A 72,089-nucleotide genomic window follows, 5' to 3' on the forward strand; every position below is an offset into this window, starting at 1 on the left:
GTGGAAACTTCTGAGTGGCTGCAAACGTTAACACTTACGATAGAATCCATTTAGGTAGATACACAGAATGCAACAGGAAAAGAAAATAACCAGAGTGCTATTAAAAGAGTCCATAGCTACCTTAAAGTCTCCATGCTCAAAATCTGAGCAAAAAGAAATAAAGGAAAAAAAGAGAAAAAAGCTAACCATGCCTGCAGGAGATTGAATCTTGTTTTAAAGTATTGCAGTTGAATGTTTTAGAGAAATGCTTTCTATAAACAGGGAATCCTACCAGGGTCAGACTGAGCTATTTTAACCTTGTGTATTCATCTAACTGTTCTGGCCAGGGAGACGTGTGTGTTTGTGTATGTATAAACAGAGAGTATGAACTCAGAATTTTTGAATGAAAGCTTTGATTTTTGGCCACTGCTCAGTGTAGGTAAACTTTAAAACAAATTTTGTGAAAAAGAAACTTGTCAATAATTCATTTTATGCCAAATGAAAACAAGAGCAAACAAGCAAACAAGTCATTCCCAGGCTTGTAAGCTGGGATAATGCTAACAAGCCACACACGTAGTCTCTTCCATGTGAGCAATGGGAGCAAGAGCCTGCATTAGGGCAGCTTACTGGCAAAAATGTACCATGAATATATTTGAATAGGACTGGAGCCATTACCACCGGTTCCTGGTTTTACACATATTTTTCAAGTAGGGCAATACCCTTGATTTATTGTTTTTTTTTTAATTATTATTTTTTTTACACACTGTGGACCAAATGTCTTGAGGGAAGAGTGAGTTCCTGGTCTAGTTGAAACTGCATCCAACCTGCGAACTCCTGCAGGACAAGTGCCTTCCTCTGTCCTCCCAGATGAACTTCCATGCTGGCTCACTGGATGGAGGTGGAAGCTCGGCTGTTGCAGGTGACACTTGGCTGCGGAGGGCTCTCGCTGCTAAACCTGGCCAAGCCCCTCACGGCCCGAGACCCGCCTGTGGCTCACAGGCGACGGGACGGGCAGGTGCTGCGAGCCCGTGGAGCCCCTGCGGGGGAAGGGGGCGGGCGGGGCGCGGTCGCAGCCCCGGTCCCCGCCCCTGCGGCCCCGCCGCCGCCGCTGCTGCGGCCGGGGTGCTCCGCGCTGCCTCCGCCACCGCCGGCCCGCTATAAGTGCGGGCGCGGGGCGCGGCGGCGGCCGAAGATGCGCTGGCAGCCGGGGCTGCGCGGCGCCCCGCCGCGGCCGCCCTGTGCGGAGGAGAGGAAGAAGAAGAAGGAGGAAGAAGAAGAAGAAGGGGGAGGCGGCGGTGGCTGCGCGGGGTGGCCGCAGCCATGAGCTGCTCGGACGTGGCCATGCAGCAGCCCGCCTCGGCGGCGTGCGGGGCCACCCGCTGTTTGGCCGTGCCCGCGGCGGGCTGCCCGCAGGTGAGCGGCGAGGTGCGCGGGGCACCGTGCATGTGGTGCCGGTGAGGCGGGCTGGGAGTGTGACTTTTTGGGGAGGCCCCCGTCACCCCCCTTAGCGGGGTGCAAAGCGCATCCCTGGCTGCCCGGGGCGGAGACCTCCGGCCAGCCAGCGATGCGCTATGCAGCCCCCGGCCTGATTTGGAGATGCCGGGAGCTGGTGAGGGTGCCCCAGAGCAGCGGTGCCTGGTAAGACCTTGCTTTAAAAAGAAAACTACTTTTACCCCAAATTCTTACAGTTGGGCGATGGGTGTTGGCTTGTGCGGCTGGAGGGTGAAAGGGGAGAAAGTTGTTTCTTGCCTTCTCCCCCTCCCTTTCTCTCCGCCGTTCCCCCTTACTTGCTGAGCCTCCCCGCTCACCAGCTTTGCCGGCGCAGCGCTACGCCTTTGCTGCCCGCCGGTGCAGTGCGGCCCGCGGGCGCGGACACGGGCGGAACGTCCGCCTGCCGACGGGAGGGACCCTCGCTGCTCCCCACGGACGGGGCGCGCCGCGCCGCTCGTCCCGTGTCTCCTGGAGGATCGGCTCCGGCGGGGTTCCAGCTGAGTTTGGTGATCAGATGGAGTTTTCAGGGTTTTTTTTTTTTAAGTGAATCAGGAAATTCTTATCAGGCTGACAGCATTTTTAGACTATGCAGTGCGTGGGTGAAGTGGGACTAATATTGACTTGGCCCTAATGTAGTCATCTGAGAATACATTTTTTGGTTGTTGCTGCATTCCATAAGGTTTTATCATTATTATCCATGAAGATTGTTTTCTCCGTACATGGGAAGTGACCCCTAATATCAGCTTGCTTGGGAGACACGAATATGGGCTAAAACATTAAAATTCCTACTGCGTGTTGTTGGTTTTTCTCTTTACGATGGGAGAGAGAGCCTGTTTGCAGAAATGATACCCCAGGTTGCTCATGTTGTTCTCTGTAAAGGCTAGCTCTGGAAATTTGTGTCTGCTGCAGGGTGCCTTTGTTATTATTTCTTCTTCAACCTAGGTCACAGTTTACATCTGTTCAGTAATTTTAGTTATTAGCTTTGTATGTGAGTATTTGGAGCTCCAGTTGTTAGACCATGTGATAAACAAACCATCTCAAATAACTCTTTGAGTAAGAGACCTAGAAGTAGAAAACAGCAATCAAAATCTTTTTGGTACTTAACTCTGTATGCAATGGGCTGTATTTCTCTTCCAGATCTGTAGTGTTGAACACATAGTACAGGAAAATCTATTAAACGATCGTTAGCAGCTGTGTCATGCTCAAGTGCAATTGCTTTTTAGTTTTAAACAGAATCATGAAGTTTCTCCACCAGCTGAAAGCAGCACCATACAAGAAGTACCCCAAAGGCATCTTAATGAACACCAGAGTTTTAAATAAACTGAGTTTTTGTGGGTTATGCTGCTTAAGAAAAGTGGAAGTAGATATGCAAAGCAAGAGCCGTAGATAGCTCTGTTGAGCCAATGCCACTCAGGAATTGTGGCTAGCACTGTATACCCTGTTACCACCAAAAAACATTCTAAACCTATTCTAAACCTTGCTGTCCTACATGTTAATTAAATTTTGCTTTAGTAAATCCTTCTGGCTGAATCCTTCTGGCTGAATCCTTCTGGCTGAATCCTTCTGGCTTTCCTGAAGTATTTAGAGCTGAAGCATCTTCACGAATTGGTTGAACAACAGATGGGAATACTGAGCTGCCGATGCTGAACTAAAAATGTTGTACCCTCTAATTCTAACAGCTGCAAATTTTAGAGCAGTTTATGTGTTTTTCTTTGAATCCAATGGTTTTTAAATAATAAAAAAGTAACCATAGAATGAACTCCTTATGCACCTATAGCTGTAGTGGATTTATTCTTTGGGTAACATACAACATTTTGCAAATTTCTGTTTCTTCAGAATTGTCCTGTCAGGGACATTTAATCAACTGGTAAGGAGCAGAAGAAAGAAGGAAGAAGAATCTGTTGCCAGGTTTTTGTTTCTTCTCACACATGTGTTCAACATGTAGAACACTCCTGCGCTCTTCATGAGGATAATGACCATTTGAAAGAATGCTCTTTGCCACAATTAAAATCGTGTTTTAAAAATAACAGTGAGGAAAGAAGAATTAGGGGGATATCTTAAAAGTAAGGCTCTGCATTAGAGCTGATAAAGTGGAGCTCACCCTTAAAATATCCGAAGACTCCATTGAAGCATTTTCCAATGTTATACTACTCTGGTGTCTCTCGGTACTATTTCCTTTTTCTGAAAGGAGAAACTCCTCTGTGCTGTGCTCCTGTTGGCTTCCCTTGCCTTCTCAGTGTGAGGAGATGTAGGTGTGTTATTCTAAATAAAGCTTGTGCGCCTCCATCGGTATTTGTAATAAATCAGTCACAAACGTCTAATTGGTTATGCCAGCTTTCGGTATCAGTTTTGTATCCTTTAAAGAGCACCGCAAGTTCCTTAGCTGCATAGCTGTCGATGCAGATGTGTAGGCTCAAGTTCTGGGCCACAGTGTCTCTTTGGAGAGCTCAGCTCATCGTGTTTCTATAGGTCATGTGCTGCATACATAGGTCGGGAGAAATGTTTCTATCAGGCATGTGGTTTGTGTCGCTGCTCTGCAGTGAAGGGGGTTTGAATGGTCATTTCTTTTTTTCTTAATTAGTGGATCTTGGCTTGCTTTTAAGTGATGCACCCAGGTTGTGCAGAAGTGACAAAGAGTTTTTTTAGGGGATGGTCCATCATGCCTTTTTAAAGTTACCCCGTGTTGAAGTTATTCCCATGTTTCTGTCTTTGGTTCTCACTCCCTTAAAATGAGCACAGAACTGATTTTTGCCTTGCACAGAAATGCAGGGGTTTCTGGAAGCTTAGCTTTCACCAGTCCTTGGCCAAGAAAGGACTTCTGGCAAATTAATTTAGATGGGATATTTTTTTTAAAAACACTTAATGGATTGAAGCCTGAATTCCTATTGAATGTTAATAGGAGTGGAGGCTTAGCGCCTTAGATCTTTGAGATTGCTGAAGTCCAGGGTGTTTGCTGGAGGGAAGCAAGTGGATTATGGCTATATGCGTGCTCATACGATGCCAGAAGTAGCTGACTAGAATAGGAGCAGCCCTCATTCTGCAGATGAACTGGGGGCTCCCTATAGCTTTGCCGAAAGACGGAGTGAGTGTGTTGCTGGTGTTATAATATGCATGTGTTCCTGTGCATGGTAAGGAGCCTGTGTGAGGATAAAGCTGTACAGAATGGTGGATTTAAAATGCTCTTCACTGTACTCTTTCCTGAGGGGCTGTGCATTTATAGTAGTAGTAAGTTTTGGCTTTCCTATGGGTTGGGTGAGGAATGGGTGTAACAGAGCTGCTCATTTGAAGAGACTCTGGAAACATGTAATTGGTGAAGAATCCTGTTGTATTCCTGGCGCTCACAAAATGCCGTGATGGCTTGCCATGCCCTGTCAGTCTAGGTATAGAAAGCTTCAGAGCTGAGGCTAAGGTAGGATTCACCCTGGCTCCCTAACAGCTGAGCTTAAGACCTTTGAAATGGGAAGTTACAGTAAATGGTACTTTTGGAATTTCTCCATGGTATGTGGATGTAGAGAGCTAAGCCAACACCATCCCTGCTAAATCAAGTCTTGAGTTAAAGAGTTGTGATATACTCAAGCCAGACTTTCTGCTGGCAGTGCTGTAGACAGGCTTTTTCCAGATAAGGGCTTGTCTACATTAGCAAATTAGGTCACTAACTCAACTCTTCCTTAAAAACTAACAACGTTTCAGACAAGGACAAGTTGCATTTAATGTGTCAGCTGGCTGTATCTAAACCCTGACTCATGTATTGCAACTTAATTTTTCATTGAAGTATCTTTGTCTCACAGGCTCACAACTTTTGATAATGGGGTTATTATACTGCTTATACCTTTGGCAGCGCACAGTATCTATCACAGCAGGTAACAGCAAAAGAAGGCTTCACATTCGGTTGTTGTAGTTCTGGTGCTTTCTCAAGGCTTGTTTTGAAGCCAGGTGTTGTTCCTGCTACTGACTTCCCTGAAAGCTGAATCAGACCTGATAACTCACCTTTAAAGGCTACTCTCAGGATTACAGGATGTAGAATCTGGATTAAGTCTTGCCCCGTGAAGGGGATTTTTTTGTTTGTTTTGTTTAATCCCACAAGACATTGCTGATTTTTTTAAAAATAGCTTATTTTACTTTGTCTGTCTGGTTAGGACCAAATTCTATTTGATCTGCCTCTATCTACATAAAAACAGAACTTTAGACTTTAACAGTTATGCCTCTGGGTAGATGTACAGCAAAAGATATATGAATTCATTTTTTTCCCATCACTTCCTTCTGTCAGCAGAGCATAACAGGAGCTAAGAACTCTAGTACTGCAGATCCAGTGGCTCACCTGGAAGCAGCCATGTGGCTTTGCTCTTGGTTTGCTCATCTGTGAGGGTCAAAGTAAGAATTCCATGTTTTCAGGGCATGCCATAAATACCACTTTCAAGTGCAGCATCTGATGCCCTGATTGCTTGAAATTGTCTTCTTCCTTGAATACTGTTTCATCAATAGGAGCTTGCTTGGGAGACAGCTCCACAAATGGAGCACTGTCCGTGATTTGCCTTGGGTTTGTTGCTGAAATTCCTTCTCAGAAGCTTATGTCAAATGACAGCCTCTTTCTCAGGATAGGAGGTCATATAGTGTTTCCTCAGTGCAGTTATTCTTTATTTTTGGTTCCTGTTCTTTCTCTCTTAATGGAAAATCTGTAACAGGTGGCCACAGGCACACCAGACTCATGCTTGAGAGTGTAAAGGACCATATGCTGTATGATGGCATGTATTGACATAATAAGTTGTAGGAAGAGGCAACTAGCTTATATGAAAAATAAGAGCTGGCTTGAATTTTTTATGCAAACTTGGCTTAACTCAAACTCTCTCTGTTCTTAGCTGTGCTTGGCTGTTTGGCTGTTTTGCTGCCTACTAGCTGGTTTCAGCTGGAAGTGAGGGTTTTTCTCAGTTTACAAAGAGGAATGTTCTGACATTTTTACCAGACACCCTGGGTGAGATCCGGGACCCTTGAAGTCAGTTGGACTTTTGCCATTGGCTTTAATGTGGCCAAAAATTTACTGCATGGGAACCATTTTGCTTGGTTCTGGGTAGGGTATGTAAAAAAATAACGGGAATCTTCAAGACGGGGGTTTTGTGTAAGATTACGGATCACATGCTTTTTTGGTCAAAAAGTGGTCAGTTTTCCTTCAGAAAAGAGGGTGGTACTTATCCAGCATAAACCTCTCTTTAATATTCCTATATTAACAGTGATTTGCTGTTAAACTTTAGTCTCCTTTTGTTAGACAACTTGCAGTTAAGAGTTTAAACTCTCTTTGGTAAAGCCTGATTGTGAACATATGAAATAACTAAAATAATGTTGATTTAAGCTGAATTCAGCCCATGCTATACATCACTGTTTACTCAGAGGTTATACCACTCATCCTTCAGCCATGAACTGGGGTCTGTTATCTAAGCTGGCATCAGGTGCTATAGATACTGAATTTCCCTGTTTCCCAGTATGCAGTATGTACAATAATTCTGTATTCTGGGTCTTGGCCAAGACATTATTATTAAAAGACATATACAATGGAAAGGATGTATATATGTTGCATAGAAAGAAAACTTGTTGAGTTACTTTATCTCACTGTAGTCTCTTATTTAAAGAGTTCTGTAATTACAGGCTGATAGTTTCTTCTTGAAATACAAATTAATTAGATTTTGCCCATCAGTACAACCATCTTTTATTTACATTAAAAAAAATAGAGGTCAGATTTGGTGTTTTCAAATGCAGCGAGTGCTCAGAGTGTCTTATAATGACTTCCCATGGACTGGGGAGAAGAGAGTTGAAGTGGAAAATGAATTAGATTCTTAAGCCATGGAAGGGGGAACATTCCTGCACAGAGAAGCGACTCTGGAGATAAGTTTTAATTTCCTGAGCTCCAGCCTCCATATAGGAACATTGAAAGACTTCCTTCCTGATAACCAAGTCAAGCCAGAGGCTATATTAAATGACGTGTTTCTGTATATAATTGCGTGCTTGTATATGTATTTGCATACTTGCGCTATAAATGCAAATAGTGTACCTGTAATGATAGAAGTCAACTTTTAAAATGTGTTGCATGGATTTATACATATATATGCATATACAGTGCACCTAAGATGTAACAAATAGATCAATACCTATTTAAACTTCTATAAAGGATTTTCTTCGTAATTTTTCTCTACTTAAATACCAAAACCCAACCGGAACTGAAAACCCCACCCTTCCCAACCACTTGTCCTGCATTTTAAGAAGGATCTGGGTTATGGTGAACCTTTAAGAATTATCAGGTCACTGAGGTAGATGTGTTACAAATTTCTAATGCATATGTCTCATGTGTATGCAATATTGTTATCATTATTTCTGTCTTGCTAAGGTCCCATTGTTCTGCTACTACTTCATGGCAAAACCAAGTAGCAGAACATATGTACTTATGAACTTACTAAGATATGAATGATAATCTTAGTAAGCACTTCAGGAACAAATACGATGCTTTTTGTTTGTTTGCATTTGCAAAAACAAGTATAGGTCACCCCAAAATCTGCACTTGCAAAAAATCTGTTTCAGAACCTCAGATTGTGTTTCATTTTTGCAATTTTAGTTTCTAGTAAAACCTTTGGTTTGTGTTTTCCATCACTGGTTTTGTTTGTTTAGTGTTTTTTTAAGTGAATTCCACAGTTTTTATTTATATATTATGGGATCTTGGGATAAAACTGTAAGTCTAAATAAGTAATACTGTACTAAGTAGAGCCATGATATAATTTGCTTTGTGAAGCACAGATTTAATTAAATTCCAGACCATTGTCTGGATATCCCAAACTGTAAAATAAAATTACTTACATCCTCATTGCAGTTCATGCAGCAGCATCAGAATTAAAGGTATTACTGAGTTGGCTTATGTTTATCAGTTAACCTACTCTAATGTCAGATACATTGCTTAGTTGCTATAAGCTTTTAGTATTACAGGTTTTAATTCCATTTGTCAACAGCTCTTTTTTACAGTTATTTTTTTTTAATAACCATCTATTTTGTATTACAATGAGCTAATTTATATCAGCTTATAAGATTTTACAAAGCATTGGCTGTATATATATTGGTGTCATACAAGATTGGAAAAAGACTTTCACTTCTAAATTGGACAAATATATAAATAGAACTTTATAGACTGTTTAGTTATTTAATTTTTTTCTATAGAACAACCTTGGAAAAAGGCAGAAAAGCCATAAACTTAAAGAGAATCTGATGGTGCCAAAGTGTTGCCAAGCAAGCCATAAAAGATAAGTCAAACTGAAATTCTATAGAAAAGCTATGAAATACTACTACATATGTGCCGTAGTGGTTTTGGGGTTCCTGAAGCTGCTCGTGTGCAAAGTCAGCTGTGGAAATGGCTAGCTAGCTGAGAGCTATGATCCCTGCAGCTTGACTGTTGTGGGGAGAATTTTTTTTCTGTGAAAACAGTTGTAAAGTGGAACATCTGAAAAACATGTTCCATGCAAAATGGATCTTCACACACATTTATTTTGACATTTAGGTTTGATTTGAGAGAGAGAGAAGATTCTGAAATAGCCATTCACAGATGGCTTGTGTGGGTTTTATTTCTTATGTGCTTCTCTGTGTTTTTGGTTTGGGGCAGGTTTTTTTGCATGTGTTTGCAGACTTGTCAATCCCCTTCTTCCCCCACATCACATGCTTATTTTTTTTATTACTTGCATTTTTGTCCTTTTTTTTTCCCCACAAGCTGGTGTTTAAAAAATATAAAGAAAACTGGAAAAGAGAAAAAACTCCTCATCCCAACCCCTAAACAATAAAACACTCCAAACTTTCCCCCAACCACAATCACCACCCTCAGGTATAGATTCCTATCATTAAAAAATTCTTGATAGTGAAAATTTATGTATTTTGAGGACTTTGATAATACAGTGGAAAATATTTCAGGAAGCACTGAATTCTCCTGTGCTTACCCTTTCAGCAATGAGTAGATGTATGGAGTCCAGAGGGACATGTACTCTCAATGCGGGGAGTGCTGCTGGCAAAACCTGGTGCATGTTCAGCTGGACGGGTGAAATGCAGACACTGTGTATCTGGCTACCCTTCCATAAGGCTGTACTTGACCTCTGTGGCCTTTGCTGTTGGGAATATCCTTCCCAGGTGTGAGTCAGGAGTGAAATGTTAGAGCCTGTCTGTTTTCTTTTGAAGGTACTGAGTGAAAGTGGTTGCTGGTAAATAGTGGTTGTGAAGTATGTCTCAGAAGCAGGTCCATTTGTGTACAGGGAATAAAGCCTCTAAGCGGCACTGGTCATCTTTTTGTGGAATGTCAGTGCAAAATACCCCTGTATTCCAACTGCAATTATGAAATGAATATTCAATCTATTCAGTTATTTTTCTTCAAGGAAACCAGATGGTGAGCTTGCAGTCAATGCCATCGCTAATACGTGTCTTGTTTGTTTTGTGTTTAATCCCAGAAGAAGTTAGCTGTATACAACAAGATGCAGGAGTCTCTGGAAGTGACCCTTCCCAGCAAGCAAGAGGAGGATGAGAAAGACCAGCCTGCGGAAATGGAGTACCTTAACTCTCGCTGCGTCCTTTTCACTTACTTCCAGGGGGACATTGGTTCAGTTGTGGATGAACACTTTTCAAGAGCTTTGAGCCAAGCCAGTAGCTTCAATCCAGAAACTGCCCTTACCAAGAGCAAGGCAGGGCTAAGTCCTCTGTGGAGAGGTAAGAGGAGCAATAACTTGTTCTCTGTGTTGTGACTTATCCAGTCTGTGTTGTGGTAATGCATATTGCATTGCAGCTGAATTTTACTCTTCTGTGGAGGGTGAAAAATCCCCTCAAATCTGAAAGGACTGAGGAGGTTCTTGGAGTTGAGTGATCTGAAGGGTTAATAGGGAAAAGAGGCACCAAAGTCATGAAAGAAACAGGCATCTCCCTCTCTTGCCACAACCTAGGGCTCTGCCGAGACCTGGGAGGAACAGGGCAGAGCTCACGAGGCTTCACAAATGTCTGGTGGAGGTTGGAGGCTTATTTTTAAGCTCCAAGTGTGAAAGTTGGCCTGTGAGACAAGAGCAAAGCTTGTTTGGGATGCTGGCCTTGAACGTGAGGAGACCCATGCAGCCTTTTCGGGTGACTTTGCCAGGTGATTAAGATTCATCCATGGCTGCTTTCCAGGTGTGGGGGAGCCAGCACAGGCTGGAACAGGATCAAGTGCAAGCCCTGGCCAGCATGGCTGCAGCCGTGTGGTGTAGTACATTGCAGCCTGTCCATAGGCAGAGCTCATGGGAGAGACACAGCCGTTGTTACTGGCTTCCCGTGTGTAAAATGGGGATGATGTTACTCTGCTTCTGAGCAGGGAGTAGAAACATGGTAGGTACTGCAAGGCATTTGCACACTGCCATAACATTTATGTTTTATTATGCATATAAGCAAGAACAAAGTAACAAAAAGCAGATCCTGTCAGATATAGAAGGTAGACCTTACAGATAAGGTTTTAGAAGTGGGGACTGGAGAAAATGTGCCATAAAATGCTATTTCCTTTTGTTAAATGTGGCAGTCTGGGTAATTTTTCAGATCCACAGCTGCATTATTTCTGATCATGTCCTTATGTGGACTGGCAAAGGAACACAAATTAAATATCGTGAGCCATGGCCTCACATCAGATAGAGTGAGAAAGGTACCATGAGGATCCTTGTAGGAGTGGGGGTGTTCATAATCTGTGATGTGGAGGTGAGAGTTTATTGATGAAAGTCACAGATAACAAAGAGAGACAGAATTTTTGGAAACCACTGTGAAGAGAAAAATAGCACAGAAGGACTTGCTTTCCAGAAGGATGATGACAACTCCGAGGAAGTTTAAGCAAAGGTCAGCACAAGTGGCTGGGGAGCTAGAGGAATTCATGGCTTGAGCCGGGACCATTAATGTTAATAGGAAATTTTCCGTTGACTCGACTGAGAGCAGGATTGAACCTATGCTTACTAAAAAGGAGATTGAAGCATTTATAAATGGCCCAGACAGGCTATAAATGTTTTAGAGATGTGATCAAGGCAGTCCCCAGAGACACCATGCCTACAGCAAGCCCTCTTCACTGAGCATGGAGGCATACCATGGATGGGGTTGTGTGTCTTCTCTTTGGCCTCAGACAGACCCTGATGTTTTCCCCTGGCTTGCCCTGTGGTTGCACAGCCCTCCCCAGGGGGCTTTGCAGGGGACAACATGGCCTGATATAAAGGTTCTTCAGCCATGGTGCCTCCTGACCCCGTGTGCCCTGTGCCACCAGTGGGGAATAGAGGTCTGCATGTCCTGAAAGTCTTCTGGGAATAAAGTAAGGGGATATGCCTGCTGCTGTTGCTGCACCTGCTGAAGCGGTATGAAGATCCCTGGGGAGGCTGCTGGGCAGCGATGCTTGGTTCTGTGCTGTGGAGGCTGAGGAAGAAGGGGGTGTTTGCTTCTCCAGAGAAGAGAAGCTGACAAGAGTTTTATCAGGCCCAGATGAGTGTCTGAAACATGCTTCCTTGAAGGAAGTGGTGAAGGGATGATGCTAACAACTCAGTCTTCTGGTTCTCGTCAAAGATGCTCAGTTACAGCAGATGAATGTGAATTTGTATCCCATTACCTAAAGCAGTTAAAATATCATTAACTTGAAGATATTTTATAAATATCCTTCATGGGTACTTGGAATTTTTGTCAATAAATTACTTAAAGATAAATTAAAAAGCTTTTGCATTTTCAAGAGCTCTTTTGGAAGGTATAAATTTAAACGGAATGTGGGTAGACATGAACTGGCTACTCAGCTCACTGTACTCTTTCTCCTCTAGTTGAAAGAAGGGCTTAATAATGTTTTCTGTCTTTTTTATCTTGTGTTGTTGGGTTTGTCTTTTTTTAGTGTCCTGATGGAAGAGCAAATTGTAATTTCCTCATTAAGGTGATATTGTTGGGGGGATTTGTGTCAAGAAGGGATTTTGTTTGTGTTTAGAAAACAGAAACTGATGTCCTGAAAAGAGACAGCAACCTCTACATTGAAAATACTAATCAGTTTAGGCTAAAATGAACTTTAAACCTGACTTATTGTAAAACTTTGGTAACACAGACATTGAATTTTCAGTTGTAGGTGTAGCTTACCTGAAATCTTTTGCTGAAATAAGGAAACTAATGGTACCTTCATGGCATTTTAATCAACATGTTTTTCCCAGTGAAAGTGTTGGGGGCTTTTTCTTTCTCTTTTTTTTTTTTTCCTCTGCCATAACTGAGAAGTAGTGTTAACTACAGAAAATTCCATACATTGTCTTCTTTACAGCGTGTGCGCTTTGGCGAGTTTTCAGTGTGTGTGGACATTCACCATGAACATTTACATTAGTCACCACTTTGTGGTATGCGAGTTGTTGCCATCTTCCTGCCTTCCTGTGCTTAGAATAGGAAATTGTGGTAATTGTGGCATCTTTCTTGGCAGGCAATTTTTGTTAAATGCCTCCTTTCCCTCTCCTGAAAGGCCATGGAATGTATTCAGATTGGTTCCTTTCTTTCTCAAGAACACTGCTGAAATAGCTGTTTCTCCATTGCCGTGTCCCATAGAGGCCAGGTATCTGTAAAGATAATTGGTTGTGCTTGCTGTTTTAAAGGTGGGATGGAAAGGAGACACTTCAAACACCATGGAAATGGATGGTGGTCATGGATTGTTCAACACAGAGAAAGTTCTTGTTGATGGGATTGCTGCACACTTAATTCTTAATAGCATCCTCTGTAAGCACTCAGGGTGGATGAAGTTTTCTTGCATGTTTATATAATTTGGATGGATGCTGTATCTCCAGTGATGTGGCTTGCTCATGACCAGTGAGGTTGGCCCCTGCAGTTGCACTCAATGGTGTCTCAGTGGGGACTGGTCCATGGCAATATCTGACAGTGGTAATGGCATTATGAAATGTGCATAGGTTTGAAAAATGGAGATAACCGAACATGCTTTCTGTGGCATAGACCTTCTGCGTGATTGGGAAAGCCACACTGTTATACAACCTGCAATGAATTCATGTTGGCTAATCCAGTGGTTTAAAGTGTTCTTTCCTGGTATTAAATTTGTCCTGAAGGTACTTTGTGGTTTTCTGAGCTTTTGTTTTTTGAAGTGGGATGGTTTGGATTTAGGACTTTTCCATGCAGATAACAGCCAGACAGTTTCCAAAAGCTCTTGATTACGCAGGTTAATTTTCCAGAATGCTGTCAATTGTCAAGCTCTGCTCCTCTGTTAAGCAGTGAAGAAAACAACAGGCTGGACATGAAGTTTGTTTTTGCCTTTTTTTTTGTCAGCTCTGCTGCCAGTACTATAAGCCATGTGCATTCTCCATCTCCGCCTAATCCCTTGTAAGAAGGAACAATTTACTAACAAGGAACAATACCAATTTCAGAGGGGTGTTGAGGCTTCTGTAATATGCTTGAAACTCTCTCCAGCCTTCTAGCATGAATTAAAATAAAGACACATTGCTAAAAAATAGCACCCTTTTGAAGAAACCCGTGTTGAGTACAGTTTGCTAGATAAGCTTGCAGCTTCTGAAGAAGACTGGCACAAAGAGAAGTTCTTTACATTTGTCCATAGTGTTTTTGCAAAGTTTATTTCCAATATTAGAAGTTAATCAGGCTCAGGAAACTGCCTAAATCAAAGCCAATTGATGTGTGGAAAAGTTTCTGTGATCTTGATGTTTTTTAAAGCAGGTACATGAGTATCGTAGGGGTGCAGTTAGAAAACACTGTTGCATTTTAATTTCTGAAGTATTTTTGTGTAAGCAAAGTAAAGAGGCAGGAGCATTTGAAGAAGCTGTTCATTCTCAGTGGTGTCTTCACCCAAGTCTCATTCCAGTTGCTTATTAAACAATGCAAAACAAAATGTCATTTAAAACAAATAGTCTAAATATTTTTGTAAATGCTGTGTGAGGACCAGAGGATTCCTCCCCTCATCAAATATTAAACTTCTCTGGCTTTATTTCTCTGTAGGCTATTTTTATGACTTCTCTTTCATCTAAGGTGAAGTCCTATATTTTTATGTTTCCATCTTTGACCAAAAAAATCCCCTATTTGAGCTAAGACATACTGTATGAAGCAGTACTTTCAAACATTAGCTGGCAAGAGGATTGTGAGAATGGAAATGCCAATACTTTCCTAAACATCAAAAACACTAACCACTCCTTCAAAAGAGGAATTTTTAGGGGGTGATTTCATAACATAGAGGTATTGGAATCCATTTAAATGTAAGTTGAGCCCTAGCTGTAAGGAGCAGTGAATCTTTTGTTTCTGAAAGCTTTCAGTTAGATGTTTCTGCAGGTCTGATCCTATTGACTATGGGGTAATGTGATTTATTCTGTAAGCAAGTAACTTAAGATAGAATCATAGAATCACAGAATGGTTTGGATTGGAAAGGACACCAAGATCATCCAGTTCTAACCCCCCTGCAATGGTCAGAGACACCTTCTACTATATCAGGTTGCTCAAGGCCCTGTGCAACCTGGCCTTGAACACTACCAGGGATGGAGATGCCTTAGATATGATCTTTATCCCATCAAAACATGTTATTAGTTTGAGAAGATCTGGTATTCTTCCTTTAGCCAGATGTCTCCTATTCTGCAGCGTGACCTGGTTCTCTGTCCTCAGAAACATTTACAGCCACAACAGCTGCTTTTCTAAAGGATATGTTCCAGTCTGGTCAGGAGTTAGCCTGTCCTCATAATTCCTGTACCAAGATCGTGAGAGAGCTGTGACTCTTCAGCCTGAAGAGTCTCAGGAAGGATCTTATCCGTATGTGTAAATACCTGATTGGGAGGGAATGAAGATGGGGGACCCAGGCTCTCTTCAGCAATGCTTGCTGGCAGGACAAGAGGTAATAGGCACTAATTTGGAAAACAGGAAACTTCACCAAACACAATTTTTGTTACTTGTTGAAGGTGGCTAAACTGTAGAACAGTTTGCGTAGAGAGGTTGTGGAGTTTGCATCTCAGTCCTGGACAATCTGCTCTATGTCACCCCATGTGAATAAGGAGGCTGGACGAGAGGAGCACAAGAGGTCCCCTCCTACCTGTGATTCTGTAGTTGCTGAGGAACCTTGAGTTCAGTGTTACAAATTTCAGACAGTAGGAAATCATTGTGGGGTTTTTATCATTAAATTTGTTGTTCAGCTTCAGCCATACTTCATTGCTCTCCTGTCTTCCAGAAAGCTCAACAATTTCAAGCCAAAGGAGCAGTTTTCCAACTTCATTTTGGACCAGCTCTTATCAGCCTCCACCTCCACCATGCTTAAGTGGAGTACACCACGATTTCCCTGTTACTGCACCAGGCACCTTCCCAACACCAGATCCCAGCAGCTGGCCAGGACACAGCCTTCATCAGACTGCCCCACCTCCTCCCCCTGCTGCATCCGAATCCTGGCATTATCCCTTAGCATCTCAGGTGAGCCCTTCGTATGCACACATGCATGACGTGTACATGCATCGCCATCACCCTCATCCACACATGCACCATCACCATCCCAGCTCACACCGTGACCCCCGCTACGGGTCCCTGCTGATGCCTTCAGTCCGTGCAGCCAGGATTCCTGCTCCCGAGTGTGACGTGACAAAGACAGATCCAGCTGCTGTCACCAGCGCTACCTCAGCATGGGCTGGAGCCTTTCATGGAACGGTGGACATTGTGCCAAGTTTTGGGTTTGACACAGGTAAGATGGTTGATTGTGTCTGTGACTTGTTTTAGCAGGAAAAATTTGAGCAAAGGGGACTCCATGCAGCTGAAGCCTGACAGGCTTGTTTTCAGAGCCTTCTCCAAATATATTTCTGTGTGCGAATCCCTCCTGAAATTACTGTCAAGGCAGATGAGCTGTGAAGCATCCAGCTCTCACTGCCTTTTGCTGGGAGACCTTTGTCTGCCTTAGTCCCATTCAAGCCAAATAAGTTACAACATGATATGCAGGGTGGTTTTGGTTTAAATCTTATGGGAAATGGTTAATAGAACTTCCTTGTGGAAGCTTCAAGCTTGTTCAGCTAGTTCATGTGTGCATTCACCAAAATGTAGCTCCAGTGAAGACTGAACTAATAACTTCTCAGTACACGAGGATTGCACCTTACTCATTTAAATTGGAATAGATCAACGTTTCCTTCCTGTGTAGTATCCAGGAGTCACATAGAGTAGAGATGCTGTTTGAGCTGTGCTCACCATCAACCTGAACTTCTTTCTGCAGACTCTAGGCAGAGGTCTGTGAATTAGATTTATTTTACTGTAGGATATTTAGCCACAGGGCAGCCTTCATGAACTGTATCAGCATCTGCAAGCTCTGACTGGCTTTGAGGCTCCCATCTCAGCATTAGGAGCAGTCTATCATCCCTTCCTGTTTTGTAGGTGCTTGTGATTGGGTGATGAGTGGCTAGCAGTTCCCAGTGCATCCATCCTCAAGCTCATGGGCACTATTGAGGTCTCCTTTTAATGCTTGGTATTTTTCTCACTGGCAGCAATCCTTGCAGATTACTACTTCTTAAACACTTTATATTATTTATTTAGGAAATACTAGGTTTTCACCTCTATTTCCTTTTCCTTTAAGCATCAGTTTGTCCTCTTCTTGATAGTATTAGCTAACTGATTCAATGTGTGAGAAGTACTTCCTTGTTTTGATTAGTGTGCAGCAGAGAGAAGAATTGGTAGAACAGAGAGAATTGGTAGAGAAGAAAAAAAAAGCTGTTTCTTAATAAGAAGTACTATGTACCTAATACAGACCTCCCTCTCTTCTGTTAATAGCAACTAGGGACCAATAATTTCTTCTAAATACCATGACACTCGCCGCCTTAACACTTGACAATTTTATATATATTAATAACATTTCCAGCCATGCCAATGATACAAAAGGAATTACATTTTAAGCTCTTGGGTATAAAATGGTAATCTGACAAGACTGGGATCTCAAGTTTTGTCCCTCTGACAAATTCTGTAATGGCAATAAGCTGCTTTCTCTGAAACACAAGGAAATTGTCACTGCCGCCAGTAAAGGGCACGAGTCCCCTGGTCTGACAGTAGCCCTGGCAGTCCAGTTCCAGAGCTCTGGTATTTGACTTACCTTTGCAGGTGGAGTTGAGAATTGTGTAAGGGGTTGTTAGGAAAAAACACTCTCTGCCTTAGGTATAAATCCAAACTAGACTGTGAATTGTTTCAGTGCCAGCCAAGCTGGTTTGCTTACTGCTACTTTGTTGGTAGTAGTACGTTTAATAAAGCAGGTGCTTTTTCTCTTTTTCTGTAAGAGCACAGTACCTCAAAAAGGACTATGGATTACAGCACCATGTTAGCCTTACAGGGCTAACATCGCTTTTTCTTGGTGCTGCCTGCTCCCTGTGAAGATTCCTGTGAAGGACTATAGTTGGATGCTAATTTTTGTCAGGCTCCTGACTTGGCAGTGCTTAACAGTGGCTTACATGTCTTGTAGCTGTCTACTCAGGACAGGAAGCAGTCGACAAGGCTGCTCAGTTAATTTCTTGCCCATGCCTGCTGTGTGTGTTTTGCTCCATGAGTTTCTGGGGAGGGAAAGAAAAGAGGGTAAATGTCTGACTGGTTTGCAGAAACAAAGGGTCTCAGCAGACCTATGTCTCACATGTTTATGTGTGTTCAAAGTGGCCATACATTGAAACACAACAGCAAAACCTTACCAGCAACACCAGTTTGACATATGAGGCTTTGGAAATCAGGGAGCAGACAGCAAAACACAGCAGGTAGCAGTAGCTTGTGGCATTATGGTTGTTTGTTTTCTTACCCTGCACACTCATCTCTCCTGTGCTCTCCAAGCAGAGGCGTGCTGCGAAGGGCAGGAAGGCTCTGAGCTCCCTTTTCAACCTTCTCTGCAGCTTGTATGTTTGAAACAAATACTTTGGTTACAGACATTCGAGGCATGATCATGCTGAAAAAAGGGACCTCAATTACCCCCATGTTTTGCATACATTCTAATGGTGTCATCCCAAGGAAGGTGCGTTGTGCTACTGGGGAGAGGAGGCAGCTGCTGAAGCACTGCACTGGATTGCATCCAGCACTCACCAGCACGCGTTAAGCATTTTTTGCTCCATATCCACTCCAGGGTACTAGGATTATACTAGATAGTCCTACTAGGTACTAATAGTGTAATCCTTTTATCTGTTATAAAAGATACAATCACATAGAATTTCATATACATCTAACTTTAATATGAGACAGCAATCTCAACAGAGTCTAAAAACTGAAGAGCCTGGAAGTGTATACTGGCTTTTTCTGCAGCATAAAAGTGGTTTCTCCAGAGTAGGGTAAGGCTATAGTGGCAAGAAAACTTCAGTTCTGGAAGTCTTTGTTCATATGTCCCTGGAGAATAAAAGACAACAACCTGTGGGGCTATCAGTATATTGGATTCCACGAGTTTCAGATGATTTAGATAAAAAAGCTCATTTGACAGTGCTTTTCAGAGCCCTTAAGATAGGAAAATTATCCCCCCACCTTACTGTGGGCCACATTTCTTGTGCTATTGTCGTATGCGATTATAGAAACATTTACAAAATTCCTCACGCTGAATTAAATTGAGTTATAGTGTTGGGATCAGGATGGGCTGACTGTAATCCTACCCTCTTCCAGCTACATTGTGGCATCTCTGCTGTACTAATTCAAATACCTGATCCCATGAATGGATGATGCTGAATCACTTCAGAGGTTAGAAGGGAGTTCCCCTTGCATGCATGGGATAGTTTGGGAATTTATGTTTCAGAACAGGTTGTGTGGGACATCAGCATATCACTGTTCAGAGAGCTAACAAAGTATTGATCTGTGTTGCACATCTGTTTGAACTTACATGGTCCTGTTTAGAGGATGAAGAGGGATTTAGCTAACTGATTCCCATTAAATGTGGCTTAATCCTCACATTGTGCACTGCAAATTAACCCTTTTAGAAGCTTCTTTATTGGCACAAGTGGGATTAAAGAAAACGGTAGTTTACATCAGAATCTATTAAAACCTGTTACATTAATGGCTGCTAGTATGCAGTGTCTTTGCAAAGCTGAAGTTCCCAGTCTATAATGCTCAATATGGAAGTATGGGTTTTTATCTAGCATTGATATAAACACATTGATAGAAGCACAGCATGTTTGTGCTTTAGGGCACAATTCCCTGCCCTGCTGATGTCAAGCAAAGTAAGGTCAGCCTCTAACAGCACTGACTGCAGCTCAGGGCATGCATACAGAGAGCATTGCTGCAACCATAATCCCACAGCCTTGGGTCCTAATCCTCATGTTTACATTAAGGGTACACATGCCGAGTTGAGAACTTAATACCAGGAGGTGGGGAGGGGAAATGCTGTTTTGCAGTGAAACTTATCATTACAGCCCCAGGAGCAGGGCAGGAAGATGCCCAGCACACTGGGCACTTCAGGTAATCAGTCAAATCCTGGCTGCCAGCCCCATGGGGAGGACAGCAGAGCAATTCACCCTGCTCCTGCAGAGTTTAGGAGGATATCCTGTCCTGATGTTGGACAGATGTGCTGGAGGAGGCTTCCTGTAGCCCCAGCACACTAAAAGCAGAGCAGGATTTCAACAAGTCTGTCTTAAAACTGAGGTGCACATCCACTATCATGTAGTTATGCACGTTGAGGTGCATAACTTTAAATTTAGATGAATTAAGCAACATCCTCTAGTCCTGGCTAATTATGGAACGTCCACTTTTGGAAAAGCCTGTACATCAGTGTGTCATTTTAATAGGGAATTTGAGTGGTCAGTTTGTTGCCTTCTGTAGAGTTGTTTCTGTTCACACACACCCCATGAGTTTGTCACTACTCGTTGAATTTGTTCGGATGTTCCCACAGAACATGCATTCTGCTTGTGTGGCCATTAGCTATAATGTTGGTATCCCAGAGACGGGGAGCTTTACTGGTGTAGCAGTGCTGACTCATGCAATGCAGGCAAGGCTGTTCTTGCTAAGAGGCAAATGTTCCTGCAGCAGGCTGCGAATGAAAGCTGTGTTAGGAGCAGGGTTATGCTTGGAGGATGTTAGGACTGCACGTAGCCTTTCCATAAAGGAGATGAGAATATAAAGAGGAAAAGGCATGGAAAGTGTTCCACATACAGTCCTGTAACTAAGGCAACTTCAGGGTTTTGACTGTTTTCTCTGGCTGTTTAGACTTTATAGCTATACCTTAAACCTCATCATTACAGTTATTTCTGCTTGTTCCAAGGACACCTGGCTAGGGAGGTGTCTGTTCAGCTGATTATTTCCCTTCTACTGTCAGGTGGACATCCTCTTAAACAGGGGTGTGTGTCTTCTTTTCTTTTTAAGCTGCTAGGAGCCATATAACCTGCTTCTTATCTCATAGGTTTCCACTGCTTCTGGTGGCCTTTAGTGTTCAATGGTGAACTGATGGTGAATTTAAATGACTTCTTTACACACAGGAAGGTTTCTGCTGTCTGACTCTTTTACTTTGTCATCTTTGTTTAAAAAAGTTGTTAACACCAGGGGAAAACTAACAGAAAATTGTCATCACTACCTTTGAGAGAGCTTTGAAGGAAACTAGCAGCAGTTTATGATAGCTCTGCCTGCGAGTGATGCTGCCAGGGAAAAAGGCAACTCTGAAGCAACAAGGGGATATCATCAATGAGTAAAGAGCCTCTGAACATGTTTTTATAGACATACTTTGGTTGAGGGATATCCCAGTTTTTCCAAACTAAAGAAATAGGTGCAAGTGCATGTGAAATGGAGCAGGAGGCCACAGAACAGGGTTTCACATGCTATACTTGTGCACTCTTCTTATCTGTTCACTGCTGGACACACAAGGGTCCACTTCGGGTGCTGCTTAGGAATTGTCCTATGAATAAAGCTATATGTTGTCCTCTTTCATATGACTGTTAATTGCTTTGTAGCTCAACTCTGAAATGATGCTGATCATCATTAAATATGTAACTGCTTGTAACATTGCTGTCTGTGTAGCAATAAAGCACACCTATACGTCACAAAATGTGATTTACTTGGCTTAGAAACATCAAGGGGCAGGTATTAAATCAAGCCTAAGTGCCTTACTACCTCTGAAAATATGTGCCTGGACCCCTTTTCTTTTTACTTTCATATAAATGAGCAAGAATGTATCTTCTTTGGGAAGTTTCCTCTGCACCTCCCCCTCTATTGTCTGGATTTTAGGTATACACCCCCTTGGGCGTAAATCTAGCAAAGATTGAATCCCTCTGGAGCAGAGAAATCCCAGATTATAACACAGGTTCCAAGCCTATAATGCTAAAGCCACAATATAGCACCACATTTATTAGATAGTCCTCACATTTTATAAAGGAAAATATTGGAGAAACTCATAATAAATGCAAGCTGAGGATCATTAATTTTTCCCATGTGGCAGTACTAGCTGTTCTTGGATAAAAATCTGACACTCTGTAGGTGAAGTTATTTGGGTTTTTTTGCATGCTGGGGAACATTTTCCCTCTCTCATCTGTAAGGTGAAATGCCACAGAAACTGTGAGATTCCAGTGTCAGAGGCCTTTCCTAAAAGAGGTAGGGCCTCTTCAGGAAAAATGCCATGCTCCAAATGAGATCAAATCAAGGAAGCACACACATTATACCAGTGTTGTGAACCACTTGAGCCAGTCTAAAACTTAAGTGTGGTTAAAGTTTATCCCACATACACTAAAAACCCATGAGCAATAGCACTAACAAGTCCAATAGGTTGGTAGGTTGTGGGGAGCTTTTCTTCTTTTTTAAATCCAAATCTGTTAGTCCTTACTTCAGTTGCTTGGGAAGGGGAAGGAAAAAGCCGTATCAAATTTAATTTCATTCTTTTCTTTTCTGAAATGTAGGTCTACAGCATCAGGACAAGAACAAGGAAACTTCTTGGTTCTGAAGTTCAGATAAATTAATACCAGGTAGAGCTGGAGTCAGCGCAGCTGGGCGGGTGATATAACAGTCGTTGACTCCTCCTTGGGGCAAAGGACACACATGAAGATGAAGAGCCAACCATTCTGGTTTTGCTATTGAGCCTTTTGTTTGTAAGGCCGTCTATGGGTCCCACAGCATTGGAAAAAAACAAAGCCCTAACTTTTCTTTCTTCCCTCATCTGAGCCTGCTGCAGCTGGGCAACCTAACTCCTTTCTGCTCCTTTAACAGTGTTTTGTTTCGTTCAGCTTGATATTTTTATGAACAGTCTCAATTGTCAGGAAAGAGACTCTCCGTTGTCTACAGTGCGCCTCTTTTCAGGAATACAGTATTTTGTAGCTGTTTGTGCATCTATTTTTGTAGAAATACAGAAAGTTTGGGTAAGGATCGATGGGCTATTTTAGGATGACATATTTTTTTAAAAAAAATTGTAAAATTGTTAAGTTCTGTTTAAAGAACTTGCTCTCAGAGAAGCACTGGCAAAAAAATGTATAAAATGCTATTTTTAGATGTCTGTGATGTGTTTGTGCATTTTGGTTTTTTTTGTTTGTTACCTCAAATGTCTGTCTGCCCTTTCTTTTTAAAGGCCTAAACCTTCCTTCTTTCCACCTTACTAGATTTTGATGTTTTTGTCCTATTCTAGCTTAAGCAAATATAAGTCGCACCTAAAGTTTCAGCCAAATATTTTTCCTGGAGTTAGATTATAGTAAAGGTGTTTTTATTCTCTTGCTTCTAGAAGTGGCTTTGTGCTGTGCTGATTGTCAGAAACTTGCAAACATCTTTAGCATGGGGCAAAGCTTGGGGTTATAGGCACTGTATTTCCAACCCATCCATTCTTTCAAAATGGACCAAATACGCTTACAGATTTAAATCAGAATTGAGTTTGGGCCTCATCTATGATCCATTGAAGCTGTTCCATTGAACACAGTAGCCTGTGGGTTATGTTTCAGGCCCTCATAGTGCTCATGAGTATCAGTATACTCGTATTTTAGCTCAAGAGGCAGGACTTTCAGCTAAGCCATTTCAAGGGTGGTAACTTCTAACGTCAATATTCAGGAAAGAAATGTCAGTTTTAAAAAGTGTGTGACTTATGGAAACAAAATGTTTCCAACTGGCCTCATCTGTCTGCTGAGTACCTCAAGGGAAGCACTGAAACTTTCAACTCCTGTTGACATCAAAAACTGTTTGTCTAACCTAAGACTTGCTGTGAGCCTTATGAGACCCCAGCTGCAGCTCTTGAATTTTTTGAGAACTTGCATGTTTTCAGTGTGCACAAATTCAGGCTTGGCCACTGTCAGTACTTGGAAATGACATGGCCATGTCTCGCTACAATGCTCTGCATAATAAAGTCTTCAGTTGAAGCCAGGGTGAGCATGATCCACTCCTGAATAAGAGCTACAAGATTACCCTTGACAGCCCCAGACCCACAGTGTGCTGGAGGTGGGTCAGCCTCCATCCCCAGTCCTTAGCAACTCCTGCGTGTGCCAGCATGCGTTTAGGTGGGACCAAGCGCAGGATTGGGGCCTGGATTGCCAGATCCTAGCTACTGCTTGGAGATGTTGCCTTTGTGCTCTGTATACCCAGGGTACCCCTGTAATATCTCCTAAGGCTCTTATAAACTATTATATTTCTGTTACCACTGTTTTCAGACATCCTTGTCAGAAAAACAAACCAGTTAAATGGAAACCAAACACATGACTGAGATAAGAAGCAGTTTAATTTTCAGGCAGCAGGCTTTGTAAATGTAGGTTTGTCAGGTGGAGACCACATGGATCTGTGTGTGAAAGAGGAGGGGAAGTGTTGGGATGTGCATTCCACTCCAAGATTCAGGCCTCCTTCCCTGCGCTGCTGCTGCACTCCAAGCTTTTTGAACTTGATCCTGTGAGGTGTTGAGTGTTCTACCTTGCCACATAAGAGGGCTTGACATGCTGGCATTGGAGGCTTTAGGATTATGTCACAATTTGGCAAGACCCTGAAGTATGTACCTTGCTGATCTGACGGTTGAGACAGTGTATAAGTGCTGAATGGACTATACTTAAATATTACTTTAAAATAGTAGGGATGTAGTTTCTCTGTTGGGATGCTGTATTAATTGTGGTGGGTTTGGGGTTTTCTTTCCCTCATCTTTATAGTCCATCAGCATTTCTTTCTCTTAATAAATTTCACTCTCATGACAACTCTCTGTATAATTGATGCTCTAGTGGAGCTAGCTCCTCAATTTGTTACTGAATTCAGAATGTGCTTGGAAAACTGTATGGGAGGCATCATAGTAATAGCTGTCATGGTTCACTTTTTTATCAGGACAGTATAGTCCAGGAAATATCTCAAGAATAAGAGTTGTGACTTAGGAATTCTGACAGTATTAGAAATACTGGGAGGAAAAATCCAAGCTTTTAATTTTTATTTTTTTTCCATTTTTTTTTCTGGGCTTGGCAAAGCTGGAAGGCAAAGAGGCAAAGTATCCTCTTTGGACTTCAGGCCTGAAGAGGTTTGGTGGTGGTGCAAGCAAAAGGAAAAACATAGTGTGATTGACTTCCTGAAATAAAGTCTGTCAAGAGAAGTCAGCTCATTGCCTTCCTCTTTGCAAGTTCAGATGATGATGGACTTCCTGTTCCCCATAGATGTCAAAGCAGAATGGGGCAGGAAAAAACAGGCCCACAGATTGCACTGGAATCCCTTTCTGGATTGTTTTATTGAGTTTATGGGTAGTGGGGATGAATATGTTGTGAAGCTATTGCCTCTTCCATGTCAAGGACTACTATTATGTGCCCGGTTTCCACTGCTGAATCTGTGAGTGTACTGAAGGAACTCCTTTTGCTCTGCAGGCTCTGAATGACAAGTGCCAATAAAAACCTACTATCGTCTGTAGCAAGTCATACACCAGTCAATTGAAAGTGTCCTCAGTCACTAACTGTCCCCCGACTAGTGAGTTGAAAGTAAAACCATAAATGCATAGCAGTAGCCCTACTTCTATGTTCTCCAGTTTGAAGGATGGGAAAGAAAAAAGCTTTCCCTATGACAAACTTTTAAGTTAAATGCACCAGATTTACTTCTCTCTCCCTTTCTCTCCCTCATACACGCACACTTATACACACGCACAAATGTGCTTATGAGAAGCAGATGCTGTGATGGTTTTGTTCTTGAAAGAGGGGGGGAGCACATGCTCGCAACATTGCAGTTACGGAGAATTGATGGCAGTGAAAAAGAAACAGCAATGTTAAGACTGCTCATGTTTCCATGATAGGAAAAAAAGGCCCTTAAAATCAGGTCACAGATAGAAGTTATGTGTCTTAATGTATTACTAAAGGAGCTGTTTCATTCTTTTAATGTGAATTCTGATACTGTCCCAAGAAAGTGGATGATTCATTTTGCAAAGACTTATAAAACATGATGTACTCTGTCACAATTTCTGGGAGAACATAGGGAAATTATTGTTTTATTTCAAGAAAATCTACATGCTAAACTCCTAAGAGTTGTCCAGGATTTTATTTTATCCCTATTAATGTTGAGGAAACTGCTGTTAGTTTTTGTGTCTTTGTTTGAAGACTTGGGAGGATTCAAGCTGTCCATGTTTTGAAAAGCAGACACCAGTATACTTCAACTGGGCATTTCCATCCCAACAAGATGAGGGAATAGTGCAGCTACTGACCACCCTTATTTGCTTTCTAGAGAGCTGAATAATCTATGTTTGGCTATTGCAAAATGCACTTTGTTCTTATTCTTGCCAGACGCACAAATTCAGTTATTTTTTTATCTGTTACCTTTTTTTGTAGTGTGAAGACATTCAGTGAATGGCATTTTTCTCTCAGCTGTCTATTTCTCTCTCAAAACATGCTTTTGAGGATGACTCTTTCATTGCAGCTTTCAGAGAGAGCAGAAGTTCTGGGAGGGTGGTGTCGTGTTTCCCCCACCTGCACTTAAGATGGACTTGACTGCGCCCAGCCTTTCTGCTTCTGCGCTATTGTGTTTGTCTTGCTCTCCTCCTTCAACAATTCCTTATGTGTATGTATGTATATTTATATACATATATATACACACACAGCTACGCCTGGCTCACTCTTCCACCCTCATGCTTCAAGTGCATGTCCTTTGGAAATGACATCACTAAATCTCATCTGAGACTGAGAAAATGTAGGCATTTTATTGCGTTCTCTGTTAACTCAGGAGTGAATGGAATTTTGCCATACTTGTAAAAACCAAAACCAAATAACAACAAAAACCAATAAAAAAGACCCCTTTCAAAACCTCTGATTTGTTGTGTCTGTAAATATGACCATGGAGTCAGCAGAGTATGTAGAGAGATGCAATATATTGCCTTTCAACAGACAAGCTGTCTTTCTGAATATGAATCTTTCAGGTACAAGCTTCTTCTCCATATCATTGGACCAGCAACATATATTTCTTATAAATGATTTAGAAATATAGGTATTTTTCAAATTGACTTCTTGGCTTTGGTCTGTCAGCCTTTGAGCTTTTAAAGGGTATTTGGATGATACATACTGTTTGTGTGTGGATTTTTAGAAGTGCTGATGCATGTTGTTTGGAACTGAAACCTCATGTAAAGCAGCAAGGTATTTAAAAATAAATACTGTTTTTACCTAGTAGCCCTGTGGACACAATCTGACAGTTGTGATGCAGGAAGATGTCCCCTTAAAGACTAAGGGACTCTTGCCTGAGCAAAGTCAAAATTTAATCCCTGTAACAGGAGAGGCAGGAGCAGTCTTCTGGCAAAGTCTGAGCAGAGATGATCCTCTCCAGTATTGTATGTAGGTGGTTGGGCAGCCACGGCAAAACATATTAAAATTCGACTGTGTTGGCAGGTTTGTACTTATGGGATGAACTGGTTACCAAGGGGAATTAGAGATGTTCCTGGAAACCTGTCTTTTAGCTGCCCTTGATCTGCACAGTGTGCATGACCGTCACCCTGTGCATGCTCTGCAGTTTCCATGATTCTACAGTGGGACCTGTGAAAGCTGGGCTGGAGTTCCTTATGAAATGCAGGATGTTTTTAGCTCCCAATAAAGACAGTTTAGGGATGGGAGTAATTAAAACATCAGTTATCTCATGCACCTGCTCAAAGGCTCAGGCTTTCAGGATGGATCAGCTGCACATTACTGGTGATGACCATTTATATTTACATATGGGAGCCCAAATGCTGCTTCCTCCCCTTAGTGTCTTTAGAAATCTTTGATGACACTGGGATCACTGGGACCAGACTCAAACACCTAAAATTCAGTCCAGCGTTGGCTGGCACAGTGTGGTGGCTTGAGGTTTGGTTCAACATTGGTGGACATCAGTTGGAATCAGCATTGATTCCAATGAGCTTAGGCTCAGGTAACTAGAACCTAGAGACAACTAATATTTATAGCAGTTGAGGTTTACAGTAATCTAGTAAAGTATCTGCAGAACTGTGCTGCACTTTTCCTGCTAGCTGTTTGTAGCTGTTGTTTAAAACCATCAGTCAAATCAGGGTCCCTCTCCTCCCCCCTACCTGTTCTCCAACCCTGCTTCCCTCAAAATGCCATTGAACTTTTTTGTCCCTCTCATCAAAACTGATGAGGGGCTTTGTATAAAGAAAAATGTCACTGTTTTAATTGCTGAATAAATAATTTAATGTGAATTTTATTGTTATATTTCTTATGTAGCATTTTTGGTTTGATCTGTATTTCTGAAAAATTAGCTAATGCTTTCTTTTATTCTTATGCAACTGAAGAGCTCGTAAATCTTTTTGTAAATTACAGCATGCTGAGTTTCTGGATCTTTTTAATTTTTTTTCATGAGATTAGTTTTTAGAGCCAAAGGTTTGTCTTCTGTTGAAAATGTTGTAAAACAAGTGTTCTAAACTGGTTCTGTACTAAAACTGGATGGAGTGAAAGCCAAGTATCAAAGGAATTTCAAAAAGGGCTCTTATGAAGGCAGTAGCTTTCCATTTCAGATACTGTCAATTGCTTCCATTACAGTGCCTCTTCTTTTTAATAACTGAAGTCGAATTAATAGTAGAGTCTATTTTACAGTCAGACTTAGTAGACTCACAACCTGACACTTCTTAATGTGAAGTCCTTTTTTTCTCATTTTCTGGCAGTTTTTACAGTCATCAAGTAGAGACTTTACATGACTGACTTTATTTTTTTGCAAAGTTCGGTGATTCCCTCTAAGGAGGCAGCTTTGCCTCTGCTAAAATTACTTTACAACTGTTTAATTAAGAAAAGTTTGCATGCCGATGCTCTGGCTTGAGGGCTGAAGGTTTGGTGTTTTGGTCACAGATCATCATTTACTGTTCCAACAGAGGGGAAAAATAAACCTCCAAACTTTGGCCAAGATCTCAGCTTTTGAAAAATTGCCACTTGCACGCAATCAGCAGGGAGCTGTTAAGAGTTTAGTTGCAAAATCCTCTGAAGATCCTGACCATATGGGATGTACTCTGTTTCACAGCATCAGGGGATGAGCAGGATTTTCCCTATACATCCTGCTCCAGGCCCTGACAGCAAACAGGGCACTTTTTTTCTGTGCAAAAAATCACTGTGTTCTTCTTTGTCAGACTGTGAGGAAGAGATGAAGATAGCTGCCAGCCAGAAACTCAAGGAGAGGAGCCTAGGAAAGGGAAAGACTGGGTTCAAAAGCTTTCTTTATTAGAGGATGGGGTTGGGAGCCATAGTGCAAGAAAGAGTCCCCATGGGCAATGGGGATGAAGATGGGGTGCAGACCACTGAAGAATAAGCAAATAATGGTTAATGATTGCTTGGCTAATACATGAAAGATGTAGAGTGGGATGTTGACAGCCATAAAAATTACCAGTATAATGCGAAGACACAGAAATTTCATATAAACTGTCAACTTAAGATAAACATTGCAGGAACTTTCTTTCTTTGAAGTGAGCTGTGTACACTGTGGTTTAGTCTTTGAGAAAAGATGGGGAGCACTGTTGCTTTAAGGCAATTTCATTTCTCCACAGTGAAGAAAATGTACTTCAGGAAGAAGCTAGGGGATGAGCTAGCTGTAGTGCTTTTTCTTCTCCCTGTAACTTCTATTGCTCTTACCAGAGCAGGACTCCAGCCGCACTGCCCCACACCTGGGTTTGACAGGTGCTCATGGGGACTATTTCTACATGCTCTCAGTGCATCAAGAAATGAGACCAGGGGAAGTGATGCTCAAGAGTAAGCATTATTTTGTGACTGATTCTATTCGTGATGATCAGCATCCTCCATTAATGTAAATCAGTGTCACTCAGTTGGCTTTAGTGACCTTCACACTTACGGAGAAGCTCTGGTTACACCTGGATAAAATTTATTTTGGGTGTTATCAGCTGGAAGTTGAGTCCCAGCCTGGTGCCTGGAGAGCTTCCTTCAGAGCCAGGATCCAGCCAGGTGACCTTAGCGGTGCTCAGCCTGCCTGCTGCAGGGGAAAAGCCATGGAAGATGCGAGGAGTGGGGCTGGTGTCCTCTGTGCGGGTGGAGAAGGCAAGTGTGGACGGGGACCAGCTGCTGCAGCTGGGTCTGGCTGGCCCTGGTGGGACAAGGGGTGCCATCAGCCCTTCATGGACATCTCAGGCATGGTGGGGCCAGTCGTCCTGGCGGGACCTCGGACTCTGAGGGGTTATGCTGCCTGCGTGACGTTGGAGGCTGGGTGGGGACCAAGACATCTGGTGAGAATTCCTCTCAGCTGAGCTGTGCGTTGGGCTGGGATGCCGATTCATTGAGCTGATTTCTTTTTTGGGGTTGTTGGGAGGAGGAGGGGGCTGGATGCCGCAGCCTTCCAGTAATTGTCTCTCCTCCAGAATATCACTTTTGATTTCTTTGAAGGCGAGAGAGAGATTATATTTTAAAAAATCCCAAAACAACAAAACAGCACCAGGAACTACACCAATGCCTTTGCCTTGACAGTAACTGTACATCTGCAACGGTTTATCGCTATGGGAAAATGAGCGGGTAATAGAGTTTTGATGTTGGCCTTTGCATGTACAGAGGTATCACAGGCTTTGAAAATGATTTGTTATGTGAATGCCCATAGTAGCACCAAGGTTCAAAGGGAGGTGGTTTGTTTTTCATGCCCATTTAGCTATGAATAACACCAGCTCTAATTTCCTCCTCCCACCAGCAAGCAGAGAGTCCTACATTGGAAGCCAAATATAGCAACAAAGATTTCTATCTCTGGCCAAAACCAAAAAATCTGTTCCCTTTTAAGAATAACACTCATTCTTTTCTGATGGACTTGGATAAGGAGAAAATTCAACTTTAAGGAAGTCAGTTTCTCAGTGGGAAACTCCCTAGATTCTCTTGAATGCCCAGTGTAAAAGTTATGAACTTATGTTTTGGCATCTGTGTAGAAGCCAGTGGGGAGGCTGTCGTAGAACCCCATCAGTAAAGCACTTTGGGGTGGCAGTCTGGATAAATCTTCCCTACTTGCTGATGTGTTTTTTTCTGCCCTGCTTTGTCTTTTGAGCAACAGAGCCAATGCAGAATGGGAACTCCATGAGTTGCACAACTACCCCTGGTTTTCTTCACCCTTTTCTTTCTAGTTCACTTTTGTGGAGAAGTCTATTCCTCGGTTCTGAGGGACAGACCCTTGCTCCACTCAACAGGTAAGCTCAACAAAGCAACATGGAGCAGCAGCATCACCCCATGCTCTCTACCTGCTTGCAGTTCTCATCAGGGGAGTACACAGGAAGCCAGCCCTATGGTCTTTCCCATGGCCAGGCTGTTGTGCCTGTGACAGGTGACCACAAACAGTGGGGTTGCCCAGTTTCCTGCCTGGCTGGATGAGAAGGGATGTCTTTCTTACAAATAAATATTCGTGGTGAAATGCTTCCTTAGGTGATCATTTGACATTTGCTGCATGGGCGTCAATGCTTCTTGAAGATGACCAAATACATGAGTGTCACTATCTGCTTTTAAGCTAGAATATGCTTTTAGGAGGAGGCACACACACACACCCCCTTTCTGATCTTGAGCAGTTTCTTTAGCTTCTCTACACCATCTGAAGAAGGCTATTCAGCCTTTCCTTCGAAGGATTTATTCCCATTCCAGCCCACCCCCACCACCCACCCATAAGCAACTGGCATCTGTGACATGTGAGCAAAAAAAATCCCTTTCTTTAGTGTACCAGCTGTCCCTGTTTCAGAAGTGTTGCCTCATTCATTTTTAGACTGTTTGGCTGAAGGTCTTTGCTGTAAGGTGAATGCTTCAGGATTACAGTTAGCTCTTCCTCCTTTGGAAATCTGGGCATTTTTTTGTTAAATAGAAGCAGCCTTGGACCGCGATGCATTTTAAAACCAGTGCAGGGAAGTGTCACCAGTGAACGTATTTGCACTGTGATCTGTTCTGCCAGACATGTTACTGATGGAGTTTTAAATAAACACAGCGATGTTTGGAAATATTTTGTGTATGTAAATATGTAAAATATGTAAAACAAAGCTAACAGCTGTGGGGTGTACTCATTGCTCACGTGAAGAGGCTTTGTGTAATGCGTTTTCCATCACCCTCTCTTTTTTTAAGCATCTGTGTCTGTTCCAAGATAATCACTTCTCTGTGATTCCCACTGGACAAAGAGGGAGGAGGCTGGATGGGTCTATGTGATGCCCTAAAGTCTGCCTGAAGTTCTGTGAAGAACCTCCTACTGTATGGTGAAACCTGCTTCCCCGGAACACACAGAAATCACTTTTCATCAGAAGTGGGATTGTGCCTGGGTCCAATTGAAGTTAGCCTGTCCAGAATGGTAATGCAAGGCACAACACAGAGCGCACAGCATTCTCAGCCGTCCTCGGGTGCTTTGTAACTAAGACTGACAAAGGCATTAGTCACTTGTGCATGAGTCTTAATTTCCTGAATTGAATCCATTGCTTAGGAAAGTGTGACAGTTTAGCAGGTCCTTTATTTAACCAGGGAGAGCTGAAGTCTACATATACATGTGATCCTACTGAAGACTTTGAGGGCACTGCAGTAAGAAGAAAAGTAATCGAAACTCAGTCCATAGCAATAGTAGACTCTTCAAATTATTGTTGTTTTTTTTTTAATTAAGCAGTATGCTAGTTTTAAACAACCTTTCAAGAGAGGGTAATTCACCCTCTGTGCACAATCAGTCTCTTCACCATTTCTGAATCCTACAGGATGTTTTCTGTGACTTAGCCACCTGTTGTTTTTAATGATGTTTTCCACCCTTATGCTTTCTCTTGTTTACTAGTTCCACTACTTTAAGGGCAACCTTCCAAACTCCTGTCAATGCAGATGTCCAGGGACGTGGCACAGCCACTCTGTGTCACAGTTTTTGCATCCATGGCAAGTTTGACCTATTCCTAAGTGTGACCTTAAACTCATGGATGTCACAAAGTGCAAAACAAATGTAAGCTCCATTTCTTTGTGTGGTGGTTGGTTTCAGTCACAGCAAATGGAAGTGCTTGTCAGGGACAGCCCTAGGTAAAGGGCAAAGCAGAAGTGGAGCATCCTTCAGCAGGATCCCAGGAGACATTCTGGGTCCCTCAGAAAAAGCCCTGTTTATGCTATTGAGGGAAATAGCTTAAGTGCATCCTGTAGAGATCTGCTGCTGCTTATTCTCTTTGCTCCCAGTTAGTCTGGCCAGCCTTTTTGCCTTGCTGTCAATGACAGTTTTTATGAACACCCTTGAGGGGATCTTTATGACATATAATACTGTTAAGAGCTGCATCTTCACCTAACCCATGTCCTAATGTCCAACACCATGGGGGTAGGAAGCTTTAGCATTTTGCAATGACTTACAGCTATATTCTCCTAGTTTGCAGAGTTCAAGGTTTCTTAATTCTTGTTTCCTCAGCTCTTGTCCCATGTGACATCTTCCAGCGATTGCATATATTCTACCACCAGATCCCTCTTGCAGTGACTGGAATTTGCTACCAGCCTACATGATGCAGTAAACCCTTGAGGCCACTGTTAAAACCCAGTCCTCAATAAATTTTCACTCTTTGTGGCTTGTGTTTGGCCTGGTTGATATTCTTTTGCTTTCTGTGATGGAGAAATAGTTGAGGTTTGTATGCAAGTAAATACCAAAGGACCAGAATAGCCTACTTGTGCAGAGAGCTCCAGGATTGAGTGAGCCAGAGTCAGCGGCAAAACCAACTCAAGAATGGTACACTGAACTTCTTGCTTTCCCCTTCAATGTCATGTCTGTGTGATGGCCCGAAGAGACGAGCACAAGAGATGGTGTCATGGCTCAAGCCCAGCAGGTAACTCAGAATCACGCAGTCACTTGCTTACTCCCTCTCCTTCTTTCCCCTCCTTCCCACTCCCAGAGGGATGGGGAGGAAAATGGAAAGAATATAACTCCCACTGGTTGAGATGAGAACAGTCCAGTAACTAAGGTATAACACAGCACTGCACCAGCTACTAAGAAGGAGAAAAATGACTGCTACAGCTGAGCCCAGGACAGATGGCATTTCATTCTTCACCCGCTGATCACTAGGCAGACAGTAATTTCTTTTAGTTGCTCTGTATTTTTGGTACTTTGCAGTATGCACTGATTTCATCAGACATGGACAGAAAGCACTGAAGCAGGTTGGCTAGTGTAATAGCTTGATGCTCTTCATAAGTAAACTGATTCACAATGTGCAATTGCAAAGCAACATTTGCAATGCGGGGGGCTGGCAACAAACAGAGGATGACATCAATTTTGTTACTTGGATTTGAAACATAGAGAAGCTAAGAGGAGCATTGAAATAAAGTAGGATCCTCAAGCTTCAAATGTATGCCTTCAGAAGTTATTCCCTTCTAATATTTTGGACTGTATTCCAGTGATTCTTAAAGATTTCCTTAGCAAAGGAGATAAAGTAGTTGTCATCCATAACAGATATTGCTGGTTATTTTTCATGTGGCTGTTTGCTAATTTGAAGTCTGAGAGGAATTATATAGAACCCTCAACATAAAATCATAGAATAGTTTGGGTGGAAAGGGACCTTAAAGCTCATCCAGTTCCAATCCCTGCCACAGGCAGGGACACCTTCCACTAGAGCAGGTTGCTCCAAGCCTCGTCCAACCTGGCCTTGAACACTGCCAGAGATGGGGCAGCCACAGCTTCTCTGGGCACCCTGTGCCAGCGTCTCAGCACCGTCATAGCAAGAATTCTTTCCTGATACTTAATCTAAACCTACCCTTAGATCAAACGGTAAAACCTCTAGTTCTCCCATGCACAATTTAATTCATAATTGCAAGAACTGTTCTGCAAATCTCAAACCTAGTATTTTCTTTATATGAAATGAGCAATCATTATAATTTAATCTCAACTGGAATATTATTTTTCCTTTTTTTTTCTTTCTTTTCCTCAGCCTTTTGATGGGTCAGATTTAAACCATCTGCAGGCAGATGGAAAGGAAAAGTGGAATTATTGTTTTCACCAAAAAATTCTGCAGCTGTCAGGGTGTGTTTGACACAAGCCTGATGGCTGAAAACAAAGACAGGACACATTGTCCCGGCTGGATATCAGGCAGCATAAGAACTCTTCATGGCCAGCTCTTACTTGGAGAACTTGGGGCTAAATGAGGTAAACAAGATCATTACTTAGCCGTACTCAAGGACTTTTCAGAGAGAATTCTTCACAGAATTGTGTACTTTTGCTGGGCCTCAATGAGACCTTGTTGGTTTCAGCATGAGAGGGATGACTTTCTAAGTAATAGTCACAATATATCATACAGACCACTGCTTTGCGACTGGCATACCACATGGCAGAGGCTTCAGCCATCATTTCCAGTACCTGTCATGATGTGTTGCTTTTACAATTTGGTTTAATTTATGGTCCCATAATTAACAACTGCATCCAGTAGAAAAGGGCTTAAAGTGGAGCTTTCTAGGAGGGACACCAGGAGATATTACTTCCTGATATAATATTTTTTTTACATTTAATGTCAGACTTTTGTTGTGTTTTTCTGTGTTGGTTTCTGGGGCTTTTTTTACCTACTTCAGTATTAACATCAGCAACATGGGCTAAGACAGTTAACAATAAAGTTTTTGTCCTTTTCATCATGGGTGTTGCGAGTGATAATAATATGAAGTCATTGGGAGGTGTATTTTTCTTCTCTGAAGTAACAACGATGTATTATTCCCATCTCCCAGCGCTGACACTGTCATGTTGGTATTTATTCACATTGTGGTTTTTCCCCCAAATAATTTGACTGTATACATCTGTAGACAGAATGTGCCTGAGCTAAGCTAAAACTGAGAGAGTAAGACATTCATGAACTGTGAGCTATTATTATTGAGTCATCTGAACCCTTGCAGTGCACAAGTTTTGAGTTGTTATTCTGTGGTTATTGAATGTGTTGTACAACAGTTCAAACTGAAAGCAATTTTGGAAATAGTTCATCAGATGATAGCTTCACACTGATACTCGATCAAGGTGAGATGGGCTCATGCTGCTATGGCTGTTGTAATTTGGCTTGTGTGGGAGGAAGGGGGAGCCCTGAAGAGGTTTCAGGGTTAGGTTTTTTTGTTTGTTTGGTTGGGTTTTGTTTGGTTTGGTTCTCTTTGGGATTTTGTTTGTTTTCTACCTCCCAACCCCCCATTTTGGTGGCCAGAATCCTAACTTCTACCAAAAATCAGAGCTCTGTTACCAGTATCACAGGAAGTCCAGAAAAGGTAGAACACATAGACCAGAGGCCAAATCCTATTCACATTACTCTCATTAATCCAGCAAGTATACTCCTGTTGGAAAGAGTGACAGGATTTAGCTTTAAGTGCATCAAAACAGACTTTCACAAAAGGAGTATTTTCTCCTGTCTCTGTGCTTACAGTGCTGTACAGTGCTATACAGTGCTCAGACACTTACTATTTACAGCTTTAGCAGGAGTATGTAAGGGACCATATTCCTGTCTTTGTACTTTTCATTTTTATTTGCACCTGCACAAAGGGTGTGTGAAATGTTTCCCCTCAGCACTGGCTATGCTCATTCACACCCATTTAATACTGATGTCAAGGAGAAGTGGCCAAATGGAAAACTATCCCCAGCATCCTACTGTTCCTAGCTCAACCTTACTCCTCAGGACAAGCCGTGCCGTATCTGTGGATCTGATCTGTACCACCTCCCACGGTGAGTAGTAGCATGAATGAGGTGCAGGAGATGCATCCATGCTGCTGCAGATCTGGTTTCCTTGTTGCTTTTTTTGAAAGTCTGGAAAAAGAAGCCTAAGAATCTGATATTCACTTGTACGTTTATTCCTTTGCTACCCATTGCTATCTTTGTAAATGAACAAAAGATATGTACAAAATGCTCTCAAGGAGCTTAGGCTGACCTGGTCTCTCAGAGGCTTTCATTTTCATGTGGTTTTCTGGGGTTTAAGAGATTAATTCCCATATGGCAGATCCAGTTGCAAATGCCTCACTGTGATTTCTGAGCAGGTGCATCTGTAGCAATCCTTGTGCCTCCTTGAGAAAACAAGGATAACAGGCTCAAGTAATAAGAACCAGAAATAATACTCAGAAAGAAAGTACCATGAGGGATGCTAACAGATGAGCTCTGTACTAACACGTGAGATGTTTTAAGGAGCAAAAAACCTGAGGCCATCCAAACACAGTTAGTAGAGAAAGCACTATGGGATACAAACACAGTTTGTAGCTGCTACAAATGGCACTCTCTCAGGAAAAAGACACAGATTTACACAACCCCTGCAAGCAGCCAGATACACAGGTGCACAGTTCTGTCAGTGGTGCAGCTCTGCTTCTTAGTGATGCATGTTTACCTCTGTACTGCTGCCCTAGCTCTGGTCTCTAAAAGTTCCAATGAGATCAAGAAAACAGTTTTCAGATTATAATTCTTCCACTATGCCTATAAGATGACTTACTGTGGGGAAGCAATCTATGACAGTTACACACAAGTTCAGCAAAATAATTCCTCCACTTTCTTCTTTCTGAGCTGTTAAGTGTTTTAGTTCCAAGACGTTACCCAAAAGCAGTACTACCATTGATTCTGGCTGGTTTGTGCACATCAGAGTTCAGTAGCAGGTGTTGCCTTTCTCAGTACCCAGCTGAACGTGGTCTTAGCAGAAGTGATATAATGTTTGAAGGGGGGAAACAGTGATTAGAAAACACAATGTGATGAATGCTACTCTGTTTCTAAAGGTTTTTGATCACTGAATGGGCATCATTAAAGAAGACTTCATTTCCAGGATGGTGGTGAACATTATACTTGTGATCAATGTATTCCAGTATAAACCAAATCAGCTTGATTGACTAAATAAAGGTCAGGGTAATAGCACAGAATTTCACAGTTGAGGTAAGCACACTGCTGATGAAACTGGAGGAAGAGATAAGAGATTTTGCTGTATTTCATCAGACCATTGCTGACAAAGATGAAAACTCACGTAGGTTGTCATCTCTTTCACACCACTAAAACTGACTTTGCTGTTTTTTGTAGGCACTGATTTGGAGTACTGAAATCATCTAAACAAATTATATTGATCTGAGGGGTTCTTATATTTTCTGTAGTTCTATTTGTGAAGTTAAAGAAGTTACTTGGTTTCTCGATAACTATCCTACAACGGTTAATTCAGTAAAACTTACAAAAGCTCACTGAGATTCTTAAGTAGTGGGCATAGCATGATATTACCAGTGTGTTTGCTGTGTTTTGAGGTATGGTTATTACTTATGTGTTTAGTTTCTTTATTGAGGGGATCATGAAGTCTTCTAGATTTGAGGTTCTCTCCTCCTTCCTCCCTGTCCCTTTTTGGTCTTGTCTATTTGTTTTGGGGTGTTTTTTTTGGGGAGAGGGGTTGTTTTGGGGTTTTGTGTGCATTTTGCCTTTTTTTTTCCTCGGTGAAATTGCCAGAGAAGTTTGCATTCTGTCATTGTCTAAGCCCAGCCAGTAACTCAGAACCACACAGCTGCTACCTCTCTCTCCCCACTTTTTCCTCCCTCCACTCCCAGAGGGATGGGGAGGAGAACTGAAAGAATGTAACTCACACAGGTTGAGATAAGAACAGTCCAGTAACTAAGGTATAACACAAACCACTACTGCTACCACCAATAATAATAATGATAAGGAAAATAACAAAATAAGAGAATACAACCGCTCACCACCTGCCAACCGATACCCAGCCCGATCCGAACAATGATCTATCCCTTCCATGTAACTCCCCCCAGTTTATATACTGGACATGACGTGCTATGGTATGGAATACCCATTTGGCTAGTTTGGGTCAGGTGTCCTATCTCTGCTTCTTCCCATCTTCCCCTCCTCCCTGGCAGAGCATGAGACTCAGAAAGTCCTTGGTCAGAGTAAACGTTACTGAGCAACAACTGAAAACATGGGTGTTATCAGCATGCTCCCAGGCTGAAAGTCAAAGCCACAGCACTGCACCAGCTACTAAGGAGGAGAAAAATGACTGCTGCTGCTGAACACAGGACGGTATCCACCCCTTATTCCATACCGTTTACGTCATGCTCAGATCCCACATTTTTCAATATACCATCACTCTTTTTCATATATATATATACGTACACACACACAAAGAAGGAGATATCATTCCTTAGTGCATGGACCAATCCCTATGAAGTGGTTGAGTTCATCTGGTCTATGATTTTGGGTTCCATCTCTTGTAACAGTCTTTCAAAGCAGGAGAGGCTGTGTGCTGTGTTGGATCATTGCCTGCTGATGACACTGCAGAGCTGATCTGGTACTGCTGAGCTTGTCTGGTTTCGTCAAAGTTCATTCTTTGTTGGGATGATAGTCGGAGGGAATTCAGGGCCAGTTGCTGGTGACCTGAAGACATCTAGTTGGTGGGCTATAAAAGTACTACGTAGCAGGCAACAGCATACAATTGAATTCATTGGTTGTTTTCCCCTAAAATCAAACCCCCTTGAGGTACACATCGGACTTCCCCATCTTCCTGCATTACCCACCAAGTATGTCTGGGTCCCTGAGCAAAAGCAATCCCACAAGTGGGTTTGCTTTTACCTAAGGCAGGAATAACCCAGGCTGTCTTCCCCAGCAAATTCTTCATGTGCACCACAGGAACTTTGTCCCCCTCTACAATACGTAAAAGTTTTGACTGGGCTGGACCAGCCCTGTTGGCAGATCCTCTGGTGCTGACCAACCAGGTGGCTTTTGGTAAATGTGTACCCCAGTGTTTGAAAGTCCCACCACCCATTGCTCTCAGTGTAGTTTTTAACAGCCCATTGCACCATTTGATTTTCCCAGAGGCTCATGCATGGTAAGGGATGTGATATACCCACTCAATGCCATGTTCTTTGGTCCAAGTGCCTATAAGGTTGTTCCGGAATTGAGTCCAATTGTCTGACTCAGTTCTCTCTGGGGTGCCATTTCGCCACAAAATCTGTTTCTCAAGGCCCAGGATAGTGTTCCGGGCAGTGGCGTGGGGCACAGCATATGTTTCCAGCCATCCAATGGTTGCTTCCACCATAGTAAACACATGGTGCTTGCCTTGGCGCATTGGTGGGAGTGTGATATAGTCAATTTACCAGGCCTCCCCGTATTTATACTTCAGCCGTGGTCCTCCATACCAAAGAGGCTTTAACCATTTGGCTTGCTTAATTGCAGCAGATGTTTCACACTCATGAATAACCTGGGCAATAGTGTCCATTGTTAAGTCCACCCCTCAATCATGAGCCCATCTGTATGTTGCGTCTCTGCCCTAATGGCCTGAAGCGTCATGGGCCCACCGGGCCAAAAATAATTCACCTTTATGTTGCCAATCTAAGTCCATCTGAACCACTTCAGTCTTAGCAGCTTTATCCACTTATTGGTTGTTCTGGTGTTCCTCAGTGGCCTGACTCCTGGATACATGAGCATCTACATGATGTACCTTTATCGCCAGGTTCTGCACCTGGGCAGCGATACCTTGCCACAGTGCAGCAGCCCAGATGGGTTTACCTCTGCATTCCCAGTTGCTCTGTTTCCATTGCTGCAACCATCCCCACAGGGCATTTGCCACCATCCATGAGTCAGTATAAAGTTCTGGCCACTTTTCTCAGTCAGTAATGTCCAGGGCCAGCTGGATGACTTTCACCTTGGTAAAGTGACTCAATTCACCCTCTCCTTCAGCACTTTCTGCAACTTGTCACTGAGGACTCCATACAGCTGCCTTCCATCTCTGATGCTTTCCCACAATACGGCAGGACCCATCAGTAAACAAGGGATACTGCTTTTCACTTTCTGACAGTTTATTATATGGTGGTGTCTCTTCAGCACACATCATCTCCTCCTCTGGTGACATTTCAAAATCTTTGCCCTCTGGCCAGTCCAGGATGATGTCTAGAATGCCTGGATAACTGAGATTTCCTATTTGAGCTTGTTGTGTAATTAGTGCAGCCCATTTACTCCAAGTAGCATCAGTGGCATGATGTGTAGAGGAGACTCTGCCTTTGAACATCCAGCCCAGCATGGGCAACTGGGATGCCAGGAGGAGCTGTGCTTCAGTGCCAATCACTTCCGAAGCAGCTTGAACCTCTTCATAGGCTGCCAGTATCTCTTTCTCCATTGGAGTATAGCTGGCCTCGGATCCTCTGTATCTCTGACTCCAAAAGCCGAGGGGTTGACCTTGAGTCTCCCATGGAGCTTTCTGCCAGAGGCTCCAGGCAGGACCATTCTCCCCAGCTGCAGTACAGTTTTTACATCTGTCCCAGTCTGTACTGATCCAAGGGCTGCTGCATGAACTATCTCGCGTTTAATTTGCTCGAAGGCTTGTTGTTTCTCAGGGCCCCATTTGAAGTCATTCTTTTTCTGGGTCACATGATAGAGAGGGCTTACAATTGAACTGTAATTTGGGATGTGCACTATCCAGAACCCCACAGCACCCAAGAAAGCTTGTGTTTCTTTCTTATTGATTGGTGGAGACATTGCTGTTATCTTGTTGATCACTTCTGTGGGGATCTGGTGACATCCATCTTGCCATTTTATTCCCTAAAATTGAATCTCCTGTGCAGGTCCCTTGACCTTACTCTGTTTTATGGAAAAACCGCTTTCAGCAGGGTTTGGATTATTTTCCTCCCTTTCTCAAAGACTTCTTCTGCTGTATTGCCCCACACGATAATGTCATCGATGTATTGCAGGTGTTCTGGAGCTTGCCCCTGTTCCAGTGCAGTCTGGATCAGTCCATGGCAGATGGTAGGGCTGTGTTTCCACCCCTGGGGCAGTCGGTTCCAAGTGTGCTGGATTCCCCCCCAAGTAAAAGCAAACTGTGGCCTGCACTCTGCTGCCAAACGAATTGAGAAAAATGCATTGGCAATATCAGTGGTGGCATACCACTTGGCTGCCTTTGACTCCAGTTCATATTGAAGTTATAGCATGTCCGATACGGCAGCACTCAATGGTGGTGTGACTTCACGCAGGCCACAACAGTCTGCTGTTAGTCTCCACTCTCTGTTAGACTTTGGCACTGGCCATATGGGGCTATCAAAGGGTGAGAGAGTCCTGCTGATCACTCCTTAACTCTCCAGTCTATGGATCAGCCTATGGATGGGAATCAGGGAGTCTCGGTTGGTGCGATATTGGCAACGGTGCACTATTGTGGTCATGATTGGCACTTGCTGTTCTTGGACCTTCAGCAACCCCACAACAGAAGGATCCTCTGCGAGACCAGGCAAGGTAGACAGCTGCTCAATCTCCTCAGTCTCCAAAGCAGCAATACCAAAAGCCCATCGGTACCCTTTTGGGTCTTTGAAGTACCCTATCCTGAGGCGTTCTATGCCGAGGATTCATGGAGCCTCTGGAACAGTCACAATGGGGTGTTTTTGCCATTTCCTCCCAGTCAGGCTGATTTCAGCCTCCAGTACAGTCAACTCTTGGGATCCTCCTGCCACTCTAGAAATAGAAATGGGTTCCACCCCTTGACAGCTTGATGGCATCAGGGTACACTGTGCACCGGTATCTACTAGAGTCTTATAGTTATGTGGGACTGATGTGCCAGGCCATCTGATCCACACAGTCCAGTAAATCTGGCTGTCCCCTACCTCCACCTGTCTGGAGGCAGGGCCCCTGTAATAGTCATCACAATATTGGACACTTAAGTCTTGTAGAAAGGGATTATTCTTCTTTATTACAGCTGGTGGAGTCAAATCAGATCTTCCACTCTATCTGGGAACCTGCTCACCAGAGACTGAAGCCACAGCTTTCATGGGATGATAATTCTTGACCTTTGTTCTCTTCAATTCATGTACCCATTTCTCCAGAGCTGAGGTAGGTTTTCCATCCCACTTTCTCATGTCTTCTCCTTGATCCTGCAGGTAAAACCATAGGGTGACCCATGGCATGTACCTTCTATATCTTCTCTCTCAAGCAGTAGGACGCCTTTTGTTAATAGCTGAGATGTGTGTTGGTACACGTGAGGAACTGGATAGATCAGATAGATCATCTCTCAATTGTTTGAACTCCTGGGACAGTTTTTCCACAGGTGAAATGATGGAAGGGGTGAGATTGTCTTCGAATTCTCAGAGTTAACAAATCACTTCATCCACTGTTGGTGGTACTATGTCATGCCAGGTTATTGATGCCAATGAATCGGCATATGATGACGGTGCATTCCGTGTAAATTTCTGCCACATGGGTTGCGTACATTCAACTTCATCTGGATCTACGGATGCATTCCCAGCATCCAATCTATGATAGATCATCTCTACAATGGCTGATTCTCTCAGAGACTGGATTGCTTTCGCTATTGTGGTCCAGTTGGCTGAATGACTCATTACATTGTCCTTGTAGGGAAACCTTTCTTTCACAGCTGCCAAGAGCCACTTCCAAAGGCTGAGGGACTGTTTCTCTTTAGCAATTGTTTTGTCAATTCCCCCTTCTGTAGCAAGTGATCCCAGCTGCTTGGCATCCCTACCTTCTAGTTAGTGACTGTCAGCCCCATTTGCCCAGCATTGAAGCAACCAGGTGATGATGTGCTCTCCTGGTTGATGGATGAAATCTTTCCCATATTCCATAGCTCGGTTGAGGTCTGGTGTGAAGAAGTCACGTCCTCTTCTTCCTCTGACCCACATAATAACAACTATTGTTCAGATGCTGTCCTGTGTATTAAATACATTGGCTCTTCATCTTTCTTCACTGTACTGGTTGTTTTTGTGCCTTTTGTTTGCTTTTCTCCTTGTTTAGAGGGGCAGCCGATATTGGCATGAATTGGTCCTATGGTTTAGCTGCAGTGGTTATCACTGTGGTTGGAGTGGCTGCAGTATCTGTTGTTGGGGTTGGTGCAGCCACTGTGCTTGGGGGTTGAGTAGCACCAGCAGCTGTGCTGTCTGCTGCTGTTGGGGTTTGAGTAGCTGCTGTACCTGGAGTTGGAGTAGCTGCGTCATCTGCTGTAGTCAGTTTGGGTAGCTGCTGTACTTGTCACTGGGGTTGGTGTAGCTGCTGTATTCTGAGCTGGAGTAGCTGTGCTGTCTGTTGCTTTGCCATCAGATCCAGAGACATCTTTTTCCCTTTGAAGGTGTTGGATAGTGTTGAACAGGGCTCTGTAAGTGCAGGCCAAGCCCCAGAACGTTGCCATGATTTGTCCCTCTCTGGTATGACCAGGATGACAACACACCTCATTTAAGTGTTTTACTAATTTTTCTGGATTTTGCACTTGTTCAGTGGTGAAGTTCCAAAGCACTGGAGGGGCCCACTGGCCTGGATTCTTGCCCATACTATCCCACACACCCTGCCCCTCATGACTGTGTTTAACCTCAGACAAGACCCAAACCCAACTCTGCTTAACTTTCCAGATCAGATGAAATGGTCATGGATAAAACACACGCTGTGTGTGTGCCATCATGGTGATCCCCATCACAATCAGCAGGCAGGTCTCAAGGGTATCTAAAGGCCATTCAGAACCTTCAGAAATCTCAAATGATGCTGTAAATAGTCTGGTGGGGGATCTGGGTGTGTAAGGGGATGTCTCCATAGGTTGATCACCCTATGAGGGGAAAAAAAGATGTATAGTTGCTAAACACCTCCATTGTATACCTCCCAAAGTATAGAGGTGTTGACCACATGGGAACTCAATCCAGACCAATTTTATGATCAATGAGTCTTTTGTATTGCAAGTCATTATCATAAAGTACAGTGAAACAAGAACCTTAGCCCAGGCCCCCCCCAACCAATAAACACTAAAACAGCAAATACTGGCTGTAAGTAAGGTATGACATGCCAAAATTCCAAGATCAAGAGCAACAATTTTGAGAACTAATAAATAAACATTGTGATGAGCGACTATTAATCCAAAACAATGAATGCTTATCACAAATACGATTAGACACACTCTGGCCAGATCTGTCGTTGTGTCAACCCTTTGTGCCCCACGTTGGACGCCACAAAGAACTATCATGGTTTAAGCCCAGCTGATAACTCAGAACCATGCAGCTGCTCACTCACTCCTCCCCTCCTTCCTCCTCTGTCTCCCAGAGGAATGGGGAGGAGAACCAAAAGAATGTAACTCCAATGGGTTGAGATAAGAACAGTCCAGTAACTAAGGTATAACACAAACCACTACTGCTACCACCAATAATAATGACAAGGGAAATGAGAAGAGAATACAACCGCTCACCACCTGTCAGCAGATACCGAGTCCGACTGAGCAGTGACTACTAGCGTTGCTCTCAGGCTGAAACTCAAAACCACAGCACTGCACCAGCTACTGAGAAGGAGAAAAACGACTGCTACTGCTGAACCCAGGACATGAGAATGGAACTCAGTTTTAAGGGGCACAGGATTCTATTGTGCTGGATTCACTAAAATAAGTGTGCTTCTGGGAATGGAAGTGATGTCTCAAAAGCTCTTGCAGTCAGAATCTTTGAGTAAACTTGTAGCCCATCTGAAGATAAAACATTTTTTACTTCTTCATCTGTTTTTCCAAACTGCTCATATCTAATTCTGAGAAGTGTGGCCTATTTGTCCACCTTCTCAGAAAAAAAACACATAACTTAAGACTTAAGCTTGTTATGAGAATAAATATCTATTTTCCAATGATAGCATTTATCAGATGCTTGGCTGTGTATTTAGGCTATTAAGACAGTGATTGTGCAGGCAAAAAGGAGGTTTAAATATGTCAGGACAACATTATTAGTTCTCACATTTTAATTTTACATTAAGGATTCTAGCATGACCAGAGATTATTCTGTCTGTGTTAACTGTTGCATGTAAGTACATATCTGTATGTTGGAAAAAATTACATTCTGCCTTCAAGTGTAACTGGGAGAAGCTTGGAGAACAGTGAGGTCCCCCTGCTGTCAGGAGGCAGGTGAATGCAGACAAGAATGGCATTGTGAAATAGATTGTTATAGTACTCAGTGAAACAAATGTCTTGTTGACAGAAAATGACAGATAACACTAATTACAAAGGCAGGAGATTTAAACAAAAAAAAGCAGATTGAAATCCTGAGAAGGGATTAGTCAGGATTTACTTCTGTCAGTTTTTCCCTAGAAGGTTATAATTGTAACCACTGGGCATGGCCTGTGCAATAGACTGGCTGTTACCATTTACAAGCAATTATTAATAACACTGTTTAATTGCCAGCTAATTTCCTCTAAGGCAGCTTATGCTTGAAGCTTTTATGATTTAAATGTGAAATAACCCCATTATTTCTTTATTTAATTGATATTAACTGAGACTAATTAACATACAAAACTTAAATCTGCTGTAATTAGAAAACCATTACAGACACCTAATTAGTATTGGAGGTAGTAGCATTTTTAGTGGCACCGAACTGTTAACATGAAAAGCAGCTGTGTGAACCATATTGAAAGAAAATGGCTTGGGACCAAATATACCTATAGAGGTTTTGTCTCCATTGATTTTTGAGAAATAGAGATCTGAACTGTAAATCTACCCTTAAACACTATGTACAGGCTCTCAGATTTATAAACTACTTTTAAGACACCAGTAAATACATATATCTTTAGCTTTCATGGTGCACTATTACAGCTGGCTGCTTTTCTGTCCCTGAAAGAGAAGTTAAGAATGAGCTAATTTTCATCAGTTATAAAAACAAAGTCTCATTCACAGCAGTGTAAATTTCTCCAGCTGTTTATGGAGTGGACATGAACAGCTAAAGAAGTCAAGCCAGGAAGCAAGGTGGGAAAAAGATGTTGAGCAGGAGGTGAAATGGGTAATGATGTAACGTTTTATGAAACTGGTCATTCAAGAAAGCTGTGTGCTTTACCTGTTTCTACAGTACTGTTGGGTTTGCTTTTAATTTTTTATTTAGCATCATCATTTTACCACTGTAGAATAAATTTGGGTGTTTATAACCACCTGGATATGCCAACAGAGGCACAAAGCATGGTCACAAATGTGATCTTAAAGAAAAACGTTCACCTCAGCTAAAAATTGAATGCATGTGCAGGAAGGGGAATGCAATGGGAAAAAGAATAGAAGTTGTATAGCCTTTGAAGAAAGGAAGGAGCTTACTGTCTGGGAAAGCTTCTCTAAGCTAGACCCATAGCACCAGGAAGGGTTATGTCTGTAAGCAGCCTGTCCACAGCTGTCCACTGAAAACCTCCCAGCTCTGATGTTGGGAGAAGACTAGCAGCAAAGAAGGGCTGAGGAGAAAGGCTAAAGCACAGCCTGATGTTGTCATCAGTGCCATTATTTTGGGGGTGTGGATCCCAGACACCATCTCCTCCCACCAGTATTCACTGAGATGTCAACCTTTTTTGATAATAGTTTCACTGAATACACTCAAGCCCTCCCTAAACCGTCACTTCTGTGAGGACCATTATTTATCACTGTTGGGTTTGCACCTGTGTCCTGCAAACCATATCTTGTGAATCACTGCCACAGTCCTTCACAAATGCAGAAAATAGGCTGAAGGGTATGGAAGACAATACAACATTAGTTTCTGAGAGCAATTTCAGTCTGTTCCAGTGAAATGGTTAATGGAAAAACTACAATAGATGATTAACTACATTCACAAATTAGGCTTGCAAAACAAGATAGATTTTGCATCAGAAACTGGAAGGAATATTATAGTGTAGGAATGCATCTTGATAACCTTTAAGATTCTCGAAAAGACTTCTGGATTCCTGTTACAAAATTAGAAGTTATAGGAAATACCTATTAAAGCAATTTCAAGGATGCATCCTCCAAATGCCTGTTAGTAGAACGCTAAGAAAATATTCAGAATCATTAAAAATGAATATCATATACCTGTTAAATTTCTGTGCCTTCTCACAGTAAATGTGTTCCATCACTACAGTTGTGGAAATAAATACTGGAATTTTGGTGATGAAAGGAATGCCATGAAGAGAAATGGAGCAACTGAAGATGTGTTTCATGTAAATAACCAATGAGTCAATGGGACAATGTAACTGATACTACTACTGATGTAACTTTTATAGCATATTACAAATTGTAGTATGTATTTAAGATGACACTCTCATCTCTTGTATACTTCTCTCTTTTAATACATGTATTGAAAATATTTTAATATTTTAATACATGTATTAAAAATACTGACAACAACTTTGAATACCTTTCAAAGGACAATACTTTCAATTTTAATTACAAGGCATTCAGATATGTGTACTAGTTATCATACTTAGACAAAATAGAGAAAGAAATCCTGTGTAAAGTAAGAGCACTAAAGAACCAGTGGGCAGAAAATGCTAATAGAAAAATCTCATTGAAAGATCAGGTTGGTTACTCCTATAAGCTGTACTTTTTGAAAAGTATCTGAATATAAACTGTAAATGCATTCTCGTTTTTCATGTTCACATGTTTTCAGCCCATCACCTAAACCTGGGGGAAGTGCAGAACTAGCATAAGTGGTTGTATTTAGTCACGAGTCATTGGCTGAATTAGGATCTTTGCTTTTAACTAAGATAGGGTGCAATTTGTGAACAACCAACAAAAGAAAGTAACCTCCCCTGTTAACGTTCATGTTTGTAAATGCTAAATTAAAAGGAGTCCTTTGGATACGGAGCCAAAATTACTTGTATGCCATGTGAACATAGTCAAATGGTTCTTGCTTGAACCATCTCACTTTGAAATGACAGACTTGTAATATCAAGCACAACCCTTCCTCCAGCTGAAGTTCTGGCAGTGCAGCTGTCATTGAGCAAAGCTTCTGGGTACAAATAACCTCAGTGCAGGAATTTAAGAGTAAAAAGCCACCTGTGCAAACTCAGCTTTTTGTGGCTTTGAACTGAGCTGCCCAGGCAAGTTTTGGCTGTGAAAGCCCATTCTGTGCAACTTCAGGCCAGAAAATTGAATTGCCAAGGATGGTGGAACAGTCTCAGACCAGAACCAAACCTGAGATCTGAAAACATTTGTATCTATTTACAAATGAGGTGTGAATTCACATGCTATTATGCTTATACAGGGCAAATATAGCTCAATTTTAAAATATGAACAAGAAAGTCGTGGAAAAGACAAGATGTGGAAGCTACAGTGCAGTGGTAGAAGAAATGTAGCAGGGGCAAAAGCTCACCTCTTTTCATTACAGAGGAAATAGTTTATGCCAAATCCAATTGCACTGGAGTGACGGAAGAGATCCCCATTAACCTCTGTGCAGCTGGATTAAGCCTTCAACTGCTATAACTGACTTCATCAGTGGATCATTTTCTATATTTCATTCTGTATATCATTAAGCTTTTTCAGTTTCATGTCGCTTTAAATAACATTGGTAGTGCTCAGCACTTTGTCTATATTTTCTTAAGTATGGGAGATGTCAGTGAGCATGAGAAAGAAGAAATCTGTCACCAGTGTATAGAGCTTGGATCAGTACATTGCAAACCTGTTCTCTGAATGCTGTGGGAATTACATTTGCACAAAAATATCTACATACAGCCATTGACTTAAGCCCTTCAGATTGATCATGAACTTCTGGAAATCAGAATGTCTTCATTCATCATCAGGAATTCATATTAAGATACACATTAATATTTTGCATGTTCATAGGAAACAACAGATATAATTGAAAAAGCAGAAAAGAAGTGCTGGCTGACAAAAAGGTCTTTAACTTAGATTACATAATATGAATGTGAATAAAGATGTTTTAACTAAAGAAAGCCAAATTTCTTGGAGGAAAAAAGAAGCACTTCTACAACAAAAATAGGTCTATATCCCATTGCTGAGCAGTCATTAGTTTTTACAAGTTCCTTCCTTTTTCTAGGTTCTAATTGGTGGCCTGTTGGGAGCCCTGAGCACAGAGCTGTCAAAACAACCCCCTTTTTCACTGTTTTGTCACATTCCTATATAATTAGACAGATGATTATAGTAACAAACACAGTACCAGCTGTTTGAAGCTTAATACGACTTAAGTATTACCATGCCTTTATTTTAAAGGTACCGGAACATGTGGGAATCATAAGCCATTCTCTCTCTCCTTTCCCTGCTAAGCTAGAGTTTGGTATTCATATGCTAAGCCTGTGTTTGAAGCAAGGGGAAAAGAAATAATATTTCTGAAATGCACTGTAATAACTCCAACTCATCTGTCTCATTCATGCAACTCCAATTCCACTTTCTACTTCATCTTGTCACTGATGCTATTTCTCTGGGTAGAGAAGAGTGACAATATTACAGAAACAGGTTAGTGCAGCTTTAGCAGCCCAAGGCTCAATTAATGGCAATAAAAAGAGTAATAACAGTAATAAAGATTTTTGGAATGCTCTTTTCTTTGAAAAACTCCTTGAGGCAGCAGATGTATCCTTTCTAGATGGGGTTACATCATTGCTTGGGTGGCTACTGGAACTAATTTCTCTCCTAGGGTTCAAATTTTCTACAGTGGAAATTGCTGTCTGTTTTCACAAAGATACTTATTTTTCTCACTTCTGTCATATGTTTTTAAAGGAAAACTTATATAAAAGACTGAAAAGACAAGAAAGGAAAATACAGCAGTAAGCAATTTAAAGATATATTAAAAAAAAACCTGCAGCCAAACTCACCCTGTACAATATTACTGAGAAATCTGTAGAGCTATTCCAGGGATTAAACTAACCACAGAGCTTGAATTCTTAGTTATACAGAGCTAGCTTTCTGCCAAAGTACTTTAAGACTCTGGCATCTTTTGCTTTCATGTAACCGGGAATCAGGTCCTATGGCTTTATCTCCTCCACTCAGAGCTCTGTTCAGTGAAATCCTTGGGATTTGCTTTCTGTGTTTATGATGGGTGGGAGGAATGTGCAATGGAGTGCTTGAAAGAAGAGTGAAGCCAAGGATAATGGAGTACTTTGTACTGCAGTATATAACTGGGTTTCTATGCTGTGCCCATCACTGGGACATCTTGGTGTTGCAAGGTAGTGTCACAAAGGGGTGTGTTTAGTACCTGTTGGGTATTAGCCCTACAATCCCCATAGTTCATGGCAATATGTTTTCTGCTGCACAAGATTGTGTTTCTTGGCTATTTATTCTCTTTACATACTGTGTATGTTCACATATGCTCATTCAGAAGCCAGCAAAGTGTCCCTGCACTTGGAACCAAATGTCTGGGTTGTCTGTGAGGGTTTCAAGGTGCAGGTTTGGCCGAGCCCCCAGGAAAACTGCCTCCCTCCCTGCTTGGGTGGCAGCACAGAGGCAGCCCATGCTGAGAACACACAGCAGGTGCAGTCACTCCATGTCAGCCAGGGGTCCTGTGGGTCTTCAAAGCAGTTTCTGGTTTTAGCTTGAGCTGGAGATTAAGATCTCATTGAATGAGCTCTGTGTTTTGGTTTCTTTTAAAAGATTCTGAGGCTATGGATGATCTCCTTTTAAATATGAAATGAAAATAAGCATAAGAACTTGTGCAACTCTAGCCAACCGCAGAAAGTAGCACCCGCTTGCTCTCAGAGGTAAATTCTAATTAAGGATGATTGTATCAACAAATACTTTATAAATATTAGTAATGGTTGAAAGGAAAGAGAAATTTAAGATAGCAGAAAAATACTCTGGTTAATTTTTGGGGAAAAAAAGTTTGTCACATGTGTGTTTTCAACAGAGCATTGTAAATGGATATTCAGCTGCATAAAAGATTAAGTGCGTCTTTTTTTTCCCCCTCTCCTCACCTCCTTACTACTTTCAGTTTTGGAAATGAATCCTTTCCAACAAGCTGATCTTTTTTTTGATGTTGAGTCAATGGACAACTGAACTATTTCACACTTGGGGAGCCAAATTTTGTCTCTTATTGCACATGTTCAAGCCTAAATTTGGGCCTTAGATGTTCCAACTGAGACAAGATTACTGTAGGCAAAGGGTGTAGAAATTTACACTGGGGCTCGTGTAGGTATGCTAGGGAGATAATACTTTCCAGGACAGGAAGCCATTTCACCCACAGTGAACAGTGTTGGAGTGATAAATCTGCTTTTAAGCAACCCAAACAGAACTAGAGAACAGAATATGTGGTTTAATTGCTCCAGAGAAGGCTGAGGGAGAACTTTAAAGTTACACCCTTCCTTTTGCAAGGCCAACCAAGCCTCTGGCTTGTATCAGAGGAGCTTATAGAGTGCTGAAGTTAGTGCTGCAGGTGACCACTGTCCAAACAGTACTCCTTTGTTCTGGCCTGACCCTCCCTCACCCCCAGAAGAGGGTGATGCAGTGATTTTAGTACCATTTTGGGATGAAAAGTTGAATTCTTACTCTACTGAGACAGAAGTGAGGGAAGATGGAAAGTTTACTGTGGCCAGAGCTAGGGCAGTAGGCTTTCCCAATACACTGAACATGTGAACCCTGTGAGATTAAGATAACTCTCTGTAAATACATATATATATATATATATACATATATATATATATATATATATATATATATATATGCTATTGGATTTTAGCTGTGAACCGAATGCTTTTAACCTGTAGTTTGGCTCCAAGCAGGCTTTTCAATGGTGGTACTGCAGTGAGACCATGTAGACAAACACAGCTGTCCCTTTATGCTTAGCAGTTGCTTATACGCAGCTCTAAGCAAGCAAAAACATTTTCCCAAGATGCTGAGAAATATGCTGAGATCAGCCTTGCTCTTTTTCTGCATAAACTCCAACTCACACAAGACCATGTCCAGCAATGGATTAATAGATGGGCCTCAGTATAAAACTTTATCTGAATATTGGTGCCTTTGCCCAGCTTCATGTTTCTCACTCTCTTTTTATTTTTCCCTTTTTTTCATGAAGCTTCCTTAGAAATAAGATGGTCTCATACTGGGATGATTAAAACCAGTTGGCTGGCTCTGAAGTGAGCACTCTACAGTATAGTACAAGACATGAGATACTCTGAACAAGCTTTTTCTCATATATCTGCTTTACTATTGCACCGACTAAAAAGCAAGCAAATGAAAAAAGAAACATAGCTCTCCCTCCCCAACCGTGTTTATCTTGAGAAACCCATACTGAATACCACTTGAATTATTTTGACATTGATCTTAAAACTGAGCTGTGGTCATTTTTGTTTGGCTTCTTTTAATTGTGCTAAAAGATATGCCATCCATGGAGTTTTGTTATTAAAGATTCAAACATATAGGTTGCTGAGAGGGTTTGGTTTTTGCTCCAGATGGCCTAAAGGATGACAGTACTAGAGAAGTACAAGATCAGATATTCAAGACTTTGTTTACTTTCTTAAAGAAAAAGAAAAACCCCTTGCTCTGAGGACATGCAAATACAAGGCCACACAAGTGCATGGAGAACAGTACTTGGAGTGTGTAATATCTGCCTATTAAACATAAGCAGACTATATGTTCTCCCTAGTGCTTCCTTCTGGAGTTGTATTGTGGCACCTTTTAGTGTAGAGTGAAAATCATAACCAGCTATTCATATGAATGCAAGGAGGAGAGATGCCAGACCAGAAGCACAAGGCCATATCATTTGTGCAACTAGTTTTAATTAGGCTTCCCAATGAACCCTTGTGAAGAAGCTTACAAATATAGCCTATACATGCAAGTGTGATAAAGCGAGTGGCTAGTGACATACCTGACAAACTATTTCCAGATTGGTGCATGATACAAAAGTTATTAGTACTTGTTAAACACTTAGCTGTATTTAGATGTCACAGATTATTTTATGGAAGGTACCTAGAAACTTAGTATCCAGGCCATTTTTGTAACAGAAGTTACTATTTACCAATAGAAATTGCTTAGCATTTCTCTTACTGGAAGATAGCTGCTTTTACATCTGGATGATAAACCACATAGATTGAATTTAGAAAATCATAGAATCATAGAATCATAGAATAGTTAGGATTGGAAAGGACCTCAAGATCATCTAGTTCAAACCCCCCTGCCATGGGCAGGGACACCTCACAATAAACCATAATTAAAATGTCGCTGTCTGGAGGCTGATCACAATGTAGCCAGGGCACTGAAAGACCCAACACACAGGCTAGTGGAAAGTACAAGTGAGTTTTAGCCTACATTGAGCTCTGCACTGCTTAAGTATCTATGCCTGAAACAATCTGCTTAGGTTCAGTAACAACTGGTTTGAAAGAAAAAACTTGCACTTCTAATTTTGCTTGGAATCTGCTGTGGTCAGAATTCAGAGATGTTGTTTTCTTGTCTCCCTGTCTCTGAATGCTGTTATGATCTTGATGACAAAATCTAGTACGAAGCCATTGTTAGACTTCTGAAGAGAAGCAGCAACATAACTTTTCCATTTCAAAGGTATTTGGAATTTTCTGTGGATTAGCTTTGGTACCACAACTGTCCATTTGAAAGACCAGAATGGTTTCTTCTCTGCCCTTCTTAGCGTGAAACTGGCTCATAATGATGTATTTTAACCCTGAGCGCAAAGAAAAAAAGACCACTTCTGTTCTGCTAAGCCTTCTTCAGCTTCCTTTGTCCACCTTAGGCTATAATTTGCTTTGCTACAAGCTCTGTAGACTATGCACAACATGTGTATATGTTTGGCTAGTTATTTCAAAACAATCTTTAAAGTTTATAGAAGACAACTTTGAATTTTAGCAGGCAAGAGAGAAGAAGACATTGACTCTACTTGGAAATAATCATGGATACACCCAATTAATGTTTCTGTTCAAAATATTAGAGATGGTTAAGTTCAGTTCTGAAGACCCATATAGATTTGGAGGTATGTAGAGAATGGCTGCTTCATTTTTGCAGGGAATGGTTGAGGTTGGAAGCAACCTCTAGCCATTTGGTCCAAGCCTTCTGCTCAAACAGCATCATCTAGGCCTTGTCGTCCAGGACTATGTCCAGATTGTTAAGATTTCCAAGGTGGAAGACTTCACAACCACTCTGGGTAACCTGTACCATTCTCACAGTAGAAAGTGTTTCCTGGTTCACACTGGTTTTGGCTTGTAATTATTCCATTAGGATCAGTAAACATTTTGATTTACTTCAGTGACATCTATTGAGTGGTCAGGAGGAGGGAGACAGTCAAGCCCAAGGCTCCTGAGGGTGAGTACTAAACACCTTGAGCTGCTTACCCTTTTCCTTAGGCTGCTGCATGGATTGAAGGCCAGCAGTGGCCTCCTCAATAAGCAAGGCTGTCTTGGCAATTCTGTTTCCCTGCTCTTTCTCCACCTGTCTTCCTTTCCTGTTACCAGGAAACAATGCTGGCACTTCTGCACATGGATGTGATTATCCACCTTGCCTAATCAACATGTATATCCAGTGGTTATTACCCACTTCCAAAACTTTCCTTAGTTTGAAAACAAATTTATCATAATGTCGTGTAAGAGGAACTGTTTTTGTGCTTGACTGCTTTAGAGAGCAGCAGAGGTAACAAGTGTCTCTCTTCTTTGCACTTACTGCATTCATTTCTCTCTGTGCAAAAGGCAGGGAGAGTGATTTATACTCTAGTTTCACAAGCATAAATTGTTAGATGGAGTGCTTAAAGCTTATTAAAATATGTCTTCTATTGTAAATCAAGGGGAACACCTGTAAAAGTGGGTAATGTTCATCTATACCCACTTTGTCTCTGTGCAGCTAGAGTGAAGTGCTCTTGTTGTCAGAAAGGAGTGGAGGTGGCAAGCGGCTGGGAATAAGGCTTTGATCAGAAGCCAGTTGTCCAAAGTATTTTTCCATTTGTGGTTTTGGTTTTTAAAATGTGTCCATCTCTTATGCACTCAAATACTTCCTTACTTTTAGGGAGTCTGTCTGAGATGCCCACTGCATACAGTGGTATACGGTGCATATCTAGAGGAAGCATCAGCAGTTCAAGTCTATGTGAAATATTTTGGCTAGTTGCCATCTTTTTTGGTCATGTATTTAATAGCTTGCTTAATGTCCTGGCTTTCTGTAATAGCAGAGAGACCTAGCAAATAGGAGCCAAAGAGCTCTGTGTGCATGCTCACGGGTGATAGGCACAAATTAGAAGGGCTGTGGGAAAGAAGCCCCTGACGAACAGCTGCTGGGCCATGTGCATGACAGGGCTGGGGAGGGGGAAGGCAGGTGGTTTTCTGATCAATAACATACTGGTCAGAGCCATCTTGTGGATGCAGTTATGGATAATGTCCTTTTCACATGATATGAATTTATGCCTCTAGCCCCATAGGAGGACTTGACGGCAGTGAATTATACTTGCATAGCTACAGTATGGTTCAAATTATGTGAGTTAGACAAGACTTATTTCCAGTTTTTAATGAAACAATAGGGACAGATCCAAAGACTGACAAAATTAATGGCAGGACTCTTGTGGGCTGCTTGCCATTTATTCAGCAGCCACCTAAGAGGGCACTTTACCCTCTAGAAAGAATTTTTAATGTAATTTTCTGTAACTCGTAGGCTTATTTTTCTCCCAGGCTAGTGGAGAGGACCCCATTATTGCTTCTGGGAGGTGCCTCTGACCCTGGTATTAGATGTGAATTCTTTGAGAATGTAATTAGGAAATGTATCACTTCAGCATTTTATTTATTGTAAACATACATCACTGTAACACACCACTGTTATGAAATATATATCTGATATTCTGCAAATACAGAACAATCCCATTTGTTTTAAAGATAGAAGAAAGACAACTTTTCTTCAAGATCCCAAAAATATGCTTCTTGCTGCTGAAAGCATACTTTGCATTTGGTTCTAGATTCAGTGGGTCTAGGCCCACATATGTGTTGGCAAGAGGGATGCTGGATGTACAGCTTATGGAAATGGCAACCGTACTGTGAGAGTGTTTAACAACAACAGGCACAGCTTCTGACTCCCCTTGAGAAGTAAAACTGTGATTTTCACTTCCAGTCTTGGTAGATCTTGGAAAGGCATCTGTGGAACTCACCTATATGTAGTGTTTTGTGCTGCTTACAACACTTACCTTTAGAAATACCCTTCCTTGTTGTATCCCAGTGGTAAGACGTATCTGATACTGTTGCCAGTGCACTATTTTCCTTCCTTAACTATTCCCTTAACTATTAGAGACAGCTCCATAATGTGGTTTTCTGTTTTAAATCTCCAGTGCAAAAGAAATCATTGCCCCAGTGGAATTCAGTGGCACTTTACACAGGCTTAAATGCCTACTTTGTGAATATCTCCATATCTTTGTTAGGAGTTTAAAATACTATTTGCTGATCCAAGACAGACTACTTGAACCTCTGCATTGAAACAGTTTTACTTTATCTAATGTTTCCTTTTTAGTTATTTCCCACTTTTGATTTCCTGCTTCTTGCTCATTTCAGTGTGATATCTTAAGCAGTGGGTTCGATGAGTGTGATTCTGCTTCATGCCAACACAGCTGGTAGCTGACCTTCCCCTAGAAAATGATAATTTGTCAAAATAAAAGCATTTAGTAGAGGAAAGTTTGAGGCACTCTTGTTTTCTATAAGATTTTTAAAACAAAATGTTCAATTTGTTTGCCCCAAATAACTTTTTATGGTTTCTTCTTTCCTTCTGCCTTTTATAAATATCCCTACTTGAACAAATGTTCACAGTTTGGGAAAAAGTGGACCTTATTTTGCCCAACCAAATATTTGAGGCCAAAAGAATTGTTTTCCAAATTTGCTTTTATAAGAAGTCAGATTTCTTTCAGTCTAAATCCTCACAAATTACCCATGTCAAAATGGTTGAATTGGCACACATGCCAACTTCTGGCACACATGCCAGCTTCAAGACGCTTTCCTCTGAAAGTCATTTGTTTGGTGTCATGGTGATCTAACTTTAACTGAGGCAACAGTCTAGCTGAGATCATGCAGAGCCCAGCATCTAAGGTAAATGGTACCCTCTATGTGTAGGTGTTGCCATGGCAATATTTGGTTCCTGCAGCTTTGACAAGGAGGTAATGTTTAAGGCCATCCTGTGACAAGTTCTATACCGCTTTCTGATCTCCTGAATCTTGTTTTTTGGGAAGGCTGTGCTCAAAACTGCATTGTCAATGGAGTGCAAGACCCAGCCACAAAAACCATGTAAAGTCCTGTGCTACAACCAGGACACAGTTTTCTGCTGAGCAATAGCAACTGACAGCAAAAAATGGAGCTGCCCTATCCTGGGCTGTAGCCCAAGTGACTGTGGCCCTGGCACCCACATGATGTCTGTGCAGAAGCATTTCTAGTTTGACCGTGGGTCTTCCATTACTCCCTTGGTGTCTTACCTTGCAGAACTCTATCTGAGGAATACGATGAGTCTCAAAAGTGAGGAAAGAATGCAAATTTATCCCTGCTTTAAATTGACTCCAGACATAGTCTGCTGGGGAAGGGCATACACAGTGGCAGTAGCCTTTGGCCAAAAAAAGGGGTTTAAATGTAACCGCACCCTTTCCCATGTGCTTTAAAATCACATTTGAAGTGAGAGCTGTCTCTAACAGTGTAAACAACTTGCTGCTGCCCTGTGAATTGGAAACAAGCTTTGCAGCCCATCTCTTCCTCCTGTCCTCCTTGCTGTGCAAGCACAGGAGGATCACAGGAAACAGAAGCAAGAACTAAATGTCCAAAATGCTTCTTCCTCTGAGGGGTCATGTACTGAGGAAAGCTATCACACTGAGATTCTTTTGGAGCAGAAGGAGTTTGTTTGCACCCTACCAGGAAGCTCTGTGCAGATTCCATATTCGCCCAGAAGCCTCACAAACAGAAGGGCCCTTCTGCTGTGCCACTGCTTCCAGAGAGCAACATGGAAAAAAAAAAAAGACACAAGAAAACGCCCCCTCAGAAGGGACAGTTCATAAATGAGCTGTGCTATAATACACAGGCACCTCAAAATGGTATTTGGTAATAGCAGGAGTGGTTTGGTTTTAGATCAGTTGATCCCTCACTTTGTCTGTCTATATACCTTCTCATTAGCTTAGCTTCTACAGGAAAACAGTGCATAATTCATCGTTTTCAGTAAACTGTGGATACAATTTTCATACTGAATGTCTGAATTTACCAGTTCACAGTTAAGTTTCTAGAAGCTTGGAGCTTGTTGCTTTTTGTTGTTTCTTTAGCAATCATATTTATTAAAGCAGTCCATCAGGAGTGGGATATTCATCTTTCAAATTTATAAACAGAAACTCTTGGGATCACAAGGAAACTTTCCTGGAAGCATTCAGAGTATGTAGTTACACATGTATTCTTATCTTCCTGTTGCCTGTGTTTTAGGGTAGGAGAAAAAAAACTGTGTTAAGATTATATATTATTGTTTCATGCACATTATACAAATATATATGTACCTTTACTGCATACAATATTAATCATTCTCTGGCACATCTTGTTTCCTTAGTGGTTTCTTTGTGCATTTAAATCTCAGAATGTGCATCAAATTAAGCATTAGTCCTAGGTTCATTCCTCCACTTGTTATGGCTTTAACTTCCTCAGAATGAATACTTACTGTTTAATACAAAATGTAGTTCAAACTGACAGCCAAACACCTGAAGCTGTTAAGAATCCTGTTCAGTACAGTATTTTGTCTTTATTGTGGTAGTGTCTGGGTGCTAAAAATAGGAGACTCTTGTTAGTCAGTATAAAGTCAATATAGCTGATAAAGTTTTGTTTTCCCCTGTTTCCAGAGAAAAGTTACTCAGATAGTTAATTATTTGATTGCTTGTTTTTTAATATCTGGATGTATGTCAGTACAGAACACCAAAAGTTTGAGTGCCTTAGGGTTGTTGTCAGTCTGGATTCAGCTGATATTGAATTGCATGGATTTTGACTTGAACCCGATAAAGATGAAGCACCTATATTCAAGAGATATCAGTGCTGAATAGAGCTAATGATAGCAAATGAGAACATAATGCAAGACTTAAATGCATAGGTAAACCTAAGTCTAACTTTGAAGGCTGCTACCGAGGGGCAAATTTAAACTTCAGGGTTCCTGAGGGAGCAGCTTGAGACAATATCAAGTTTTGCATTTTTTGCTGAGACTGCCTATTTCTAATTCAGATTAATTTCAGATCTGTAATCTTGGAGGACAAGAACTGGTGTAATTGGAGTCAGATCATCAGCAATGAGAAGCTGATGGAGTCTCCAACCTGCCATGGTCTATTACAAGCTGTGCTGCCTGTGAGTCAGTGAGGAATGCAGGTCTCAAACTTGTGGTCTCTCCTTGAGGATCCCTTGGTGTAATGCCCTTAACTATTAGAGACAGCTCTGTGGCAACTTTCCCCCAGACATGATATTTTCTTTTGCTTGCAAATGTAACTCTTTGTGCGTGGGTTTACTTCTGGGCAACAGCTTCTTTGCCATGTGATGAACTCAACCTGGCACTCACTGGTAATGGCGACTAAACTCTGACCCAAGTTACTGAAAAGTTCCAGTAAAATCCTTGAATCATCATTCAACCTCTTCTCCTGTTTCTCCCGAGAGAGCAGTAAAGTAGTTGAGGAAACCAAGAAGGCCTTGAGGTTTCATTCCATAGCTCTTTTGTGAAGCTGAACCAGAATAAGATGGACATACAACTATCTCCTCCTCCTGCTGAGGGAGCAACATTGTGCAATACTCAGCCATCCTTAGTGGTGTAGGTATGGTGTAGTGTAGGGATACCAGAGAAGCCCCAAACTTCCACACCACTTGGTTTAAATGTTTTGGTGGTGGTGGTCACTGTTATTGTCCTTGGCAGAGATTTTGTCCAGTGATTATTTATATTGTTGGTTACCCAAATTCTATCTAAATTTAGATGGCAGCTCTGCTGCTGCAGAGATTAAGCCAGCCTAAGAGCAAGTCTTTACCATCTTAGCTCTTCTTGACTTACTTTGGAACACATAAGAACTACTCAGGATGAGGAAATTCATCAAAAACAGACCTGCCTGTATATTCATGGTAATCTATGTAAGTGATTTGGCTTCTGGAACTTTCTGTATCCTAGAAAAGTGAGGAAAATACTTGCTTTCATTAAAATGAAAAACATGTTTATCTATTACCACAGTTTAAAGCAAGTCATTAACTTTAGCTGGGATCACAGAACATCTTTCCCTGGACTAGTTTGAAGGGAATTATGAAAATTATGTCCACAGAGCAGGAAACAGTTTTGCCTTTACTGGGTTAGCTTCTGGATGCTGATTTTTATACTGATATTCTTGGATGACTTTGCTTCTTATTCAGGGATGTGTAAAATATTTATAAAATAAAGTAAAATATTCATATTTTAATGATAATGAATCCCCTGTAAATTTTGAAACTTCTGGGCTGAAGCACCTGGTACAACCCACTAATCCTGCTTGACAGAAACTTGCTTTACCGGCTTTGCAGCCAGTCCTTGGTAGGTTCATCAAAGAATAACTTATTTTTCCTTCTCTGGTTCATTGTAACCACACAGGCAAAAATACGGTTCGAGGTTCTGATAGTGCCATCTTGAACAAATTACCAGTCCTTCTCTGCTCCATAAGAAAAGACCACAACAGTATTAGTAATATATCATATGGACAAAAAATAGCTTTGACGCTACATGCAGCTTGATATGTTTTGGCAAACCAGGCATCCATCTGAATGAACTACACAATTTATTTGTATATCAACAGCATTAGATAAGCGAGAAACTTTTGCAATGACTTTTCCTTTTTTGAGTGATTTAAGATAACTAAGATAAATACTCTCTGGGGAATATTTATTAATATTGGAAAGAGTTCCTGAAAGTCTTCAGGGTAAAGTATACACCTGCACTTTGGTAACAGGTTCTTCCTCAGCTGCATAGAAATAGTGTTGACTAAAAAAACAGGATTCTGAGTTTGAGGCTAGTAAAGCTCATTACACCAGTTCAAGAAAAGAAAGGGTTGAATATAGGATTTATAAGGTTATTGAAATAGACTGTTTTTTTTCAGGGGAAAAAAAATGTTTACTTCATAGGGTTATGTAAAGAATTTACCATCACTTTAATATTCTGTCAAAGTTAAGTAAAGAATTTACCATCACTTTAATATTCTATCAAAGTAACATCAAGATTTACAGCAGACTAAAAGCTAAATGTTGATTTTGTTTATAAAATCCCTGAAGATATATATGAAAACCACAGAGAAATTAATGTTTGGTGTTTTAGTCAATCAGTTTATGTTTACAATTAATGGCGAATGGGTATACATGTGAGATGCATATCATTAGTTATATTAAAATATGTAGTATTATATAAATATTAAACATAAGATAATACATTAACATTATATATTAAGATACATCATATTTTAATATGTATACATTAAAAATTATTATCCCCAAAGACATTTTTTAATCACATAGATATATTAATAACTGATATTTCCAGCATCAGGATTAGTTTTGATTACATCATTGCCAAGAGTTACAGAAGTCAGAAGTTGTGGAAACTTCTCTGAAAGACAGCTAAAGATATGACAAATTCATAGTTTTGTAATGTCACATTACATATACAGGAATCTTAGAGTTAGAACAGCAGTATATCGTGTTACTGTATACAAGGACCTTAATTCACTATAATTTGATATATTGCTTCTTAATACATGGGAACTGTAGTTTTTATTCCTCCAATTTTTATGCACACTATTTTTAATAATCTTTCTTTCAACAAATTTAACCTTTAGAATATTTTAAGATAAACATTCATGAATCTAAGTTACTCTCAGATCAGAAGAGCTATTATAATACCATATATATTCAGTCAGTTGAAACATTTAAATGAATTTGTACTAGGTGTTCTTACAGTGTTCAAGGGGGGTGTTTTTTCCTTCAACCAGTGGGCCCACATCATGCAGTGGTATTGCTCTTGAACTTCTTTAGAAATTGTAAGAGTTTCCTTGAATACAAGAGTTCATTGATAACAGCTCTTACCTGCTTGCCAGACCTGGACACCCATAGTGGAACTCCTCAGTAGCCTGGTGCAGTGAACCAGTTCTGTGGATTGGAATGGCACCTGGGGGGCTGAGAGGATCTATTGCTGGTTTTGCCTGCACAATGGAGGTATCTTGCAGACTCCAGCAATGATTCTCTCCTTCATGTCCAGGGATTTATTTTTCTGTTCTCTTTTATACTTATTGCCTCTTTGATCCCCTACTTTAAAAGTATAGCATGTTCAGTGATGTTTTTGGTTAAAACGATTTAAACCAGAACACAAATAGGAAGAAAAAAAAATAAGATGGAATGGCTTCTCCTGTGCTTATGAGGGTTTGGGACTCATACACAGATGCTTGTGTGACTCAGGTCATTTCATGTTACCAGATGTGTTAAAATAACAATCTCAAGTATGTTTATTTAAGAATCAAAGTTATTTCATTATTTTGGGTTTACTTTAGTAAGTAGGCCTTCAAGCAAGCCAGTCTGCTTATTTTGACTGAAGTATCCAACTTTCCCCTCTTCATGTGAGAGAAGGTAGTCATACTGCAGCAATGCCAAGCAAGGCCACAATATGCTTTCAGAAGGACTTCACTATTCAGAATACTTTGGAATATGGATTGAGCCAATGTTTACTTTCTACTTTAGAAATGCCTGTCCTCAAACACCAGATACTTACACAGATGATTATAAATACTGCAAAAACATAAATAATGACAAAGCCTTTCAGATTAAGCCAGATTCTAAAACATAAGTAAGCAGCAAGAAGACAAATGTCTTCCAGCAGTTGTATGATTTGCCTTGTTTCCATATAGTTTTCTCCTCATTGAGGATTTCAGCAGGTAAAGCTGTTCTACAGGGTTCCTTGAAAGTTAATTGATTTTGGGATGGGCCTGAGATGGCTGAGGAATACTCACCAACAAGGAGGGCTTGGTTGAAGTGATGATGGTCAATGGCAGCCTTGGCTGCAGTGACCATGAGATTTTGGAGTTTAGGATCCTGTGTGGGAGGAATAGAATACCTAGCAAGGCCACGGTTCTGGATTTCCGAAGGGCCAACTTTGGCCTCTTCAATCAACTGCTAAGGGAAGTCTCATGGGAAAGGGTACTAGGTAGTAAAGGGGCTCAAGATAGTTGGTCAGCATTCAAGGACCACTTCTTCCAAGCTCAGGATCAGAGTGTCCCAATGAGTAGGAAATCAAGTAAGGGATCTAGGAGACCAGCGTGGTTAAACAAGGAGCTGCTGGGAAACTCAAGTGGAAAAGGAGAATCTATGGGTTATGGAAAGAGGGGCTGGCCACTTGGGAGGAATACAGGACAGTTGTTAGAGGATGTAGGGAGGCAATTAGGACAGCTAAGGCCTCCTTGGAACTTAATCTTGCTAGTCAGGTTAAGGACAATAGAAAGGGCTTCTTCAAATACATAGCAAATAAAACTAACACAAGAGGCAATATAGGCCTACTACTGAATGAGGTGGGTGCCCTGGAGACAGAGGATATAAAGAAGGCAGAGGTGCTGAATGCCTTCTTTGCCTCTGTCTTTACTCCTGCAGACTCTCCCCAGGGGCCCCAGATTCCTATAGCCCCAGAAGGAGTCAGGACAAAGGAGGAGTTTACTTTGGTAGATGAGGATTGGGTTAGGGATCAGCTATGCAATCTGGACATCTATAAATCAATGGGTCCGGATGGAATGCACCCACGGGTGCTGAGGGAGCTGGTGGAGGTCATTGCTAGGCCACTCTCCATCATCTTTGGTAAGTCGTGGGAAATGGGAGAGGTGCCTGAGGATTGGAAGATGGCAAATGTCACACCAGTCTATAAGAAGGGCAAGAAGGAGGACCCAGGTAATTATAGACCAGTCAGCCTTACCTCCGTCCCTGGAAAGGTGATGGAACAACCTATTCTTGACTCCATCTCTAGACATATCAAGGGTGAGGGGGTCATTAAGAACAGCCAACATGGTTTTATGAGGGGGAAGTCATGTTTGACCAACCTTATAGCCTTCTATGAGAAAGTGACTAGGTGGAGGGATGATGGTAGAGCAGGTAAATGTGGTTTTTCTTGATTTCAGTAAGGCATTTGATACTGTCTCCCACAGCATTCTCATAGATAAGCTAAGGAAGTGTGGGCTTGACGATCAGGTAGTGAGGTGGATCAAGAACTGGTTGAAAGGAAGAAGGCAGAGAGTTGTGGTCAATGGGGCAGAATCTAGCTGGAGGTCTGTGACTAGTGGAGTCCCTCAGGGGTCGGTGCTGGGACCAGTGCTGTTTAATATTTTCATCAACGACCTGGATGAGGGAACTGAGTGTACCCTCAGCAAGTTCACTGATGACACTAAACTGGGAGGAGTGGCTGACACACCAGAAGGCTGTGCTGCCATTCAGCGAGACCTGGACAGGCTGGAGAGTTGGGCAGGGAGAAACTTGATGAAATTCAACAAGGGCAAGTGTAGAGTCTTGCATCTGGGGAAGAACAACCCCATGTACCAGTACAGGTTGGGGGTTGACCTGCTGGAAAGGAGTGAAGGGGAAAGGGACCTGGGGGTCCTGGTGGATAGGAGGATGACCATGAGCCAGCAATGTGCCCTTGTGGCCAAGAAGGCAAATGGCATCCTAGGGTGCATTAGAAAGGGTGTGGTTAGTAGGTCAAGAGAGGTTCTCCTCCCCCTCTACTTTGCTTGGTGAGGCTGCATCTGGAATATTGCGTCCAGTTCTGGGCCCCTCAGTTCAAGAAGGACAGGGAATTGCTTGAAAGAGTCCAGCACAGAGCCACAAAGATGATGGAGTGGAACACCTCCCTTATGAGGAGAGGCTGAGGGAGCTGGGTCTCTTTAGCTTGGAGAAGAGGAGACTGAGGGGTGACCTCATCAGTGTTTACAAATATGTAAAGGGTGGGTGTCAGGATGATGGAGCTAGGCTTTTTTCAGTGATATCCAGTGATAGGACAAGGGGCAATGGGTGTAAACTGGAGCATAGGAGGTTCCACGTTAACATCAGGAAGAACTTCATTACTGTAAGAGTGACAGAGCACTGGAACAGGTTGCCCAGGGGGGTTGTGGAGTCTCCTACATTGGAGATATTCAAGGCCCGCCTGGACAAGTTCCTGTGTGATGTACTCTAGGTTACCCTGCTCTTGCAGGGGGGTTGGACTAGATGATCTTTTGAGGTCCCTTCCAACTCTTGGGGTTATGTGATTCTGTGATTCTGTGAGTACTGGGTGACCCTGAATGGAAACATCACCCCCACCAGCTGTCACCCCTCTGCAGCTGGAAACCTGATAGTCTTAGTAGTCCTGTAGTTTGAACTGCAACAGTAACTCGAAGATAATTTCACAAGGCTACTGAATTTCAGACCACACAGGTCATGGAAAGCAGAACTGGAAAACTGCATGTTCAGAGAATGCTTTTGCTCCTAGAATTCATGCCTGCATCAACCCTGCCTTCCTGTGTGTTGAGGAGGAGAGAGTCCTTTAGGTGCGACTGGAAACATCTATACTGAGAAGTTACCTCTCGTTGTTATCATAGGAGAGAGCCAATGTTCAGGTAACAAAGTTAGAAGCTACAAGAACAGCTGTCAGTATGAAGCACTGACCCCAGTGTGAACTACCTAATGCAAACCATATGAAATGTATACTTCAGCGCTGACTTTTTCTCCCAGTTTCCATGGAGATGGATGATCAGGCTTCTAATTTTTAACTATAATTCCTCTTCAGGAGAGAGAGGAGCACAAACAAAAATGCACAATAACTTTTATCAGTGTATTGTTCTACTGAATATGAGATTGCCCTCTCGAGACAAAGTCAAGAGATTGCATTGATGATAAGCCAGTTCTAGCAATGTTTGTTTTCCATAATTCTGAAGCTGCAGCAAAGGGCTAACTTTGTGTGACTTTCTTTTCATGAAATAAAGTTACAACCTATGGTTGGCTCTCATGAAGTCAATAGCATTGTCCACAATGGAGCAGCCAAACTTCACTGGCATCGGAGCAGCCAGGTTTTGCCGAAACTATGACAGGGGCGATCTCTTACAATGAACTAGAAGATGGAAATAAGCTTTGCCCTACTGTGTTGTAGACCTCAAGCAAGAACCCATGTGAATTAAGCTGGATACACTGTGACTCAACTTTGAAAGCCCTCTCAGTTGTAGGAGCACAGAAATCATAGGAAGTATCTCCATTCCTCAGAAGCTGACTTTCGGTAACAATGCGTAGCAAAAATAACCTTTACGATTGTCAGCTGAAGGAAATGAAGTTGTGCATTATAGTTTGTCTTTTGATTCTGGTTTTCTTGTTCCTTCTTAGTAAGTGTTCTCTACCTTTTGAACCATATAAGTCATGAAGTATTTTTATTACTGCATTTGTAGTAGGCATCAGTTTGGACAGTGATAAGTGCATAGTATAAGTCACTTCAACCCATTGTCAGTTGTAGTTTTTGTGTCACTTGTGACAGTCAAAATGGGTTTATTAACCTCAGAGTAATAGGTTATAATTTATTATTGCTTTTCTGGTTGTCTAGAACCTGGTACTATGTTACCACAAGTCTACTGGAGTTAGCAGAAGTGTATGTGCTCCTGGCTTTTCTTAGTACCCTGACAAAGTTGAGAAGCTTTGTTGAAAATGCTGATTTTCTGATGTGTGCTCCTGGTCTTGGAACACAGGATTAGATGCGCAGAAAGTGGAGTAAGAGGCTGAGCTTGGGTAAAAAGCAAAATGGAATTATTATTTTTATAAACTAAAGTACAGCTAAAGCAAACCTGGGACAATGCATGCACTTGGCTTTTGCCAGAATGTCTCCAAATGACAAAGCAGCCTGTCTGACTTGTGAAGTCTGGAGGAAAGCCATATTGCATATTACTACAGATTTTTCACCCTATTATTGCCTGTGGCAGTATGGCATGTTCATGTCTGAAAATTTGGTGGGGGGAGTTGTCAGTTTTTATAGTTATGTAATATTGACCTAGACTTAAGCATTTCCACCTAACTTTTTTCTTCCTCCACTTTGGTCATACTGTGTGTGAATGTGGGACTGTTTCTTGAGGAGCAGAGAGAAGATCTAAACAGGGGAAAGGCAAGGGTGTTTTTAACTGTGTCAGGAAGATGAGCTGGAGAGGGAGACAAACACCATTCTCCTGGGAACAGGGATAGAATGATTTTTTCTGCCAGGCAGTGAGATCATTCGTCTGTTACGAGCCTGTATCTACTTGGAGACATGCACCTTGCTCTGTTTCCATAAACTCCAGAAAAAAGAAGAAAAACTAACTGCATTCTTAATTTTCACTGTTCCTGTGTTCTGTGAAATCAGAATTGTTCAACTGGGGCAGGGCATGAGTTCACATTCAGGAGCAGGTACCTGCCAAATCTGAAGTCAAAAAAGGAAGGAGGAGGAGAGGAGAGCTGATTAATTCCAATTCAGTGAAGAATTTGACTGTATGTAACAGCTGGACAGCCTATTAGTTTTTACACATGGACAACCTCAGAAGTGTCCAGAAATAACAATACGGCTTAGACATTCAATGAGGATGAGAAATCTTCACCCTGAAAAAGAGGGAGGGGAAGATACAAGTCTTTTAAAATGAGGTTTCACATGAAAATTCTGTCATAAATAGCTACTGCATGGCAGCAGTGGTAAACTAATGCTAGGAGACAACAATTAGGAACATCACAGTATAACCTCTGACAGGTACGAAATGAAATTTCCAAATCAACATCTGTCTTCAGACATTGCATGTTGCCCAAAGGAATAATCACTCTCCTGCTCTTATCTCCTGCTCCATCCTCTTCTACCTGCCAACAGCTGTGAAGGCTGGCAAGCTGCCTAGAAGGCTCTGTGCAGTCTAAATTAAAAAGGCATGTTAATTTGGGAAGACTTCTTCAAATCTCTAGTAAGTGGTGGATATACTTCCTTCATGTTCTTCTAGTGAAGAGATCCTCTTTCAAAACACATATATTAAGACACATCTGATGGGTCAAAGTTGCTTTCTCTGTTCCCCAGATTAACCCTTTATTCTCTGACCAGATGCTGGCAATATGGCATTTGAGATTGTACCAATGCACTGATCTTGTTTTATTTTCTGGCCAATGATTCTGTGACAGAAGTAGTTGTACAAAGGCAGGGATAGCTTCTCTCATTTTGGACAACACGTCTGGAGACAAAGAAGGTGCAGCCAGGACAGGAATGGCAGTCCTCAGGGAGCAAGAAGTCCCCTAGGGAAAATTAGAGCAGCCTTGACATTCTTCAAACCTGTAGTGTGTGAAGGTAAAGTGTCTTTCAGCTGCTTGCTGGATCTGGAAGCAAGGAACATCAGCAGCCTTCCCCTGTGAGGCCCTTCAGAAACTATGTGCAGTAGCAGAGAGCTGCTTAATCTGTGGATTTTTTAGTAAAGTTTCAGAAATCAATTACTTTGGGTTCTGAGGCTCAGAAGACAGCAAAAAGATGGAAATTCTTTGAAAACAAGGGAAAGGGATTGTGTGAGCCTCAGTTTAGCTTTCCAGAATCCCAGAGTCTGCCAGGGAGGTCTGTGCAGGATTGCAGACCCAAGGGAACAACAAACCCAGTTGGCTTAAACTGGCTTTCCTGCCAGCTCACTGAGGCAAGTGGGAAGTCCAAAGTTTGTAATCTCCTTGTAAGTTTTCTCTACACTTATGTTGCTTAAAGTTTGTTTGCTTGTTCCCTTCCCCCTGCCTTGCCACTATTTAATAGAAAAACCAAGGATAAAAAGTTAAGTCTTTCCTCTCTTATTAAAATACCCCAAAACAAGTACAGAACAGAGTGGAAAGAAATAACCCCAGTGACCACTAGCCAAAACTCACAAGTAGTATGTGCATATCTGAAATAGTTGGTGCACTCGCATAGGAAATCGCTGGATATTTTACACCTCTTGCAGTGGTTTAGTAACTGGCTGTGGAAGCTCATTCCTCACTTGAGAAAGTCATGAATTATACAGTTTTTACATCTGTTGAGCATGTTGTGCTTCTCAATCATCCAACTATACTGAGCCCTAAGTTTTCAGCCTTCACAATGAGATCACTGTTTTCAAGCACGTTCTAGTGGCATTTTGTCAAGCCATGTGTGTTTTCAGGATGGGGGCAGGGAGGAAAGAACAAAAGTATGCTGCCGTTTCACAGGATTACAATCTACTTTTCAGCCTACAGAAAACTGTGAGTGACCCATCAACAAGAAACATTCTTTGTTTACTATTTATCCTTCTCCTGAAATGCTCCGACTTCTTAGGAAGAAGAGTGGAAAAGGGAGGAATATGTTTTTTACTTTGGACTTCAGTACCTGATAATCTGGGGGGGGGGGGGGGGGGATGGAAGAAGGAGCAGCCAAACCAAAAATCCCACCAAAAAAATCCCCAGCAAAACAACAAAACCAACCAAGAAACCATGAAAGCAACAAAGCAAGGCCACAAAGCTTCAGTCATCCTTATGACTCCTCTGAACGTATTTGTTCCACTGTGCAGACTCCTTTTTGCTTCAGCTGCATGGTGTTTTTGAGTTAAACTGCTATTAAACAAGGGTTGACTGTTTGATTCCTATCACAGAGATTAGGGGTGATATAGTATTTTAATTTGCTTAGGCACAAGTATAAGGAAATTACATACAGTATACAGCATATTTTAAATCTAAATACTCCAGGTTCATAACAGCAGGAGGTAGATTCCATAGAATTAACAAACAACTTTGTGAGTGGACAAAGAGTGGAAAACCTTCGTAGAAATTATCCATGGATAATCTATTGCAGTGGGGACAAACAGAGAAATTAACATGTTTACCTTGAGTCACTCAGGACTCATTGAGATCCCTCCAAGATGAAAATTTCACAGGTAGATAATAATTCTGAACTGAATTGGGTTTGATCATTGCCATATGAGGTTGTTTGAGGTTTTTTTTTCCTGAAGAGTGTCACTCATCACTTAAACAATGGTCAGCCATGGTAACACTTCCACTGGCCAAAATTCAGATGCAGAGAACACAAAAGCAATGTATGTGATGAAAGTTGACTACTTGATGCATAGGAGGCAGCTTAAGGTTTTATGAATCTTTTGTACCACCCTTTTGGTTTTGGACTAAAATCCACTTGCTTATATAGTTTACATTATTTGAAAAAGAGGAATGGGTATTCTCATCTAAACAGATAATGAGCATGGCACTGATGGAATAACACTCAAAATTTATAGCCTCATGTGAAATAAGCTGGACTAGCAGTTGGATCAAAAACGTTTCTGTATTCTTGCTGGGAAATAAAGTATGCAGAGGAAACCCCTCTAAAGATAAAACTCTTCTAAAGCACACCATCAGTGCTTAATTCAGGTAGTCTAAGTGACTGTAATTCATGTTTTCCCAGTTCCATGAGTGTGTAGGGGCCAGCTGGACCCAGCTGGGCTGTGGGTGTGTGGGGAGGGAAAAGCTACACTGCTCCCTACACTGCCCTGGGACAGATGTCAGACCTGGTTGCAGCATGTGCTTTCCCCATTGCCCAGGGCTATGCAGAGGAACAGGCAGAGAATAAAAACAGGAGCCAAGAACACTATTTTCGAGCCCCTACTGCAATGCTTGCTGGTTCTTGAGCATGCCCTAACCCCCTCATGGATGTGCCCAGATCAGCTGCAGATGATGTTTTGTGGCTGTGCTGACATGCCCAGAGAAGTGTCTCAGTTTGCTCTCTGATCTTGACAGGGAGACCTAGCTTAAGTTAGGCTGAGAGAAATTCATACCCAGCAGCTAAACCTGACCAAATTCAGCAGTTTTCTCCGTTAAGCTCAGGATAAGCCATGCTGTGTGAACTGGAGAAACTACCGTAGGCTAGGTAAGCTCAGCAACACCTCAGTGAAATTTTTAGGAGGATGAAAGACAAGCTTTCTTTACCCTGCTCTGCGATGTTATTATAGCACTTCTGGTGGTAATCAACACTGTATAGCTGACAACCCCAGTCAGCAGCCTGTGCACCAGGTTTTGTCACTGCAACTGCCAGCCTCTTGTACGGGCTCTGGGCTGCACAGCGCTGACACAGCTGACACATGGTGTTGGCTTTAGCAGCAGGGAACCCTGATACTCTTAGGGTGCTAGTAACCATACAGCTGATCCATAGGTACCTAAAACTATGTCTGCCTACAAAATGAGAAGGCCTACACCAGTGGTTTTCACAAATGAGCTGGGGAGTGGTGACTTGTTACTACCTAATAATGTGATTGTGGAAGCAAGAGCTAGGCAAAGTTGTAGGAAAAACCCCTCTTTGGCCACAATATGGTTGTGGTTCAAGTTCATAAAAACATTTGCCTATCTGCAGCTAAACACAAGCTATATATTGGTTATATTTTATTAAATAAGCAAATCCCTTTCCATATACTATGAGACAAGGCTGAGGTCTCTGCTGATTCCAACTGCTACAGCAGTTATAGTGTCCTCATACTGTGTTTAAGTTTTGGCTACACAAGCTCACTATGGGATTCTGATTTAATTTTAGCATCTGTAGTGCCTCTACATTTTCTCTTTAGATCACAACATTGTGTTTCCATTATATGTATGGAAAATACCCTGATTTTGGTATGATTTCTATATCCTATAGCAAAACATTCTGTGTACCCAGTTTTGCCACAGTGCAGAAATACTATTAAAAATAGGGGAAAATATAGTCTGAGACTGGTATTCCACTTGGAACATAACAGCTGAATGTAAACTGGCATGTAAAAATCAAAGCTGACTGGAAAAAACATCTGAAAGCAGATGATGCTCACCAAAAGAAATTGTTCACAGTA

The 72,089-nt window shown here is 41.8% G+C and overlaps 1 protein-coding gene across 2 annotated transcripts; it reads left to right on the forward strand.

The window, feature by feature from the left end:
* The first annotated feature begins 1,276 nt into the window (after positions 1 to 1,276).
* On the forward strand, positions 1,277 to 26,835 carry VGLL3 (vestigial like family member 3). Of its 2 annotated transcripts, none has more exons than XM_034060135.1 (4): positions 1,277 to 1,392; positions 9,930 to 10,185; positions 15,650 to 16,150; positions 22,275 to 26,835. In XM_034060135.1, the coding sequence occupies exons 1-4, from the start codon at positions 1,300 to 1,302 to the stop codon at positions 22,316 to 22,318; spliced, it is 894 nt and encodes a 297-aa protein (XP_033916026.1). In that variant the 5' UTR covers positions 1,277 to 1,299; the 3' UTR covers positions 22,319 to 26,835. The 2 variants fall into 2 exon arrangements, with proteins under 2 accessions (XP_033916026.1, XP_030900892.1); XM_031045032.2 differs by lacking the exon at positions 1,277 to 1,392 and adding an exon at positions 1,599 to 1,617.
* Positions 26,836 to 72,089: the final 45,254 nt, after the last annotated feature.

The sequence above is a fragment of the Melopsittacus undulatus genome, chromosome 2, assembly GCF_012275295.1.
Source record: "Melopsittacus undulatus isolate bMelUnd1 chromosome 2, bMelUnd1.mat.Z, whole genome shotgun sequence".
NCBI classification, from domain to species: Eukaryota; Metazoa; Chordata; class Aves; order Psittaciformes; family Psittaculidae; genus Melopsittacus; species Melopsittacus undulatus.

Bases quoted from the DNA above. Each gene is read 5' to 3' on its own strand.
- VGLL3 (XM_034060135.1), top strand. From the start codon at position 1,300: ATGAGCTGCTCGGACGTGGCCATGCAGCAGCCCGCCTCGGCGGCGTGC. The intron at 1,393-9,929 runs GTGAGCGGCGAG...GTTTAATCCCAG, and splicing joins CCGCGGCGGGCTGCCCGCAG to AAGAAGTTAGCTGTATACAA. The intron at 16,151-22,274 runs GTAAGATGGTTG...TCTGAAATGTAG, and splicing joins AAGTTTTGGGTTTGACACAG to GTCTACAGCATCAGGACAAG.